This window comes from Nothobranchius furzeri, chromosome 9 (assembly GCF_043380555.1).
Source record: "Nothobranchius furzeri strain GRZ-AD chromosome 9, NfurGRZ-RIMD1, whole genome shotgun sequence".
Taxonomy (NCBI): Eukaryota; Metazoa; Chordata; class Actinopteri; order Cyprinodontiformes; family Nothobranchiidae; genus Nothobranchius; species Nothobranchius furzeri.
In genome coordinates, this window is record NC_091749.1 from 25,849,628 (window position 1) to 25,921,716 (window position 72,089).

Here is a 72,089-nt window from a genome sequence, read left to right on the forward strand (position 1 = left end):
AAATCCTGTCATGTGAACTTGGCCATAGCACTGAAAAATAAGCACCTTTATCTATTAGATGTAGAGAAGAAAATTAGCAAGAGAGAGAAGGTTTTGACCTTTTGTTGCTTCAGAACTTTAGATAAAAAAGACTCACCAGGCAGTGATAGAGAACCCCTGTCCATGCAGAAGTGTTAACGCTTGAGGACCAATTATAACAGTCCATCCATCAAATATCCTCTTGTCTAAGACCTGTGGTTATCACCCTCCGGTTAAACAGCCAGTGGAGATAATAGCTGAGGTTATGGATTGACCAGTGACTCACCGTGTGCCTGTGCTCTATGCAAGCGACGAACGTGTTTGGGGCCAAGTTGCAGCATTGCTTCAAAGCGAGAGCCTGGCACGAGAGCTCTTCTGTCTCTCTTCTCTCTCAAGTGCAGACGGGGTCTTGCCGGGCCACGGTGCAGTGAAATGGAAAGCATGCCATTCCCTGTTCCGCTTGATGCCGAGTGACTGTTAGAGGTTGTGTCATGTTCCTTTGCTATTGACTCAATGACTTGGGACTTCATGACAAAAGCCTTAACCAGCGCAGGCTTTCTGCATGCTGACAGAGAAATGTGTCTTCCACTTGTCTTCACATTGACCCACGGACGCTGCTGAACTGACATGTCCACATCCCCAAAGTCTCACCTCTTGAACCCAGAAATAACCTTTCAACAACCTTGCCTGTCTCTCACGCTCTGGTACCCTTCAGACCGGATGCCATCAGAACAGCTCACTGAGCTTGTGTATTTATACGTATATATTTTTGAAATTACTAGAGGATGCTCGTCTGAAACGGTCAACCGCTTTACCATCTGTGAACTGAGTGGCATGTCTAAGAATTGCACATATATTTCATGTCAACGTGGGTTGAAAAGTCAAGGCACAAAGTAAGTATGAGCCATTAGCTGGTACCACCATCTCATCCAGTAGTCCAAACAATACATCCTTCAGTGACTGAAGGAATTAAAGCTAGACTTAATGCCAGTGAGCAAACAGGGTGCCCTGCCCTGTGACATGGTTCAGGCAGCTAACCTGATTCATTGCGAGGTTCCCCACACTGTTGAAGAAAAAGCCTGCATCTCAGTTACACACACCCAATTATGCTCATTCCTTCCACACAGAAAAGGTCCATATTCAAACCAGGCTGTGAATTGCAAATCCAGCTGCTAGCTGTCCTTACTCTTTCTCTAATCTAATAATGTGATCCATCATTTCTGCAGGGACAGTTCAACAGCTCAGGCATGAAAACGAATCCCACTGAGGATTAGCATCAGGATTTTTGCATATCTACATATATATTCCTATGAGAACTCATACACACGTGTGTGTGTGTGTGTGTGGGGGGGGGGGGGTGGAATGATACTGAATTTCTTTTGATTACACATAAAACTGCAAGATTAATCTAATGTTGACAACCTTGAAATGTGCGTTTCACAGCAATAACCAACATTCAAGGCTGCTAAACTGTCCACCTTTTGCCGTAGTGAGAAGAAAATAGACAAACCTATGTTTCCTGCCCTGTGGTGGTGCTGCTGGGTGAGGGATGGCTCTGTTGCACATTCATCCATTTCCCTGATGAGCCTGCAGTCACAACGCTTTGACAGCACGGCCACGCGATGAGCGAGACAGCCGACTGCCACTATTTGTTCTGCAAAGGCATTCATCACACTAATTACCCATGGTGCCAAGCGGCTCCTGTAGCCCAGTGAAGCTTTGGCTGCTCGTTTGGAAACAAGGTGAGAAAGGAAAACCTCAGATGAGCCTAAACAGGGGCTGTCCTCCTTTTTCTGCAACCTCCTGCACATAATTAACCCAGCACTCCAGAAACTTGACAAATTGGAATGATGAATCTGGCCTCTATGAATAGATACAAATACAATAATCAATCACAACACTGAACAGTTTTCAGGAGGAGGGCCTGAGCTGCTGTGAAGGGCTGCAGAAATATCTGTGCTCTGAATGACACCCTGCTGGAGAAGTGAAAGAGAGAGAGAGAGAGAGAGTGTGTGTGTGTGTGTGTGTGTGTGTGTGTGTGTGTGTGTGTGTGTGTGTGTGTGTGTGTGTGTGTGTGTGTGTGTTCTGTTAGAATGTAGAAGTGTTAGGTGGGTGGTGCAAAGAAGAGTGGTTGCAGCATCTCACCAATTCCTCGTTTAAATGCCAAATAAAACTGTTGATCCTATTTTTCAGGCTTCATGTCTTTTCTAAAGGACGGCACATGCTTCATGTTACTTCTCCTTGGATACAGATGCAGAACAGCCTCTTTGAATCAAACTCATATTTATCATCTGACCTCAAATAGGTCTTCAGAGTTTCATGTTTTTTGAGTTTCATGGCCTCTTATAAAAACCTTCAGCTGACCGCATCTCTCGAGGCCTGAACAGATGCAACGCAGCATCACAAGCCTGCACGGCCATCAGCTGCAGATCAGTTACAAGGAGACACAGTTCTGATCAGGCAGACAAATAAAAATCGGTCACAAAGAAACCAGCAAAGAGCCTGAAAACAATTCCAGTAAAAAACGTTAGTAGGTTATGCAAATGCTATTGGATGAATGAATGAATGTCTTTGTCAATGTCACACATAAAATTAAATTTTCAGAGAAGTGATCCTTAGTCGGTGCATCATCTAGTTAAAATCATCAATCACCAGCACACACCAAACCTCACACACTGAAAAAGGTACTAAAATGCCTTAAAAAAACAACATTAGCTTAAAGATGTGAAAGACAGAAACACCATTTTAAAAATATTATTTCAGATTATAATTGGTCACTGAGTTTTTCATACAGGCTGAACATTAAAATGGTATCCTACACCTATCTCCTGCATTAGCTTCTGACATACTCTAGACAGTGAAACTCTAGGATCAGAAAAGCCCAACAGATGTATGTCACACTGTCACTAAACATTCATGGACTCACCCATCTTGGCTCATGATGGGGAAGGCTGTTGTTGCTTTAGTGTCCAGGAAACAGCAGAGAACTTCTCAGATGCTAGAGGCTAACTATTAGCATTAGCTACTCCACCACACAGCAGAACTCCTCCAGACTCGCGTTATTCATGGAGACAAAACTATGTTGCAGTGCAAATGGAGTCGGTGGTAGTCATGTTGCTGTTAGCCAATCAGAAGAGAGATGTCCAAACATCAAGAAGACTCCAAATTCTGCTGTGTGAAGCTACTTTCTCCTCCAGCTGATTTGTGCTTCCTGACAGGTGCATCTGAGCTCTTCCCCCCCCCCCCCCCCCCTGAATACAACATGCATTCATTTCTACTAGAGACCACTGCAAGTGTACTGATTAAATGAATGACCCACATCTTTAAATATCCCCCTCCCCCACCCACCTCCCCAGATATCATGATGATTTCCTAGCTTTCACATTAAAATTTTACATTTTTTTGGGGTCATTCTCACAAAATTCTTTAGTCTGTCAGGATCTGGGGTGAGTCTGCACATTCCTCTAATCACCTTAAGTCATTGCAGGTGGGCGGCTCTGGAGAGCGGCCAGCTGCGATGATTTCCCTCATCTACTTCATGTGGTTATAAGGAGCTGGAGATCACTTCACCTTGCCGGAAGATTACTCAACTTGGGTAGCTCTTGTCACTATAGAAAAACTACAGCTTTAGTCTAGCCTTATATTTGTCCGTCATTGTTGTTTTTTTTTTTTTTTGATGACCTCTGCCTTCCCTTCATCAGGAACTCTCACCACGAACCTTTCCTGCAATAACCTGGTTTTTCATCTCCAAGCCTGATCTCCCTCCTCACCCGGACTGACCCGCTCTCCCACCGCTCACCTCCCTTGGATGTTGGATTCACGCTGACGTTGCTCACCCCAGTCCTGGCTACCCTCCCAAGCTCTGGATTTCAGCCCCCACAGTAAGATCCACTACAAACTGAGTCCTGCAATTCTATTCCCCGCTGCCCAACAGACAGTGTTTGTCTCAACAGACCCAGCCCCGGAGCTGTGCCCAACATCACCGCCACGTCTGGCGGTGCACCTTTAGTTCTCCTTAAAATAAAACATTTATTTTTTCCTACCTACGTCTCCTAGTGTGAATTCTGCATGTCTTGGGTCAGGAAACTTCCCTCAGTCATGACATAGTCTTTCCAACCAGAAGATTTATTTAAAGAAAATAACAGCAGAAATCCACACATGTAATCATGTCATGTGAAATGTATGGTGATGTAAAAATGTATAAACCTGCATTAACTGATGTATAATTAGTATTAGAGTTGTTTTAGAGCTGCAGAAACACTTTGTCCCAATGTGACTAGCTAGCTAGCTAGCTACCTGTTTCTCCAAACTGAGGCTGTTCAGAAAGGCAATTTGCAGACATGTAAGAAATCAATTATTCTTAACCTTTTTCAAAAAGATAAAACCTATCATCTTGGAAATATCTGAACTATTTGTTATAATGTGATTAAAGATATTTCTCAGTATTTATCTCCAGGTTTTCAAGCATCAGTTCAAATTCATTTCACTTGTTAAATTCTGGTGATTTCAGCCTGAGACACAATGGGAAACTGAGCTGTATGTGTTTGGATCATTTACTAAGCTATCTGGGTTAATCCTGTGCCAGATGAGTTCTAGCCTGAATGAGGTTGAAGGTTAAGTAGGACTTTGTGCGAGTCCTCGTCAGGATCCTGACATTTCACCAGGATGAATCTGTTCCTAACAGGGAAGGAGACCATTGGGCAGTGCGTCATTGCACACTGACCTGGAGCACAATGTGTCTCTCATGCATGAAATGTAGCTGCTGGAGAATGCAGCAGCGGCGGTTCTGAGCGAGCCATAGGTTAGCTGTGTAGGGTTAATTAAAGGTGAGAGAGGCTCCAGAGGGCACAGGTGAAGCAGAGGATGGAGTATGTTAATCCAACTAAGTGTTGTTGCTCTCTGACCAGGAGCTGACCCTGAGTTGCAGCTTCAAAGTCTCTAACCCCGGCTTTCCACGGGAGCCGTCAGCAGCACGTTACTGCAGCAGCACGTCATAGCTGCTGATAGGAACCGCTGTGGTCAACAGAACCTTTTCCACTGGAGCCGTCAGCAGCGCGAGTCGGCCGCGTCTCAGGAGCAGCATGTCGCGGCCTTTACGCGCCGGTTCTATTTTCTACGCACGACGCCTCTGAAACGGGTCAAGTTCGACATTTTTGGGGAAGGAAAGACAGGAAATCGGACGCGGAAATGGAGAGAAGTTACAGCGATTTTCAGAATAAAGAACGTACTGCCTTCCGGTTGCTTTACTTTTAAAAAAAGTTACTAACTGTGCGGCCCCGTGAGAAGTTATCACCTAGCTAGCGGTCTCCTTTGTTTTTCAGGTCCGTATTGGCGATTATAAAACGGACAGAACATAAAACACAAACCATGTTGTAGTTTTCTCCTGCTTGTTGTTGTGTTTACTGACGAAGTCACTCGTGTGACTTCGTGCTCGGTCGGTGACAGCTGCTCCCCTGCTGCTTCGCGTCTCGTGGGAAGGGCCAAGCAGCAGCTTACGCGAGCAAGACGTGCTGCTGCAGTAAAGTGCTGCTGACGGCTCCCGTGGAAACCCGGGGTAATCTGAATTCAGCGCTCACAACAAAAAGCTGAGATGATGCTTCTCCATCTGTAGGTTTTATTTGTGGAATGTTTGGAAAATAGAATCCTTCATTTTTAGACTATGTCTTAACATATTAAAACAAGAAATACACTTTTTATTCTAAAACAGATTACTTTAGAGTTTGTTAACATTGAGACCATTTAACTTCCTTTTAACTTGGTCATGATGTTGGTTTATTGTCATGACTTGTGGTGGTATAGGATCCAAGTGTCACGTTTAGGAGAGGAGATTGGACCCAGGATGCAGAAGTACCCAGAACGACTCAAAGGCAGGAGAAGTTTTAAGAATGTGAAAGAAGAAAGAAAGTATGTGCTGAAAAGTCCAAAGCACAAAATTAGACTAACACTCCAAAACTTGAAACCCAAAATTAACAAAGCTCACACATGAGAATGGACTCGGAGAGGGGAACGAGGAACGCAACACATGCGACAATGACCCAACAAACGCTGAAGGACAAGCCAGGCTTTTAACACAGAGGGAAGCAATCAGGGGAACAGGTGAAATCAATTAACTACATGGGAAGGGAAAACCAAGCAGAGGGGAAGATAACATAACCTATTAAAACACTACATAACTAAACCTAGAAACTAAGGGCCAAGATCAACAGCTAATGACAAGAGGAGTAAGGGAGACTAATTAACAAGTGGGGAAGGACACTAACACTAAAGGGAACAAATAAAATGAAAAGCTGAACCTATAGAAAATAAAACTACAGAGGGGTGACTGGAGAGACCTGAGAAGCTGGAAAACACCAGGAAACACATGAGGAGAACACAGAGGACAAACAGGAGGGGGTTGGGGACCATGGGGACACACAACATGACACCAAGGATGTACGTGGCTAAAATTCATATAGGTTTCGATCACGGGACAAAACAAGCTCAGGGCAAATTCAATTTAAAGATACTTTATTAATTCCAGAGGGAAATTAGAGGACCAGATTATTCTAGATTAACAGACGAGTGAACAATCACTTTCTTCCACATTGACCAGTGTAGAAGGGGTAAATATGTTGCTTTTAAGCTTAATATATCACCTTTACTTATGACCAATAAGCTGTGATATTCTATATAAATATAGGACATCAACCTTATTAGCCTTTGAATGTTTAATCAGAAGAATTAGGATTCTTTGCGTTTTCAGGGATCAAACACACTTCGTATTAATTCAGACAGAGTCAGGTTAATAAAAAGTAAGAAATTTATTTTCTAAACAAATTAAAACAAGACAAGTTAAATAAGACGAAATGTGATGGATGAATATAAGTGGATGGAATGTGATGTATGGTGATTGAATGGTGCATGTTTATCAGAAACTTGTATCTAGAAGAAACTGAGTTCTGGGTGTGAAAAGAATTTGGTCTGCATTAAACTATGAAGTTGGTTCTTATCAAAACGGCATCAGGCGCAATCATGTGTGTCTGCCTCACCCTTTTGGAGACCCTCTTCACAGATCCGGAGGTCAGGAAGGTCGGATGACCTCTGGGCACCGAGGTCCAGTAGATTAACCGCAGCACCGACGCTCCAGTCCAGAGATGTCACCAGGCACCACAGGTTGGAACTAGTTTGTGTCAGGACGGACTCTTAAGGAGTCAGAACTGTATCAGCTTTGTTCTGCTGGAACCGATTGCTGTGTCAGCTGTAGCGTGTAGCAGGTTTTGACAGCTTGTCAAGAGCGGCACAGCCGCTCAAGTCACCGCGTCTCGTTATTGGCGCTATTTAAACTTCTGCCCAGCCCAGATGTGCTCGCATGTGCACCCGTGAGCCGTGGTTGCGCTGGAACTCGTCTGACCTCTGACAGACGCACTCTGAACTTCAGATCTTCAGCGCGCTGTCAATAGCCTGAATGGGAATCATTTCCTGGTGGTTAGAGAGTTTTCCCCCGGTGGCCAGTCCGGAGTTCTGCTCCAAAATTAACTGGATCACTCCGCAAGCGATTCTGTTTTAATATTCCCATGTTATCATTACATGGCCAATCAGGACAAAAGAGGTTAAAAGGTGTTAACAAACAAACCTCAGAACACACGCCTTTTCCAGATACAAGAATGTTCTAGTTCTGTGGACAAAGAATTTATACGATAACGTTAATGTATCTCTAATGAACATTGTGTCTGAGTGTAGATCAGTGGTTCCCAAACTTATTTAGCCGCGCACCCCCTTCTATGCCCCGACCATGTCGACGCCCCCCCCCCCCCACATCGGGGCATGGCTCTCTCTCTCTCTCTCTCTCTCTATATATATATATATATATATATATATATATATATATATATATATATATCAGATGTCAAGCTAAGCAGACAGGGTTAAAAAAAATTCCCCATCACTTTCATTTTTTAAGTAGTAATTAATAAACATTCGATACCATTACAAATTCCTTTGATTTAATATTAAATAAATATTTAGAGTGCCCAGGTAGCACATAAACAATGCAATTTAACGGTTTTCTTAAAGTAGGAACGTTTAACCTCTGCGGCCAGAGCGCTCTCCTTCCTTCTGTTCTGCGTAAACCTGAGCTGATCACCTACTTGTGCGTAATCAAATGTCAATAGGGGACAAGATATAGCCATGATGTTCACTTTTGCCTCAGACCGACTTATTGCTGTTTTATGGTGTGGCTGAATCTGCGATCCGCTGCCACGCGGACTGGAATAACAAATGCTGCAGTAACAGGACTTGTGGTCAGGTTCATGAGGAGTCACTGGCTGGAGCGGACCCGACTCATCCCAGAAGCTAATATCTTAATTTGACCTTGAATGAAAAATAACCTCTTAAAAGTTTTTATCGCGGTGGAGGCAGCGTTCATTTCTGCCTTCAGTCTGACAGCGGGCCGGAGTTGGCGCAGCGTGCTCGCTTATTGAATCTGTGTGGCCGCGCGCATATGCGCGCGGCACAGCCACTCAGGTCACCGCGTCTCGTTATTGGCGCTATTTAAACTTCTGCCCAGCCCAGATGTGTTCACATGTGCACCCGTGAGCCGTGGTTGCGCTGGAACTCGTCTGACCTCTGACAGACGCACTCTGAACTTCAGATCTTCAGCGCGCTGTCAATAGCCTGAATGGGAATCATTTCTTGTTATTTTGTTACGTCCACGATGTTCTGTGTGTGAGGTTTACAATGTCAGAACACCTGCATGAGACAGGTGTTAATTACAATCTGCCAGAATGACTCACCACCTTCAGATTTCTTCAACACCGTTAAAAATGATCCAATACGGAACATATCGGCGTGCGCAGGCCAGCGTGCTGAAGCTCGACGCATTGTTATTATGAAGCTAGGGCACATGCGGAGGACACGCGCGCGCGCGATGGAACATATCGGCGTGCGCAGGCCAGAGTGCTGAAGCTCGGCGCATTGTTACTATGAAGCTAGGGCACATGTGGAGGACACGCGCGCGCAAAAATATACTTGTTTTCAATTACATTTATTGTGCCCACTTACTTTTTCTTTGGCCCACCCACAAATGAGTTTCTACAATAATGGTGACACATGACAGACTTCTCTGAGCTCCGCAGCCATTAAACTTTTCACCTTGCGCACCCCCTAGCGGCAGCTCGCGCACCCCCAGGGGTGCGTGTACCACACTTTGGGAATCCCTGGTGTAGATAAGGATTCACTTGTTAAACCAAACATTACCGATCATAACATCAAAATGCTTCATTGTAATATTAAAATTCATTTCAACTTCACTGAATTAGGCACAGATTACTCAAACATTATTATTATTATTCATATAACATTTGTTCATTCAACCATATGTTTATTTAATGATTATTTAACTTGTGAGTTGTAAAAGTTCATCTTTCATGAGAGTGTGCAATCCTGCAGTCTTATCAAGAGAAAGCTTTGTTTGGGAACATAGGCGGACATCTTGTGCTCCAGAAATGTCAACAAGGACTGCAGAATCTTCTGGCTTGTTGGAAGATAGAATGTAAAATAAACTTTAGAGAATGGAATTATGTCTGTAGATGACAGGTGGCATGTAGGTCAATATGTGGGTAAAAAATGACCCTTACTGGACGTTACACCAGCATTTACATCCAAACATAACAAGGATGCATACCACCAGTAGAGTTTACTTCACCCTTTAAATTTAGTTTGTTTATAACGTAATCAGCTCTGTGTTTTAATCCTAGCCATCACCAGGGTCATTGTGACATTTCTACATTTATAGACTCTCTAGTGCACGTTTAAATCACGTTCCTCAGCCTCCTCATTACCATATTGAGATTACTCCACACCGGTTTACTCTGATCCCAGGAGTACTACAGGATGTTCCTAATGGGTTAGGTTGTAAAAACTACAAATACACTCATGCACAGGTCCATCGATGTGTGGAAATCACATCTATAGAGGTCTGGGAGTTTACGTCACTTCTCTCGGCATGCAACAGTTCAAATCGAAACGGCGCCATCTTGGCAGGCAGAAGCCCGCAGCTGGGTTATTTGTTATTTGTCAGAAAACTCAATCAAACGGGAAATATGGTAGATTCCTGTTGTGCCCCAGGATGCAGAACAGACGCGAACGACATAAGGGATGAGCCATCTACAGGATTCCCCAAGATCCAGAACGCCGCAAACGTTGGATCATTGCAGTAAAACGCGCTAGTGACCGGGCTAAAATTAAACTGTGGGATCCCGAGAGTAAAGGATTTCGCTTATGCAGCGACCGCTTCATATCAGGTACTTAAACCAACGTTTCCTCAATTGTATATGGTATTTATTTTAAATGCTTTTATTACGATTCTTAGTGGGCTTCCTAAACTTATTTTGGCGTGGCTTTTTCTGTCTTATTACTCATAGCAACAAGTAAACATCACGTAAAACGGTGCCTCGTGATTTCTGCGTGCTGCCGTTTACGTGTTTTATGATCACAGCAATTAACCGGCTAAGCTGTGTTTAATTTTTAAGCAATGGTTGATCAATTGTCAGATCACACATAAAAAGCACTTTGGATTGCTATTATCTGTCTCACCGAGACAGATCTCAGACAGATCCTGAGACGCTCCTGCCTGACATTTTTATTTTATTCACGGAAAAAAAATCAAACTAGTGATTTCTTTTGGCGTTCAGTTTATACATTCAAACAGCACAGCACTCTATTTAAACTACTTACATGTAAATCTGTCATTTGTCCATCCATCCATTTTCATCCGCTTATCTGGAGTCGGGTTACGGGGGCAGTAGCGTTGAGAGGCCCAGACTTCCCTCTCCCCAGCCACTTGGGCCAGCTCCTCCGGGGAAATCCCAAGGCGTTCCCCGGCCAGGTCCGGTAAGAAGTCCGCTCCGACAGCTTCTGGCGTTTTTAAAAAGTATCCCAGGGTCACGGTAAGGGTCGGAGATGTTTAGTCTATTTAATTTCTGACTATATAAAACGATTTCTTTGGTTTTAAAGTGTGAAGTAAACTCTGACGAAGTAAAATCCAAGCCAATCCCATTCATTTTGTTTACCTTTGTTGCCTGCCAACATGGCGTCTACTCTCTGAGAGTCACGTGATGTCCAGAACTCTATATTACTCCTACATAGTTCAAAATGCAGAAGGGCCAGTCTTCTCATACAACATTTATGTCTTGGTAAAAATGCTGCATATATGTGACAAAAATCTTTTTGGGTTAGGTTTAGCAAGTATCTCAAAAGACCTCTCTTAACTACACTGGTTGTAAGTCTCTAAGGGCACTAAACTAAAAACTCAAGGATTAATTATGTTTTAACACCCAAAACACTTAATATCATCCAGCATTAACTTTTCTGACTAAAAATAAGATTTTATTCATATTCAATCTGGTTTTAAAAAATGCCACTGCACTAAAAGTCTTTTAGGTGTTTTGGTGTCAGAAGTATTGGATCACAATCACCTCTTATCCTGACTTTAACAGATGTTTTTTAAAGAGCTCAAAGTCATGTCTGACATGAGTTTCTTTATTTTCAGTCTGCTGTTTACCAGTGGAGTTCCTCAGGGCTCCATCACGGGTTCTGTCCTGTTCCTGCTTTACCTGTTGCCGTTAAAACATTTTTGTATTAAAAATGGATGAATATCCTTTACTATGTGGGTGGAACTTAGATCTAGCCTTAACAATAAAAACTAAATACTGTTTAGTTGATCTACTACTGTGGAAAAATAATCAGTCGCTACATTAGTTTTTATTATAATAATATTACTTTTGTTATCCATCCATCCATTTTTTGCTGCTTATCCAGAGTCGGATCATGGGGGGCAGCAGCCTAAGCAAAAAGGCCAAGACTTCCCTTTCCCCAGCAACTTGGGCCAGCTCCTCTGGGGGAATCCCAGGGCCAGGTGAGAGAGTCCTTCCAGCGGGTCCTGGGTCTTCCATTGGGTCTCCTCTCAGTTGGACATTGCCCAGAAAACTTCACTAGGAAGGTGTCCAGGAGTCATCCTAACTTGATGCGCAAGCCACCTCAACTGTCTTCTCTTGATGTGGAGGAGCAGCAGGTCTACTCTGAGCCCCTCCAGGATGACTGAGCTTCTTACCCCATCTCTAAGGGAAAGCCCAGCCACCCTGAGGAGAAAATTCATTTCAGCCGCTTGTATCCAAGATCTCATTATTTCGGTCACTACCCAAAGCTCATGATCATAAGTGAGGGTAAGAACGTAGATCGACCGGTAAATCAAGAGCTTCGCCTTCCGGCTCAGCTCTTTCTTCACCACAACAGACCGGCACAACGCCAACAGTACTGTATTGCAGCACCATTCCGCCTAACTATTTTTTCATCATTTTATTTTTACTTATAATGTATGTGCATTGCTCCATAAATATATCCTAAAATATTCTAATTCAACTTAAACATAAATGAGCTCAATATGTACACAAAGCTTAATCCGTTGTAAATGGGCAAGTTTTAAATTACAAAAACATTTAGTTAAAAATTCCTAGATTCAGAAAAAAACAGTGATGGTATGACTTGCCAAGTTTGACAGTTCAGACTATCCATCATCCATCCATTTTCTGAACCTGCTTTGTCCACGCAGGGTCGCGAGGGGGGGAGGGGGGGTCCGAAAGTAAACGCGGCCAACGGGCAATCAGGCGGGGTACACCCTGGACAGAGCCAGTCCATCGCAGACAGTTCAGACTATTTAAAGTAAATATGAAATCCTTCAATCCTGACTTCATGTGAGCTACTGATAAGAAAATCTGGGCAACTATGAACATCCTTATATATTTAATGATATTGTTATTTCCTCATGAGAAATTTCCCCAAACTTGTTTTTGGCTGCATTCATGCATGTCTCAGGGGCCATTTTTTAGATTCTGAGCTGAAATATGCAAACACAAGGATGGAAACTAAGTGCGTCATCAGGCCCTGCTCCTCCCCCTGAGGCTAGTCTCGGCTCTGGAACCCGCCTACACTGGAAGTAGGTCACTAACACCCACTTTCTCCTAGTTATGGGCATAGAGCGGTTGATGTCATGCTGCAGTTGGGAATGTGACCTTTATGTCGCAGAACACCGGTTTAAACCTCCACCAGAACCAGAATGGATATTCTGACTGATTACTTCTGCATTGGGGACAAAACACTACCATATAGACCATGCGTCCTGTCCAGAAGTTTGCACATAAGTTAGCTGACTAATGTTTTGTGACATAGTTGCCTAGTGGTTAGAGTAACTACCTGGCATGTTGTGCCGATTCGACTTCCTGCTCATTTTTAGCTACACTTGCTAGTATTATGTTTTCAACCCTTTATTAGTAAATGGTTTAAAACATAAGGACTAATCTTTTTTTTTTTAACTTTGTTTATTTAGCCAGTGTGAGGTGAGCAGAGTATATCAACTAAAATGCTACTTGGACGTGATCAAATTCAAAGATCTGCAGAAAATAATCAATAAAGCTAAAATATAAAATAAGAAATCTGCTTCAGCTGGCTAAGTAAATTATTGCCAGTCCTTGGAGTTGAACAGGTGCCAGGACATGGCAAAGCAAGAGTATATGCAGGCACTTTAACCACTTGACCACCACAGCCAACAATACTTCTTGGTGAGGTACACCTCCCACTGTACTCCCGCCTGCCATCATGAGAGCCCAAACTGTGATAGAAACACTTTCCTGAAATTGCAAGCCCATTTCGGTCCACGCCGGCCGACAATGACACTCCCCGTCTGGTCCCAAACCCGGCGGTGGAATTTAGGCTTTAGTCACTCACGTTTACTTTCGGACCATGGGAAGAACGAAAAAAATGAATGCAAGTCAATGGGGTTATAATCCCGTTTGCCATGTGACATGGATTTCAAATATGATGTCAGTGAATATCAAAGACACATTTTGATGCCAAGAAAGCACTTTTTTTTGTTTGGGGAACAAAAGTTATTTTAGGTTTTACTGTGAAAATACATCCAGCACTACAAATGCACATTACTAAATTGACGTCATCGAACCAGACACTGAGAAGAGAGGAAAAATCGCTGCAAGCTCAGCAAACTTCAAATCCTTCCATCAGGAGAAAAGAACCACCATAAATCTGGCCATTTGGTAAGTAGCAGCTATGCTAGGGAAGAGGAGTATCTGTGGTGATGTCATATATGCAATGTGCCACCGTCTCATTTGTAGTCATGCTAATTATGTACTTTTGCAAACTGATGAATCTCAAAGTACATAACTGGCGTGGTCAAAACACCCATGTTCATATGTGCGATCCAGGGCGTAAGAGAAAGCATAGTAGGTCTATTAGCCCTGTTGACTTGTGTTCATTTTTTTCATTCTTCAATGAGTCAACCGGAAAGGAGAGGAGACTTAGGCTCCCTATAGGGAGTCTAAGTTAAGTCTCTTCCATTTCCAGTCAGCTCATAAGTCCCCGTAACAAAGAAAGAATGAACACAAGTGAACACATATATTTCAATTTAAATGAAAAGTGTGTTTAGACTATGTCACATATATGACATCACTGCAGGAACTCTTCTCCTCAGCTACTTACCAAATGGAGAGATTCATAGAGGTTTTCTCCATGTTTAGTGCCCCTTCTTTCATTCTGGAAGAATGATGTGAAGCTTGCTGAACTTACAGCTGTTTTCTTCTCTTCTCCGAGTCTGGTACGATGACATCAGTTTGGTGAGACAAACATTTGTAGTCCGCCCCGGAGTTTCACAAAAAACAAAAATAACTTCTGCCCCCGTTCGAAAATAAGCACTTTCTTGGAATCAGAATGTCTTTAAAAATCAGACATCATATGTGAAAACCATTGCCCTTAACAAACAGGATCAGAAAATACGTTTTATCGAGTTTCCTTTTCTAGGTCCAAACGTATTTTGTTTTCTGTGACTTCAAATGATGTTTTTCCTTTGGGGTCTCTGGTAGTTTGTCCTTAAGTTGAAGTGGAAGCAGCCAGCTGTTTCTCCATCTCTGAAATGTTTGAGTAGAAAATCTCACACACCAGTGGTGTTCTGTTGCTAAATGTGAACTTTTTTTTGACTGTAGGCGACCCATGGTCCGGAAGTAGATGGGCGCGACTTAGGCTCCTTATTTGAGAGGGGGAGCTGAGAGCGAAACAATGAGGATCTGAGTCTGCCATTGCTCCCAGGTACAAGCTTACTAAGCTAAAGCTAACAGAGGCTTGTGGCCACTTTTAGCCAGAAAATCGCAGTTGAGAGACTAACAAGAGCTCAGAGAGCTCCACAGGTGACAAGCACAGCCTCAGACAGCAGCATCAAGAGCCAGGTACCCGTGCCGCGTAAGAACACTCTCTGCTCCTTTGCAGCGATCAGAGATCAGGGCTACTGACACCGCAGGTGATGGAAAACTGTAATTTTTGTCACTTTCAGGTTCACAAAATTCAGATAATGGCTGCCCTGTGCTTTCAACAACCTCTTATTGTTTTAGAGTGATGTGTAAAAGGTTTTGTAATATCAGCACACTCAACAGATTTTTTTAAGGATGATGGGTTTTGTTTCTCTAGCATAGTTTCAGAGATGTGAATTTGTCATGGTTTTGGGGATGAGTCTAACCCAAGACATGCAGAATCACATCTCCATACAGAGAATGAAGGTAAGTAAAACAGAATTTATTATTTAGGGGGAACTTAGGGCGCGCTGAGAACTCCAGCGGATCAGGGGAAGAAAACGGGAACTAGGGTCTGAGGGAGAGCAAACCAGAGGTGAGTCCAGGAGATAAACAGTCTAGGCAGGAAAACTGAGAGGGGACTTACGGGAGATGATTTGGTTTGGGGAATGAGGGGAGGTAGAGAGCCAGGGATGATCCAGAAGGGAGCTTTCCTGAGCTGGAGAGGGAGCGCAGGGCTTGAGAGTGATAGTGGGTCAGTCGGGAGGAGGGAGGATGGTGTGAGCAGGACGGTCTGGGAGGAGGATGATGAACGTGGCTGAATGCAGAGTCCAGGAGTCCTATGGAGTTTGAATGAGTAATTCCAGAAGAGTGAAGAGCCTGAGGTGGGTGAGTCCAAAAATACAAAGATTACACAAGGTCCAAAAACGTACAAGAGCCAAAAATACACTGAAACTAATCACGAGAAACCAAGAGAGCTAGAGCGAGGGCTGGGCACTACTAAGTCGTAGTAATCATCCGGCATCGGGCTGTGTTCACCATCTCCTTTAGTAGTATAGTAGACCCGCTGAATCAGCTGATGCGATGCATTTGCCGCTCCCTCAAACCGCTAATCATCCGATGCGGTGCAGCTGCCGCTCCCTCTCCTGTGAATATACTCAGAGGTCGTTTGTGAGAGCGAGTACTCACCCCGGCTCACGACAGAATTGTTCCGCAATTAGTTCAGTCCTTAATTGTACTTTGTCCTAAAGGTGTGGTTCACACATTTAATCAATATATTTGCAATGACTTATAGTAGAATGAATGCCTTGAACGCTGTTCTCAGGGCAAAAAAAGCTCAGAATTGCTTGGATCAGAATGGACAAGTCTGCTGCAGCAGAGAGATGCAGAAGACAGCAGGGTTTGGAGTCTTATTTCATGATATTTGGACATCTTGCCTTGGCTTGGTAAACAGCAATGCGACTCTACCACTGACTGACAAGTGGATGTTTTATCTCCACAAACAACACAAGCCTGAAGGAGTTTTTCTGTGTGGTGGAGTTGCTAATGCTAAAAATTAGCTTCTACTAGTCGGACGTTCTCTGCTGTTTCCTGGACGCTAAACCAATAACAGCCTTCGCCCATCGTGAGTCAAGATGGGTGAGTCCATGAATGATATCTGGTTGAGTGACAGATCCGACATGTTTTTCAAATCCTGTACTGTAACACATTGCTGTAAAATAACGTGCTATTTGGAACTGTAGTATACCGTTTTACATGAATACAGTTGAATACTGTCAATTCTGATGTCTTTGAGAAATAAAATATTAATGGCAAGCGTCTGGTACAAAGCCGTATTTTCTGCTCTTTTCCATCAAGCTACTAGCCTGGCAAGCCAGACTAAATAAATGTATTATTTATTGTCTTGTATTGCATTCTTTGCAAAGCAAGAATTTGGTCTAGTTCACTAGGCTATCAAGCTACCATAATCCTACGGTAAAATATGGTATTGCTTTTCTTTCAAGTAAAACTTGATTATGGGTTCATTCTGTTCGACATCTGAGCAAAATTAGAAAATAAATGGAAATGAAATTAAGCCAACACATCTGTTGAAGCTTAAGGTGGCTTGGTCATTTGATTTGCTGCAACAAGGTTCAATTTCCCATTTGTTGAGATTATTTTTCCACATTAAACATTTTAAAGGATTTTATAGGGAGAAATGTTATACAGGTTGATGCCAAAAGCTTAAAAGTATCTTCAGATGTGCACTTGATGTAATATAGCTAAAACACAGTAGAACCCAAAGTGTTAAGCGTCAGAGTACGGGAACTCTGTTAGCGTCAATTTAATGAAAGTGAGTGTAAAATACTAGTCTGGCCTGCCAGGCTCATCCATTGTCTAGTCTACACAGAGGACAAGTCTGGATACTCACAGGCAGAGAGCACCATGAGGGGCGGGACTAGTCAGCTCAAAAATAACCAATCAGAAAAAAGGCAGAAATGACGGCTGTATCACGCAACGCTGTAGTTTATTTAGCTGTAGTCAAGGACAGCGCCTGGCGATGGCGCAGACATCTTTTTTTTAGAAGAAAACCTAACCTCCGCTAGGTTGCTGTGTCACTCTGAATAGGTTCCATCTACTGTATACGTAACAAAAAATGCTATCTTCTATATCATATAAAGAAAAAATGCAAATCATATTCCTTAATCAAAGATGTATTCTGAGCTCACTTGAGGGCAGGGAATAACTTTTGGTAGCATATCAACATATTCTGAATAGAAAACATACAAATATTAGACAGACTACTTAAAATTAAAATAAAGTCTCGCTTCTCATCTGCGACATTGTAAACATAAATAGCAGCAGCATAAAATATACATTTCTGAATAAAAAAATGTAATATAGGATACTTTAACATAGTGCACTGCCTCTTTGAAAACTAATAGAATACATAAATTAAATTCTGAAAAGTAAATAGGTGTCATGTGTGGACTATTAGCCATATTTATAATCCTTCTTAAACTGGGAAATGTGACAATATCACAATTACATTAGTAGACCAGGACTGTAGCTCTAGTTGACTTAAAATATGGGCTGCCTGATGACAGATGTGGACAGATGTGTCCGTCTTCGTAAAACAAACTAAAACAAAACATCCCTCGTGCTCCTCATCGCATAAATAGACCCATCTATTTTTGTTCAAGAATATCAGCATATCAACATGCTCAGGAGTACGTCGTCTGCGCAGTCTGCTAACAGTCAGGTCAGCTGCTGTGAATACTCTCTCGGAAGGGATTGATGTGCCTGGTATGGCCAAGTACTTTCGTGCCAAGTTTGCCAGCCTTGGGCTGTTTAGTGCCCCTTGGAACGCCAAGTGCCCAAGTGGAACGCTTGTGTTCCCGTGTATGCGTCATACTTTACTGTTTTATCCATCTCAGTGTTTTTTGCATATTTTTCTGTTTTATCCATCTTCTTGCTGCTTTATTACTTCCTTATTGCCCATTTATTCAATGTTCGTATGTCCAACATCATGCTGCTCTGCTGTTATTTTTTTTAATCGCCCCTCGGGGATAAATAAAGTTTTCTGATTCTGATTGGGAAGCTTCCTTCATTGACTTTCCACCATGTTGTGGGACTGGAATCAAGGAGTGGTGGCGGATCCTTCAGAAAGCTGTCCACCTCTTTTTCTACGTCATCGGCGCTCCTGGTGGTATAGTTTTCACCCATGAGTAAAGCATAAGCACTGTGTCTCTGAAGCACAGCTCCCTGGACTGACACTGACCCGACCACCTCCTGCTGGCCACCAACGGCATCTGCTGATGTGGAGCTCCTACGTTTGGCATCTGCTTCAGCCAGAACTTCAAGCAGTTTGGCAAGAGCTGCAGTCCTCGTAGGTGGGGTTTGAAATCCCTTGTGCTTGTGCCTAGGATCCAGCATGGTTGCCAGCATCGGTGGTGTTGACGTCAGGTCATCAGAAGCAATCTGTGAAGAAAAAGATAATAAATTAGATTTAAATGTGGCTTAAATTAGATTTTTGTTTTTAACAATTTTTTAATAGGTTAAGTGTTTTATTATTTAATGAATGAACCAGTTTTAATCATTAATAGATTGTTAAAATAGGAGTTAAAAACTACAGTAGTTAAACAATGTGCTTTGTGTGCAATGAATGCAGTTAAAAATATCTGCAATAATTAAAGTAATGGATTTAACTCACTTTCATCCTTTCACTCAGTGAAGTGTGCACACTGGATTTGAATTTCCCCACTTTGCTGGTGTCTTCCTCATCTGTCTTGAGCTGCACGCTGATCAGGCTGAAGGTGATCAGTAAACATGACAGTCGTTGCACACTTGAGTGTTTCCAGCATTGGCGCCACATCCTCCAACAACTGCCAATATTCACCTCTCAATTCCAGCGTTCCTCACGTCTGCGAGTTTGGTTACTGTGCAGTCAGACTACAGCGGACACGGCCCACCTCTGCTCCGTTAGTCTGTTAAACGTTTCACTGACTCAGTTCCCCCTGCTTTTACAGGATTGGATGAGTTTGAGACGGCAGCTGCATTTGCTTCTGTTTAGCTGCGAGCGCTTTGTTTGCTGGATTATTATGATTGAAGTGTTGCACGAGTCTTCTAGCAGCTATACCTGCTCGGTTAATGTAGGTAGCGAAGCCGTCGTTAATGGCCAGCTACAGCATGTGGGCGAAAGATGGAACTGAGTGCCAGTTGACTCGTGTGGGACTGTTTGCAGAGACGATATTACGTAAATTGTCGTGCACACAAGCAACTACACGCCCCGTGAGTCCCCATGTTTCCACAGCCTGGTTTAACTTGTCAGCTAAATTGCCTGCCTTATGCCCCTCTGTTACGCTCTCTGTGAGTAAAACTGTTGACTTTACCTGCCAGTCCGGTTCAATGTAGTGGCAAGTCACTGTGATGTAGCTTTCTGTAGTCAAGGAAGTCCAACAGTCTGTTGTGAGGGCCACATTCGCAGTTGCACGTTGCGTTCTCAACTCGCCCTTATTCCTCACGTAATTAGCTTCCAAGCGACTGGTTATGGTTGTTCTAGAGGGGATTTTGTACCCCGGCTCAATGTACTTTATCACTTCCTGAAATCCCTGTCTGTCAACAGCATTTATCAGCAGCATGTCTGTAGTAACCATGTAACATATTCGCTGCTTTGGTGGGGTCACATACCCTTCTTCCCAAAGCTGTGGTGATTGTAGGCTGAGCACCACTCGCTGTTTGTAGCACGGCTGAATGTGACATATTTAGGTGGTAATTAAACAAAGTTGTGGAGTTGGTGTACTTCAAAATACTACCACATATTGTGCATTTGGCGTCATTGTCGTTATTGACCAACTTGAAGTGGCTCCATACTGTACTCCGTTTTGCCCTCTTCATCTTCAGTGTACCGCTTCTCCTTTGTCTCTTGTTACTGTCAGAGCCCAGCTTCGCTTGTGTTCCCGTGTGTGCGTCAACTACGTCTGGTGTCAAGCGCCCCACAAGGCCTGGCAGGGAATTACGGGTTCAAAACGTAATTAACTAATTTAACTTGAGTAATTTTCTATCGACAATTAATCGATAATCGATTTATTGCTTGCATCCCTAATTCAGAGTTAAAACAGATTTGTTTAAAACGACTTTATATGTATTCTTTTGGAGTTACTATTAGTCTATACTCCAGTGTTTATGAAAATTTCTCCAAAACAGTGTGAAAAGTACTCTGGTAAGCGCCGACTTCTTATTTCTTTGCTTCTTCAGCTGCAGTGGGTGAGGTGCATTGTGGGTGGTCATGTTTTTAGTTAGTTTGTTCTATTTTGGGGTGTTTATGCATGTTTGTTTTGAGGGGATTGTATTGTTCTTAGTTAAGACTTTGTTCACGGTTGCAAATGTGGTATTACTTGCTGAGCCACTTTGGCACCGTAAGTGAGGAGGTCAGTCAAAGGAATTGGACCCCTGTGCCGTTCCACTCTTTGACTCAGTGATTCACACTCAATGCTCTGGACTCAGTTCTTTGTGTTCATTCTCTCACTGGCTGTCTGCAGTCACCTGAGGTATGAGTTAATATTTCCTTCACGATCGACACATCACTAGTAGGAACTGTAAAATAACAGTATATTGGCAACCATAGAAATTAGTGATGGGAATTACGGCTCTTTTTAGAGAGCCGGTTCTTTTGGCTCAGCTCACAAAAAAGAGCCGGCTCTTTTGGCTCCTAAGTGGCTCCTCAGATTTTCTGTTGCGTAGAGTACATTTATAACCAAAATAATGCTAAACTATATGTAAAATAATTTACTAATGTAAAAAATAGCAATATATCAAATATTTATCATTTCTATGGATTTAATAACTGAACACTTTAAGAAATCTCCACTTCCCTACTGCTGGCGCTCATTTTTTCACCGTCTTCGTCGCACTCTCCTCTCTCTCGCTCGCCCTTTTCCTCCTCCTGAGTCCCTCTCGTGTCCCTCCACCCGCATGTGCTCTGCTGTGTGTCTGTCTGACTATGACCCTCCCTCTTCCCCGCCCCAACTCTTCTGTGTGTGGACAGTCTGGACACACAGTTACACATGTTGACCAATCGCCTGTAGCTTTCACGAAGGCAGGGGACGGGGGGGACGGGGGGGGGGGGGGGGGGGGGCGGACGGCTCCCAATGATGAGCCGGCTCCCGTCGTTCACTTCAAAGAGCCGGCTCTTAGAGCCGGTTCGTTCACGACCGACACATCACTAATAGAAATGACATTATAATACTGTTCATGTTCGGTTGTTGTGGATCATGATAGGTACTGTAGATTAACAGTTTCAAGCTGGCACCTCTGGCTGCCAGTAGTTTACTGCAATTTAACAGGGAATTTATCGATTTTCTATCAGATGCTAATGCAGGAGATAGGTGTAAGAGACTATTTTCATGTTCAGGCTTCATGTAAAACTCACAGTGACTGATTATAATCAGGAATAATGACTAAAAATGTTTTTAGTGAACCACACCTTTAAATAAAGTGTTTGTTTTGAGACCAGATGTGAGTTTGATTTTGTCAGTAAAGGTGAGGAAGATTTGTGTTTTTTACCTTTAAAGCTGACAAGTTTCAGCTAAAACTGTAGCCATCGGAGGTGCTACAGTTGTAGCCGAAACTTGTCAGCTTAAAAGATAAAAACAAATATTTACTGTGTTTAGAAAATAACTGAGCAATGGAATTTGACAGTTTACACAGAAAGAACATATAAAAAATGTGAGGAAGGTTTTTGTATTGGTTTTGGTTCCTTATTGTAGGACTACGAACATTTGATTCTGTTTCTGTATCCAAAACAGTGGTTCAGGGTCATTTAAATGAGTCTTGTACTTGCCTGACTAAACATGTGACTAATAATGACTCGGAATTGTGTTTTTAATCAAATATTAAAAAGTAATATGTGAGAAAAAAAATTAAAAAATACATCAGTAGACTTAAAAGCCAGTATTAACACTATTCTCTAAAAAAGGCTTTATTGCGTGTAATTAGCTGATGACACTAGGTGGCATCAAATCCCAGCAGTTATAGCTGAGATGTGAGCACACACCATTCTACCTTGTCTCAGCTTCAGTTTGAGCTCTCTCTCTCTCTCTCTCTCTCTCTCTCTCTCTCTCTCTCTCTCTCTCTCTCTCTCTCTCTCACACACACACACACACACACACACACACACACACACACACACACACACACACACACACACACACCAAACAGCTAGTGGATTAATAAACAAAGGTGGAACTCGCTAATTCTTCTGTTCCCAGATAAGCTCCTCTATGCGCAAACCCTCCCACTTCAGGCGCACGTGACTACGGCGGTGACGTACATCCAGGACGCACCACTTTCCTAGACTCTGCAAAGCATCACCAAAATCACCATCCATCAAGCCCCGTCCCCCCTTTCTTTCTCTCTCACCTCCTCCATCTCCTCCTCCTCCCCCTCTGTTGTCTTTTTAATGTACCTCCAGCCTGATTAGGGGAGCAGGGAGCGCCTGGGAAGCCTGGTCTGGAGACTCCCTCTGTGGTGAAGGATCTGCTAAAGCTGGACGCAAACCAGAAGAGACTCGACATTGTTTTGGAAGAACGCGCTTCTCCACGGATTCCTTCTTTTCTTGGTTGTCTCCTCCGTGGATGTTGACTTTTATGGGGGTGTTTCCACTTTACCAGGCTACATTTTTTTTATCTAATGAGCGCCTTCTCCGGCTATTTGATGACCAGTCTCATTCTGTCCACCGATGTTTCTTTAAATGTGCATGAGAGATTAAAGCGTGTGCGTTAATTGTCGGGTTACATTAAAAGGAAAGTTTGGTGTTCAAACTTTTGGACACGGTCGGTATGGCTATGGTAGCGTGGAGAAGCACGGAGGGAGTGGGGGACACCCAGGGGACCCTGTCCTCTCCGGTGTCCCAGGTGGCGCCGCTGTCTCTGCCCGGAGACATGACGGGACACATGAACTCGGGTCCTTCCCTGGAGATATCCCAGACGGTTGCAGCGGGAGCACCAGCACCGCCGCCCAATGCGCCTGGAACCTCCGCCACAACCACCACTACTAACAACACCTCCTCTTCCTCCTCATCCTCCTCTTCCTCCATGGACAAACAGCAAAGCCAGCAAATCGAGTGCATTGTTTGTGGGGACAAATCCAGCGGGAAGCACTACGGACAGTTCACCTGTGAAGGATGTAAGAGCTTTTTCAAACGCAGCGTCAGGAGGAACCTGAGCTACACCTGCAGGGCCAACAGGAACTGTCCCGTGGACCAGCACCACCGGAACCAGTGCCAGTACTGTCGCCTCAAGAAATGCCTCAAAGTCGGCATGAGGAGGGAAGGTACGATGGGTCCTCCTGGAGCCTCTTATTATTCTGCCAAAACGAAGCACAAAAAAAAATTTTTTCTTTATTTTCTGTAATTATTAACTATGTTTCACTTCACTGTTTGGCTAATAATCCAATAATCCCTCCAAATTGATCTTTTACAGATCCAACATTTAGCTAGCTGATTACTGGACAGCAACATTTATGTGTAGGTTTGACCTAGGCCCTAATACTGTTCGAAAATGCAAAAATATTATTTTACCCTTGTAGAAATAAATTTTAATTGTTTAAGTTCTATATAGCTATAATAAATATTTTATATTATACATGATTCGCATTTAGAGAGGGCTATACAGATTTAGGAGAGTCCCAGTTAGCATCTTAGCATGTTTAGTGAAGGTTAATGATGCTAACAACAAAACAGTTGGATTTTTACATTTCACTAGCTAACTTTCGGCAGCAGGCTCGGTTTAGCTCCGTCGTTTTTCTGTAGCCTTCAAGTTCTTCTGTGTGTGTGTGTGTGTGTGCGTGTGTGTGTGCGCGCGCGCGCGCTGGTCATACAGGCCCAGCTGTAGCTACTGTTATTGTTATGCTAACAGTTATTTTCTTTGCGTAGGCAAATGTGTATTTGTTTTTTATTTTACACATTCATTACTAAGTAGTTGAATATGTCTTTAAGTAAAAATCGTAAAAAATAATTTGTTGAACGTTTTATGCTAAATAATTTGTTGCTAAAATTAAGCTAGTTCTAGACCGGTTTCCGGTTAAGTTAAATTAATTTAAAATTAAGTAACTTCCGTTAAAGTGTCGTAAAATCCTAAAGTGTGGGTCGTGCTCTTGTGCAGACAGTCGACCACTTCTGACCAGACAGAAGAAAAACGGTTTTTAATTGGGAGTCCATTTTGGGGTTTTTGACGTGTGTCAGTTTTAATCATCCGGTGCTTGGTATTTCTTTATTTATTTGTTTATTATGAAGCTCTTCAGCCCGTGTTTTCTCGCGTGTTTTGTGGTTGCAGCCGTCCAGAGAGGCCGCCTTCCCACCCAGTCCTACCACGGCCAGTTCGCCCTGACTAACGGAGACCCCCTGCAGTGCCACTCCTATCTGTCCGGCTACATCTCTCTGCTGCTGCGGGCCGAGCCCTACCCCACCTCCAGGTTCGGCTCCCAGTGCCTGCAGAGCAACAACCTCATGGGCATTGAGAACATCTGCGAGCTGGCGGCCCGGATGCTGTTCAGCGCCGTAGAGTGGGCTCGCAACATCCCGTTCTTCCCAGACTTGCAGGTTCCGGACCAGGTGGCCCTCCTGCGCCTCACCTGGAGTGAACTGTTCGTTCTAAACGCGGCCCAGTGCTCCATGCCGGTCCACGTCGCCCCGCTGCTAGCCGCCGCGGGCCTCCACGCGTCCCCGATGTCCGCCGACCGGGTGGTGGCTTTCATGGATCACATTCGGGTCTTCCAGGAGCAGGTGGAGAAGCTGAAGGTGCTGCAGGTGGATTCGGCGGAGTACAGCTGCGTCAAGGCCATCGTGTTGTTCACCACAGGTAGAGTCCATACCTGCAGAGCAGCCCCAGGGTCGGAGGCTGAACATTAAGAATAAATCTGGCGTCACTGAGAGATTCTTATGACGATGACATGAAGAAATAGAAAATAAAATATATGTAATCAAGCTTAAAAATATTCCAGATGTTTGTGATATCCGATTTAAATATCCAAGAACATAATTCAACATGCAATCTAATACATTCATATAATTAAAAAATACTTTTTGGTCACAAACATGAAGAAAATATTTATTTATTTGTTATAAATGGAAAATAAATAAAAGCATTTTCTTCTACTGCTTTTATGTGATTAAAATATTGATCTCCCGCCAAGAAGGTGCTTTGTAAATACAGATCACATAACGGGGAAAGTTTAAATAATTAAAAATGTAAGATTTTGTCATATGTTTAAATTAAATCAACTTCCTGTTTCCTAAATTTGTACTTTACGTTTCCAGTAAGATGTTTATGGTGTAATTAGGATATTTTAAATGCAGCAAACTAGAAAATATTTGATGCAAACCAAAGCAGTTCCTGACAGTTAACCCTTTAACCTCCACAACATGAAAACAGCGATCAGGTTTTATATTCTTTATAGCAATTATTTTAGCATCTTTTATCCATTCAGATCAAGCTTTGGTGTAACTTAATGTAATAATTATTTTTAAGCGTGAGTAAATCCAAAGCGGCTGACATCAGGTCTGATGCTGGATCAGAGCGACGAGCAGCAGCAGAGGAGAAATAAAGGCAGGTCTTCTATTTTAGTCCCTTTGAGCACATCTGAACACGTGTCCTTAAACTGGGACACAGTAGCCTTTCCATAACCCCTGCTGCCGTGCGGCCTGCAGCAGCATCCTAACCGCTCCTGCTCTCACTGCTCCTTACAGGTTTTATTTTACGTTTTAAGGACTTAGGCTGTCGGAACCATTGAGGTGAAAGGTAGATCTTAATTTCCACCACTTACAGCACCCATAAGTGCACCAAATCTCCAGTTATTAATTTGGTTAATATGCTTTTACTGAGGAGATAAACAGAAGTAAATGTGATTTATGTGGAGCCTCTGACCTTCACCAGCCCCTTGTGCTGCGTCTCCCCCCCCTGCAGATGCCTGCGGCCTGTCGGACGTGGCCCATGTGGAGAGCCTTCAGGAGAAATCCCAGTGTGCTCTGGAGGAGTACGTGAGGAGCCAGTATCCCAACCAGCCCAACAGGTTTGGGAAGCTGCTGCTACGCCTGCCGTCTCTACGCACCGTCTCCTCCTCGGTCATAGAGCAGCTCTTCTTCGTGCGTCTGGTGGGGAAAACCCCCATCGAGACCCTGATCAGGGACATGCTGCTGTCTGGGAGCAGCTTCAGCTGGCCTTACATGCCCATCCAGTAGAACACGCCGCCAGGTCAGGAAAAACATCCCACGGATTTCACTTCCTTATTTTTATCAGGCTAAAGCCCTGGTTGGATAAGCGAGTCAAAAGACTGGAATGAGATTAATAAATAGGTGAAGAATTGTTGTAATTTTACTACTTTCTTGCTGACAGTGGAGCCTCATCCTGAAGCGGAGCTGGTCCGACCCACTGGCACATTTTTACCAGATTTTATGACAACAGATGACTGCTGTTTTTGTTTTTATTGTGATGACCTCTCACTCTCTATGGACGCGTTGTGCTTTCTAAAATAACAAACAGTATTTATTGGACCTGTGTGTATATTTATCGTGCAGTAATTTATGTTCTTTGCCCCAGTTACAGAGAAAACTGCAGGGAGCCTGTTGTGTTGTTGTTGTTTTCATACCTTCCTGAAATAGCACTTTGGACTAAATAAACATTTCAGAAGTATTTAATGCAGGTGTCTGACACCTGGAAACCTCCTGACTTTGAGTTTGTTTCTTACGGGGAGAAATGAAAGCTGTTTTGGATGTTTCAGTGTTTTAGTTTACACACTTTAGAGAGAAGCAAGATAAACACAAATAATGCATTCATTTGCCATCACAGCTTACACGTTCTGACGTAAAATTTCCATTATAGTAATATGTTTCCGCCAGTCTATAGACTATATTAACTATAGTTAATTCCATCTGTTTTACATATCAATACTCGGTGTTTTTATTAGGATTCACACATTTTTGTCATTACTGAGTTATTAAAAGCTAATGAGGCGGCTGGTGGAGAATCTGATATGGCTGAATGTTGTTATATATTTTTAGATCCAAATCCTGATTTCCCAGGATGTGATCAGAGACTAAAGACGCCACCAAATACGGCCGGTAGTCTCCAGGAGTCGTAGAGGTTGAGCAAATAAATAGATGGCCCAGTGTAGGGTGTGTGTGTGTGTGTGTGTGTGTGTGTGTGTGTGTGTGTCCTCCAAACAGGTTGGTTTTTACAGAATCAAGTTTTGTCTTTGATTTGAGGTTTAAACGAAACTAATTCCTCCCAACAGCTGGATGACACGAGTTTCACACACACACACACACACACACAGATTTCCTTTTGCATTGTAGTTTATATTTTGTGAAATGACTATTTTTACAAAAGGACTGGAGCACCAACCATCCAGCCATGTTAGCACCTCCTCTGGGCTCCTCAGAGAGGAGGTGGGACCCAGGAGGAGACGTGAACTCGGTGCCAGATTGAAGCAGGGTGGATTAGAGCAGCTTCTCAGCATCTTAGAGGACAGGGAGCTAATGAGAGGCCCCAGAGTGTTCTGTCACTACAGCTTACCCTGAGGAGGATGACGCTGCAGCTCCGGGCCCCTGGCTGCTCGGGGCCAGAGGGCCAACATGAAACAATGGAGCCGTTTCCCACACAGGTCCAGGGAGGAGAACCGTAAGGGTTCACACCGAGGTCTGCAGATGCCTCTGGGATCAGGGTTCTGGACCGGAGGAGCACAGCAGCACATCCACGTAGATCTCCACCCCCTGGACTTCATAACAGCTCCAATAAAAATAATTAGATGGGTTTAATCCGGGACTCTGTCTGAAGATGGAGATTTAATCTAAAATCTGTAAAAGAGGTTTTCTTTTTAAATAATTTCCTGTAAGAAAATAAAATTTTGAAAAAGGAGAATTTAATGTCCCGATGTTTTTTTTTTATTCCATTATTTGCACGATCTTAATTTGGATTTAAAAGCCTTTAATTCGGTTATGGGACTTTTTATTGCTTTAACCGTTGATTCAAGCCTGTTTACATCAGTAATTAAAGCTTTAAAATCACGATGTTTAAGTAAATGTAAAAATCTGTTTGATCTAAACTTCTGAAGGATTTATGGAATGTTTTTGCGTCCCAGAGAAACAGGATCATCATCCCGCCGCTTCCCGTTTTATTTGTTCTCTCCTCGTTTTCCTAGATTTAGCGGAACTGTTGGGTTTTAAAAAGCAAACGACATTAAATCAAGAGATAAACGGGCGCGCGACACCTGTAGCACCGATAATTAGGCCTAAACAGGTGGTTTTCACTTCCGGTCTCTAATTATTAGTTTTAATCACAAACGCGCCGAAACGTTTTACCTCAAATGATTTCTTATTTCTCCGGTTTGTTTTATTTGCTTTATTCTGTGGCTTTGTTGCAGTTCATAATAAAGATGAGCGCTTTCTCTCAAACCATCAGAAAAGGCTAACGTTTAATAAATGTTCCGGTTTTATTTTATTATTGCAGACCTGTTGTCCCCTTCTGGGAGAGATTGTGTTTTTAACTTTTTGTTTACTAAAAAGACGTCAATTAAAAAATATTTTGAGCAACAAACTAAAAAGGTTTAGTTTTATGTTTAAAATTAGTCGGCTATATCTAAATGTTATTATTATTATTATTATTATTATTATTATTGTAAAAATAAGAATAAAAACATCCATTAGGAGAAAACGGGACCACTGCGGGGTTTGGTTTCAGTGTTTTATTTCTTGCAGCTGCGTAAATCCGGACTTTGCGGATTTGACCTGGGCCGGACCCGAACTGGAGCGGGACGTTTCGGACTTTAGTGGATGCTTCTCCTCCTGCACAGATTCCGCCGTTTAGCAACTATTCTGCAAACTCCTTAAATACGAGTCAATGAGTGTGAAGTCCATGTTTATTATTTTAAAGTATAAAAAAAACTATCTAATGATGAGTAAAGGACTTGTGTGCAGTTATGAGGCGTTTCAGAGAAGATTGGATTGTTTCGTTGTTATTTGGAAAAACAACATTTAAAGCCTGTTTTCCTCCCTGAACTAATTAGGACAGTTATGTTTTTACTTGCAGCTAAAAGCTGAAGAATTTCTAATTTTTTTTGTTGGATTAACTAAATTAAGTTTCAGCCTCCATCTATCAGGAAATTATAATCTCATTCCTCAGCTGTCCATTTCCCTCTCTGTGCTCCAGAGGGATCCACTCCCTGACCTCTGACCCCAACATGCCCTTTCACCTGGCGGGAGAAGGGAGACGCCTGTGCTTAAAGATGATCAGCTGAACTTATCACATCTTTTCAGACAGACTGAAAAGCTTACGAGCCCTCACAGAGTAGCCCCTCTTCAGCGGAACGTTTGTAATTCTCACTGATAAAATTCCTCGTCTGACATCTTCTCCTCACTTTGAAGAATGCTAATTTCCACCCTGAGAGGTGATGCTGCAGAACCACGCCTCAGTGAGCCCATCTGATGCTCGTGGAAGCTAAATCCTAAAAGCAGTGAATATTGGAGGAAGGCTGTCTGCTGAGCCCCCCCCCCCCCCCCCCCCCCCCCCACACACACACACACACCCCACACCCTCCACCATTGCCAAACATTTCAGAGACAGAGCAGGAGAAAAAAACACAGCAATCAACTCAAGGACTGTACAAATAGTGAGCTGTTGTTGCTAAGAGACAGATGCAGAATAACCTCCACTAGGAACCTGACCATGACCCTTCCTCTTCCTCCTCCTCCTCCTCCTCCTCCCAACCAGTCTCTCCCATCCAATTACTGAGGAACATTAAAGACCACCTCCATCAGCTGAAAGCAGGGAGAAAAGATGGTGGTTACTTCATCAGGAAGATTGTGGCTTATTTGTTCGAAGTGAAAAAACAAACCAGTTTTGTCTCCTAATGCATGTGTGTATGCAGCCGGCCCGGACCAGTGGTGCTGGTGTGTTTCATGCAGGCTGTGGGGACAGGCGGTGTTTGGGATGGGGGTGTAGGGTGGGGTGGGCAGAGGGAATCTGTCAGACGAATGAGAAGATGAAGATTTGACAAAGAGGTGACAGGGAGTTCAGCTCAGACGAGGCCTGTCGTTTAGCACGTGTGTGGCTGACAGGTGGAATCCCAGAGGCGCGTCTGTTACTGCAGTCAGGCTGCCAGGCCCAGCACCACCAGCACCAGAGACCGCGTGGGCGGGGCCACACCGCTGACACCATCGAAGCTCATTGGCTCAGCCTCGTTTGGCGCAGGCCTCCCAACCAGAGGTCTAGATTAAAGCTTTATTGTGCAGAAACCAGGGCGAAAGTCATGTTAATCCTCCTCTAATACATGGCTGTCAGTGATCTGTTTCTACAACACGACCCAAACAAGCCCACAGGAGCTGCTCTAATCTGGCCGAGGGCGCAGGAGGGTTCTGGACTCATACTTTTATTTTTATTTGTTTGTTTTTTTCAACATTCTGTCGCAGTAAACAGTAGAGTGGTGAAAAGGTCTAACACAAATCCTCCAGCTTTGGTCAGAAGATGAAATGATGAAAACAGATTCACACGGGATCATCAAATATCCAATATCCCAACTCCCAAACATCCACAGCATGTTTGTATACAAACAGCTTCTAAATGCTCCTCTGGAAAGAAAAGCTTTAAAACAAACAAACAAACCTTACACGGACATTATGTTTCTGTGTAAAACAGTCCAACAATAAACACTTGTCACCCACTGAACAGCCTCTGTTCTGAGAAACAGAGTTTATATTCTACAGGACTGATGGGCTAACAGCTAGTATTGAGTCCATAATGCAGCACCACCTCTGCTATTCTCATGAGGAGCTGGAGGCCAGGTCTGAGAGATCCAGACCAATGAAAATGTTCGCTCTGCTTCATTGGAGGAGCCTAAAGAAAACAAAACATGTAGTTAGCAGGAAGAAAAGGAGCTCATTGCCTCAGACCTTCTGCACACTGTGATCTGTCACTGATTTAATAAAGTGAAACACTGTTCATAAACACTATCTGCTCTTTTAATGTAACCAGCTCTTGTCTGTAGAACCTGTCTGTGAGCAAAGGTGTCAAGTAATGAAGTACAAATACTTTGTTACCTTAACTCTGTACTGTTTACTCCTAAAATTAGTAACACTTTACAACAAGAGTCCCTTTATAAATGTTACTTAGGGCATTGTTAAGCATTAATAAACCGTTAAAATATTAACAACTGCTTACAAATTTACGTTAATATAAAGTAATGCATTACTAAGCAGCACCCCCTCACCCCACTCCGGCCCCTTGTCCTGACCTGTCATACAGGTCATAGTAACCTAAAAGGGTTCAAATGAAGGCAACTGGACTTCTTTGGTTTCTTGAAGATGTTTCGTTTCTCATCCTGTCATGAGTTGGGGTGAGTACTCTCGTCGCACATTCCATCTTCGAGTTATTTTTCAGGAGAGGGAGGCGCTCAGCTGCTTCTGGTTAGCAATCAACTACACTGGCTTCTTAAGGAGTTGTAGAACACTCCTCGACGCGGGATGATTACTACTACCCGGTAGATTCCAGCCTCATAGTGCTTTGTTTTCTTGAGCCTCTAGTGAGTTTTCTGGATTTATATGCTTTGTGTTTTTTATGCTCACACCAAGCCCCCACAATGCAGCTCTAAAATTGAGTCAAACCCGGAAGTACCAAAAATTGCAGTTCCAACCTCATCCGCTGGGGGCTGGTGTCAGAAGCGAGCAAATCCTCATTGACTCCCATGTTAAAAATGCCAATTTCACAGCAGAAATAAACATGTTTACAGCCTGGTACCAAAACATGTTTTTGGTTTAAATGATCTAGTTTACACTCATGACAACTCTGAGGGGGGTGAATTATTTTCTCACTCTTCTGTTTAAGTGTATTAAAAGCCTAAAATTCTGTATAATTAATGAGCATCCAACCCACGTGACCGCCGCCTCAGACCCACGTGACCACAGAGCTAGCTCCGTGGAAAGGCCTCAGTAGAGCCGCGGTCTTGCCTGGAAACTGTTCCGGGATTTTGAGTCTCTGTGTTTGTGTATTCTTTTTTGGATAGTTTTTGTGCAATTGTTGGACAAAATGACTTGCTGTGGCATTAATTGCGCTAATAGAGCGTCCAAGGAGTCCCCACTTCATTTTTTTCGGTAAGTAAAATTATATTTATGTATTTTAGGTGACTGCTGAGCTGAGCTTAAATTTTAACATGTACTGTTTAACATTGAAATTTAAATGTAATAAGGTAAAACCCAGTGCATTTAACATAATGCTGCACTTCAGAAAATGGGTTGAAATATAACATGTTGGTGGAGCTGGGTTCCGACTACTTGTGGAGACTGATGTTTTCCACCCGTTCTCCCCTCCCCGCAGCTCGGCGCATCTCTGTCTGATTGCGGCTCCTGTCTGCTGCGTGGGCTGCCGGCTTGTGGAGCTCTGGGATGGAAACCTTTCCACCCAGTTCTCCCCAGCGGCAGCTCTGCGCATCTCAGATCGCAGCGACGCTTGTCTGCTGTGCGGCTGCCGGCTTGTGGAGGTCTCGGAGAACTCTGTGTTCCACCCGGTTTTACCCAGCGGTCAGCCCGGCAAATCTCTGACTCAGAAGCTCTGGTGTTGTGCACAGTTAACTCCGGTTGTAGCTAGGTTGCTACCTCCGTTAGCTTAGCTCCCACCTTGCGTTAGCTTTGGGTTAGCTTCAGGTTAGCTTGTAGCTAGTTCGACCGGGTGTCGTCAGTTGATTCCAGGCTTACAGCCCCACCCTCAGCTCCTCCTCTCTTCCCTTTTGTGGAATTGTCTGGGCTTGACGGAACCTGTGACACAGTCAAAATGGCGGTGGTGGCCACCTCCCATTTGGCCTCAAAACCGTGATATTGGAGCCTATGGAAAGGAGATGTCCCGTATATTTATGTCAATGGCTCACACCTGCTTCAGGAATTTTGGAGAATCTCTGTTGAAGGAACTCTTTGGATTCTCTAAACTCGTCAGGATACTCACCGCCTCTAGGTAACCTTCTGGACGCAGCTTCCCAGTGTTCTCCATCTCTCCAGTCGCTCCACTCCTCTGCTTCCCACACGCTCCCTCTCCTGGATATACACACCTCGACTCACCCAACTCTCGACCTGCCCCTCCCTATTCCTCCTCATCTCCTTTGCCCAACGCTGAGTACGGACTTTACTCCATCTACTGGAAGCTCCAGTGCGCTTTTTGTTCCCGTTTATCAATAAATTCCTTATTTTGATCATTATGACCTGTGAGTGTGTTGATTCTGCATGTCCTGGGTTAAACTCCTTCCCCAGACCATGTCACATCCGAGGATCTTTGTCAATTCTGACTGAAATATGGAGATCAAGCTCATAAGCTGTAGCTGTTTGTTGTTGTTTAAAGAGCAGAAACTCCCTCTGAATACCCCTCTCCCTATACCCTGATGAGTCGTTGGTTTTGTTAGACTCTATTGAGAGGGAGTCGTGTTGATTAGATGCAGGAAGGTGTGACCTAGACTGAACCTGCTGAGGAATGAGATTCAAAGCTGCATTTATAGGTGCTGGAAAGGTGAAATCTAAGCCCCTCCCCTATTTAAAGTGAGTTTTTGACATAAGTAGCTTCTTTTACTCCTCTCTCAAACCATCTATCTTCTCTGTCCAGAATGGGTTTGCTATTTTCAAAGGCGCGCCCCTTGTCCTTCAGGTGTAGTTGGACTGCAGAGTCGTGACCTGAAGAGGTGGCTCTCATTTTCATTTATTTATTTGTTTATAGAGCGCCTTCCTGCTGCCAATCAAGGCTGCCCAAAGCGCTGAACACACCAGTATAAAAACAACAAACATTAAAATAATAAGTGATACATCATAAAAAGTTCCCTCCTTTTGTCTTTCTTCAGTCTTTGTGGCAAAGATCTCGGCCCGATGGTGTAAAGACATTTTGTGCTCCAGTGGGTGATGTGAGTCGAAATGCAAATACTGGTCTGTGGGAGTAGGTTTCCTGTAGACTTCAATGCTGAGACTTCCATCTTGTTCAGTTTGTGCAGTACAGTCCAAGAAGGGCAGTTGGTTGTTGTGTGCATCTTCGCTGGTGAACTTGATGTTCTTTTCCACGGCGTTAAGGTGCTTGGTAAAGTCCTAGGCCTACTTCCTTTGTGAGAATTCTGACCCATGTGTCGTCCACATGCCTGAACCAATGGCTTGGTGTTGTTCCACTGCAGGAGTTCAATGCTCTGGTTTTCACTTTCTCCATGTTAATGTTATAGGTGATACTGGGGAGCCCATGGTGCCTCCATGTTTCTGACGGTAAAACTTGTCCTTGTGTTTGAACAAGGTAAAGGCAGAGTTCCAAGAGAGTACAGATCTGGTCTGGAGTCAGTTTGTCCTCTCACTTCAAGTGTTTCCCTTCAATTTAAAACATTTCTTCATTACTCCTATTTTATTTTGGCTAGTCATTGCTAAAAAAAAAACACAAAGACAAATTGCACCATCGGGATAGAGTGAATTTGAATGTGGCTTGCTATTACATCTGTCACCCACATATGGGTCTGCATTAATTATCAGAGGGCATGTATGTGGCTTCAACAAGTATCCTAGTGCAGCGGTTCCCAGATGTTCCAGCTTCAGACCTACAAAATAACAATTGTCAAGAGATGCAACCCCTGATATCTCTGAATTAACAATACAGACTTGCTTAAAACGCTAAATAAGAAAAACTTCTCCACTTACATTGATTTATGACCATTTAGTTGAGTTTTTGTAACTATTATTGAAGAAATGAAGCTTCAGCTTTTTGATCAATTTATGGAAATCACCTCAAGACCACCTGCTTAGTTCTTGGTGACCCACGGCGGGGCCCCATCCCCAACGTTGGGAACCACTTTGGTATTTTAACATAACACTATCTTTCTGGCTTTCAGTAAAACTTTTTTGGGTGGTGTGGTAGTAATGTGCATTATTTTTAGTTTTACACTTTAAGTAGTTTAGAAACTAGTACTTTTTTCACTTTTACTTGAGTAAAACACTTAAAACAATTCTTCAACTTCTACAGAAGTCTTTTGGTAGCCCAGTGTTTAAACACGTAAGGAAGATGGAAGAAGACATTTACTTCTATAGCAGTTTTCACAGATAAAATCACAAAGTGCTTCACAAAAACAATGAAAACATCCTCGTCATTTCACTTTTCAAATACCCTATAAATGTAAGCAGCATCAAATAAAACCTGCTCACACCACAAACAAACTTCACATGTTAATTATTTAGACCTTGAATCTTCTTTCTAGATCAGCTGATTAGTTCATTCAGTCCAGATGTTTGACCAAAGACATGAATCTGATGAGCTGCTGGTTTACGCTTTATAATTCATCTTTCTGAGCCCGTCTCTGATACACACACACACACACACACACACACACACACACACACACACACACACACACACACACACACACACACACACACACACACACACACACACACACACACACACACACACACACACACACACACACACACACATATTCTCATCTAGCATTTGTTCTGAGGGTTATTATTGACTTCCATTCACTTTGATGACTGGATTGTGCTTAACCCTAACACTAACCAGTCTATGCCTAACCCTAACTAAAACTTAATTCACACCAAACCTCTAAAATTAACGAGCAGAGCTCTGTAGCATTGTACCAAAGAGAGGACCAGCAAAATGTTCTCAGTTTACAGGTGAAAAGTTTGTCATTGGTGCTCACTTTGATGTATAGATGAGTACACACACACACACACACGCCCACTCACACATGCATACACACACACACACACACACACACACACACACACACACACACACACACACACACACACACACACACACACACACACACACACACACACACACAGGAACTGGAATCATGCCGACTCAGACAATGGAGACAGTGCAGAATGGAGCCATGCAGTCTGTGAGCACATCAGATCAGATGCACATACATGTGAAACAGAGCAGAAAGAGACCCTCTAAACAGAGCTGAGCACACTCACCTCAAACTGGAGTAAAAAAGAGAACGCACACATGCACACACACACACACACACACACGCACGCACGCACGCACGCACACACACACACACACACACACACACCTAACACTAAAGTTAACCCTCTCAGGCTAAAAATAAGTTTTGATAAAAGGACGAACAACTGTCTTTCAGGGTACTTCAGAGTTAAAAATGCTCATGAAGTACGTATGTGGAGTAACCAGGTACTGTAGGTAGGTTTTAATGTTGCAAATCTGCAACGCCTGCCTCCAGAGGGTAAAGATTTTATTCCAATTACAGGTGGATGTCCTACAAGCAGACTTTAAAAGGGTTCTGAACCAAAATCGGTACAGTTTGTTAAAGCTTGTTAAATACTTCATGTCTGTGCTCCACCGGCAGCTTTCAGTTAAGTTCTCAGCTGATTAGCTTCATCATATTGTCTCATATTGTCCCAATATAATTCAGTAATCTAAATAACGTGTTGCCAGCTTCATCGCTGTGTGTATTTATTGATATAACATCGGAAAATATTTAATCAATTGCTGACCAGAATAAATCTTCCTGATGCTTGTTTATTCTTTACCGGAGCTAACACGGTTAGTGCTGCGGCAGTCATGCTAACGGGACTCGTCTGGATCCCAGAAGTAGCGGTGCGGTTCTAGATGGATTTATAGATGTAGGTTATTATTTTAGATCAAACCTGTGTTGGTTAAAAATACGTGTAGGACACGGACATATGGCACAGACCTTTAGCTGCAGCTGCAAACGCAATTTTCTGTTTTAATTAGGAACACGATAGTAAACAAAATACAGTGATTTACCATGCTAGCAACAGCAGCTACCCAGTATGACATGTGTGAGTGACGTATGCAAAACACAGTTCTTCACTGTGTAAGTAAGTAATGATTAAGTAATGAATTGTTCCTCAGTAGTTACTTGTGAGGTTGTTGCACTGCACATGCCAGGGCATGAAGTACTGGCCGTGAAACTAAAGGACAATAGTTTCTTACTTATTGAGTGACAAACAATGGTATATGGCCTGAGATTCTATAGCACCTTCCTAGGGTTCTACAACCCCCCAAGGCCCTTCACAACACAATCAGTCATTCACACATTCATTCACATGCTGGTGGGGATGAGCTACAATGTAGCCAGAGCTGTTCTGGGGCACACTGACAGAGGCGAGGCCTGTTTTGCACTGGTAGGCCTATACCACCGGTCCCTCCGACCACCACCAGCAGGCAAAGTGGGTTAAGTGTCTTGCCCAAGGACACAATGGCAGAATTCTCAGATCGGAGCTGGGATCGAACCTGCAACCTGGACAACCCTTCTGAGCTACTGCTGTTCATGCTGTGTGACAAGTAAAATCAAGATGGTACAGCAGCGGTACATCACTGTGACATTGTAAATGCTTTGCATCCTGTCACGTCCTCCACCTGTCAGCACCCACTCGGACGGGTATCTACCAGCAAGGACTCCATTACCCAGCACTCCACTCGCTGGATCTCTGTTTCACATCACTACCTCACCTGAATACTGAAGTTCACAACTTCCATCGGCATTCAGTCATTGTTTCTCTCAGAATCGACAACTACCAGTAAATCAGTCTTTCTTATTCTTGGAAAGTCGACCCAGCCTTGTTTCCTTATGCTCCCTGACATTCCTATGTTAACTGTGTGTCAGGCCCTGACAGAGACAGTCCCCAATTATCCTTAGCCCTTCAACACCAGGGTACCCCAGCGAGTATGGGGCCCCACATCAGCCTCCTGGAGCGATGGGATGGTATCAAAGGCAGCCTGGACGGCATGTTGGCTACATTAGATATGTTGTTTGAATGTCAGCCCTCCAGTTATGCCACCTCCCACTCCAGGGTGACCCTACTGACCTCCTTGCTAACTGGGCAAGCCCAGGAGTGGGGTGCGGCCCTTTACAACAACCGGACTCCTGCCTGCATCTATTACTCTACCTTCGATAAGGAGCTGCACAAGTTCTTTGTGCAACCCAGCAACGAGGTTGCCTCCTACCTCCGAGATGAGATGGTCGGCCACGAGAGTCCCACAACACTGTATTCCATGGTAGACCACTCCATTCTCTCCATAGCAGCTTCAGATCCATCTCCAAACTTCTGTTCATCCCCGAGATCTTGGAAAAGGTTGTGGCTAAACGACTCGCAGCTGCTCTTGATGAACATAACATCTATGATAGCTTCCAGTTAGGTTTTCGTAGAGCTCATTCTACTGGAACAGCTCTTCTTAGGGTCTCTAGTGACCTTCTGACTCACAGTGCTGCAGGGGACTGTTCTGTTCTGGTCCTGCTGGACCTGACTGCAGCCTTTGACACTGTTGTTTATCACCTGCTCCTGGAGATGCTGAGAGACTGGGTAGGCTTATCAAGAACTGCTCTGGAGTGGTTCACCTCTTATTTGTCTGAGCATTCTTTTTGTGTCCATCTCCAAGTTTCGGTCCTCCACCACCTCCCTCACCCATGGTGTCCCACAAGGTTCTGTGCTGAGGCCTCTAATGGTGCTTACACATTAGCGTTGGTACGGTCCCTTACGGTACCGTACGGGACCGGAATTTGGTTTCACACATGGGTCAAATATGTGTTTTTGGTTCCGAGGTGACTCTTTTTTTCAAAACTCCTCCCCAGCGGTCAGACCGGGACTGGGGTGACACTACGGACTGATTGGTCAGCTGAAATGATGCCTACCGCCTCCAGTTGGTCAGTAGAATTAGCCACCGGGGGGTTTCTCCATGCACTATTCATTCATCCTGGATGCTGTTTATAATTGTGTTTATAATGGAGGACACCGCAAACTTTCTCACATGTGGTAAATGCCACCCACAGGCTCAGGGATTTCTGCATTCCTGAGAAGTCCTTCAGATTTAAATGAGAACACTCCCGTTCAAAACCAAACTCACACCATCCAGCCCCACCAAACCCTGACCGTTCCGACGTCTATCTGTAAGCGCCTTACTGTTCTTCCTCTATCTGCTTCCTCTTCAGCACATCCTGAGCTCCTTCAAAGGAATCTCTTACCATCTTTATGCGGATGACATCCAACTGTACATCTCCTTTAAGCCCCATGAGATGTCTAAGCTGTAGCTGTTATACTCCTGCTTTGACTCTATCAAAACCTGGATGATAGAACCTTTTTCTTCTTCCAGCTCTTGGAGAGTACAGATGCTTTTTTTTCCTCCTCCTCCCTATCTTATCCCAAGGCTCTTTGTCTGTCTTTGGGTGTACGGCGCTTCTGCATTTTTTCTGGAAACTGGAGATTATTAAAAATGGACCCGGTCAGCTGGTCTCTCAATGCGATTGACGAAATGTTCTCAATGATGAGAACGGGAGAAGGGGCTTCCGGGTGCCCCCCTGGGACAAATCCAGTTGAGCATATCATGACTCCTGGAAACAGTGGAACATGATCTGCTTATCTCAACTGTCTGTAGAGGATTCTGATGACATCTGGATATTTGTGGTGTTGGTGCCATGTTTCCTGCTTTTTGGCCTGGGAGGTTACCTGGCTTACTGGAAAATTAATGAGCTGTCGAGGAATATTGGCTCTTTCCCGGAGCTCAGGGATGGATTACACCGTGCTGTGAATGCACAGACTCATATAATTGTTGAGATGAGTCGTAAGCTCGGAAATTTGGCTGAGATTCAGGCTCTGGCACAAAAGATGGATGCGATCAAGGAGCGAGTGGACGAATCAGCACGGATTGGGATAGATTAATTTATGCCATTATTGGATTTTGAGAGGTTGAGGACCAATGGAACTTTAAGACATAGAAGAAATGATTCCTGTCTGTCCCCAAAACAATTTCGTATCGGAATCTGGTACCCTTGAGCCTGTGAGGCTGAAACGAATACTCCCCCTCAGAAGAAATGTGGAATCCTGCCATCGCCATTGCAACTTTGTCTCCCTATCCCAGCCTGGGCAGGACTGTGAGCTGTGAAGGCCGCTGAATTGTTCCAGGAGTCACTGTGCCCTCTAAACCCAACGACCTCCTCCCCGTCCAAACGGAGGTGATGAGCGCTGCTTATCGTGGCTGCATGCACTGATGTGTGGAGAGTCCCCAACCCTAACTCCCCACCTAGTGGACACTTATGTTGTATAATGTCTGAAGTCTGTTGCATTTCTGTCTGAGGTGTTTTTTGCATAGCAAAGCTGCCCTCCCTGTGGAGGGTAACTCTGAAGTGCCTTTTTTTCCCCTCCACCTGACTCAATCCTCATGTAAGCCCCTCTGATCTCTATTAAGGTAGCGCGACTCGGGTTGCGAATGACCACAGTCACCAATTCTTGTCATGTGTCTATGCCTATGTATGTATGTCTGATCTCAGAATTGTGTGTACTGAAACTCTAATTTCCCTCTGGGATTAATAAAGTATCTTTGAATTTGAATTTAATTTAAATGGTGGGAGCTTTCTACAGCTGAATGAAGATAAGACTGAGATCCTCATCTGTGCCCCAGACAAGCTGGTTCCCAAAGTCAGAGACTCTCTTGGTCAGTTTGCTTCTCTCACCAAACCCTCTGTCAGGAATCTTGGTGTGACCTTTGACCCAGCTCTCACCCTGGATTCTCATGTCACTTATCTTGTTTGTTCTTCCATCTTCCATCTTAGGAACATTGCTAAGCTGAGTCCCATTTTTTCCTGCTCGTCAGATCAACTAGAGGGTCCTCCTTGCACATGCCTGATCTCTACTATCCTCTACTCAGCCCACACTGTTCCTCAGTCAGCTTCTGCAACCAGTCCCTGAGACTACCACGGGGCGCAACCAGGATGAACCCATGCAGTTGGGCTGCCTCTCACCCGGAAAATGGGATTGGCGTTACCAGGAATGCACCTACTGTTGAGTCCCTGGCCACCATTGGGTGCAGTGCCCTCTCAAACTGGGGAATGACCCCTCCCTTACCTGGGTTGACCTCCTTTTCACTCAGTCATTGCACCACCTTAAAGGTCATCCTCTATCTCATTCAAGTGACCTCTCCCAGGTCTTTGCCAAGCAACCGACCACCACACTTCCTCCTCACTGACCTCATGAGCTTGAGATAAAACTCCAACTTGATGCCATTCCTCCTCAGGGCTGGCTGTTCCCCTATCCCTTCAATGGGGTTTCATGCGGCCCTCCCAAGACTCCAGGGGCAGCGGTGTTTTTCTTGGTAAAGAAGAAGGATGGTGGCCTCTGCAATGTGGATATTCATCTATTTGGACGACATACTCATCTACTTCTGCTCGGAGGCTCCTTCTCTCAGCAGCAGCCTGACAGAACCTTATTGAAGTTTACATACGAGTCTACAGGCTTCACATTATTCTCTGATTCATTGCTTATTTCTTTCTTAAATAACTACCAATTAGTCCCTGATTAAGACTGGTGGGTGTTTTTACCAGTAAGTACTGGTTAACTACCCATTAGTCACAAGTTCATTACTCATTACCTCCTGAGACATTCCCTAGTAATAAAGCATGATTGTGTGCGTTGTAAAGTGTTACCAAAACATAATTTTACACTGCAGATAAAACTTTCCCTCTCTGTTGTGCTAACGTTGTTCTACTCAGCTCACATCCTGGTGAAGCTGGAAGTTTCTCCACTGGACAAAAGTGCTGAGGTGGATGTGATGGTGGTGACTGAGAGTCTGGGAACGGAGCACCAGTTTATTCTGTAGGTATAACATGTGTCACGCTGCCTCCTTCACAACCCTCGACATCCTCCGGGGGAGGACCCCACACTCACTCAGGCCAACCGAACTCCACTACCCAGCATTCCCAGCACCAGTCTTCCAGCCCACGTCACCCGCCACATCTACATAAGGAAGTACAGCTCAACGGCAAACCACTCAGTCATCGTTCCAACCGAACTGTGCACAAACTTCCGACCAGATCCAACCCGATCACTCAGCCTGTTCTGACCAGATCAGCCCGTGCTACTCACCCTGCGGACTCAAATTAAGTCAGCTTGTTACCTTTTGGAGCCGCCATGCTCTCCAGTCAATATACGGTTTGACTCCTGGAACAAACCGTGTGTCAACCTGCCCAGCGTCAGTCACTCCGCACTTGGGTTTACAAACACGCTACATCCCGAACTCTCGCTCCGGTTCAGCTCAGCTCGAGTCAGGCCTTACAGGATGACTGAGTCTAATATTGACCCAGCGGAGTTTGAGTCCCTGTGATCGCAGGTGATCCAGATGGGAGCTACTGTGGGACGCCTAGCTGACAAGGTGGAGTCCATAGCCACAGTAGTTCTCCAGCTTTCCGCTGCGCAGCAGCAAACCTCCAGAGAACGGGAGTTACCGATCCTCAGCCTCCCGGAGAAGTGGGACTGCACGCACGGCTCCCCTGAGGGAATGTTAGCCACACTCGCCATGACCTTCGAGTGTCAGCCCCACCGCTATGCCACAGCCCGCTCCCGCGTGGCGCTGCTCACCTCCCTCCTCACCGGCCGAGCTCAGAAGTGGGCCGCAGCCCTGTATAACAAGAAATCGAGGCCTGCAATGACTATGATGTTTTTGTGGCTGAACTGAGGAGGGTTTTTGTTCCCCCCAGCGGCGAGATATCGACGGAGGCCCAACTCCTTCAGCTCCGACAGGGAAGTCAGACTGGAGCCCAGTACACGTCCCGGTTCTGAACCACGGCTGCCAAACTGCAATGGGGGGATGATGCCCTGAAAGCAGTCTACCTTGAGGGGCTCTCTCCGCGTATCCGAGACGGGATGATAGGGAGGGAGACCCCAGAAATCCTGGACGAGGCGGCCAAACTCGTTCTTCAGATGGACCTTCCTCTTTTTACCCGTCGACCCGCTGAACCGCCTGTGGCGACGACCTCAGCGCCAGCCCGTCCTCGCCCAGTCAGTTTGTCCCCTGATGAACCCATGCAGCTGGGACACCTGAACCCAGAGGAGAGAGAGAGATGCAATAGGGAGGGGCTGTGCGCCTACTGTGGTGCTCCTGGCCATCGGCGTATCACCTGTCCCCTCCGGCCGGGAAACGCAGACTCCAAGTAGGCAGCAGCAGAGGGGTCCTACTTGGAGTAACCGGAGCCCCCTCGACCCGCACCTTGCTCACAGTCACTCTTCATCTTCCCCAGGGACCCGTCAAGCTGGAGGCGCTCCTGGACTCCGGAGCAGCCGACTGCTTCATGGATCAAGATCTAGCCTCTCGACTTCGGGTTCCCTGTCCCCCTTCCGCCAGACCATTCCCGTCACCTCCGTGGATGGAACCCCTATCAGACCCTATCCAATCCGCCAAGAGACGGTTGGTCTCCGCATGGACATACTTCCCCACTCCAAGACTCTCCGGTTCCTAGTTGTGACAGCTCCTTTGTCCCCCCGATCCTGGGTCACTCCTGGTTCCTGCGCCATAATCCCCAGATCTCCTGGTCGCCTGGCCGAGTGCTTACCTGGCGTGCTACCTGCCATTCTCATCGACCTCCTCAGCCCGACTCAGAGCCTGGCCACCCAGTTCCTGAGGATGTCGATAGTTCACAGTTCCCTTTCTGTTATCATGACCTGGCTCAGGTTTTTTCAAAGAGTCCTACCACCGTCTTGCCTCCTCACCGCCCTTATGACCTGGAGATAAAACTCCTGCCCGGTTCTGTTCCACCACGGGGCCGCTTGTACTTCCTGTCCCCAGCAGAGACTCAGGCCATGGATGCCTATATCGCCGACGCTCTTCAACATGGGTTCATGCGCCCTTCCACCTCGCCAGGAGCCGCGGGTTTCTTCTTCGTGAAAAAGAAGGAAGGGGGTCTTCGACCCTGCATTGACTATCGGGGTTTAAATAATATCATGGTCCGAGATTGTCACCCCTTGCCTTTGATGACTACCGCCCTGGACGTAGTGTCCCAGTCCACCATCTTCACCAAGTTGGACCTGCGTAGTGCTTACAATCTAGTCAGGATAAAGCAAGGCGACGAGTGGAAGACCGCCTTTATCACCCCGACAGGCCACTGGGAATACCTAGTGATGCCTTTTGGCTTATGCAACAGCCCCGCAGTTTTCCAACGCCTAATCACGGATGTCCTGAGGGACATGTTGGGCAGATGGGTTTTCGTTTATCCTTCCTAACCATCTACAATCATTCATGGGTCACAGGAAGGTTGTGTTTGTGCTCTGACCTTTCACCTCTTGAACCCCTAACTCATGGCTGTTTGTAATCTTGCTGATGTGAGAAATTGGATGACAGCAGACAAGTGAAACTTAGCTCACATCTGTTCAAAACTTTTAAAAGTTGTTTTCGGTCTCAAATTCAAAGACAAAAAAAGAAGAAGAATCCAGCTAATTTTAAAGTCTTTAGAAAACCTGCCCATCCTCGTCTGTCGGCACCATGAAGCCTTGGCGTTATCTTCGACCAGGACTTGTCATTCAAATCCCACGTTAAACAGGTTTGTAGGATTTCCTTTTTCCACCTTCGGAATATTGCTAAGATTAGAAGCATCCTTTCCGGGAGTGATGCTGAAAAACTAGTTCATGCATTTATTACATCAAGACTGGATTACTGTAATTCATTACTCTCAGGAAGTCCACAGAAGGTAATTAAAAGTCTTCAGCTTGTCCAAAATGCTGCAGCTAGAGTTCTGGTGAGAATTAAAAAGATAGATCATATCTCTCCTGTCTTGGCTTCCCTACATTGGCTGCCTGTTAAATTCAGAATAGATTTTAAGATCCTCTTTCTCACATATAAAGCTCTTAATAATCAAGCTCCATCATACATCAGTGATCTGATTGTTCCATGTGATCCTAAACGAGCACTTCGCTCTCAGACTGCAGGTTTACTGGTGGTTCCCAGAATATATAAAAATAGGATGGGAGGCAGATCTTTTAGCTATCAGGCTCCTCTCCTGTGGAACCAGCTCCCAGCCTTAGTCCGTGACGCAGACACCTTGTCTACTTTTAAGAATAGGCTTAAAACATTTTTATTTGACAGGGCCTATGGTTAAAATCTGATGTTAGCCTAGACCTGGACAAGTGGGGATCCAGTCGGTAAAGTCGACTCTCCCTTGCCCTGCCTCCAACAATATGCCTCCATCTAAAAGGCTAGGTTATCCAGAGTTACCTCTGTAGTTATGCTGCTATAGGCTCAGACTGCAGGAGGATACACTGACCACTTTCCACACTCGACTACTTTCTTCTACAATCTGCTCTTTAACTGTATTATTTCCTGCTATTTCAGCTGTTAACTTTATTTTTTCTCTAAGTGTTTTTCTCCCCAGAAGAAGCTACAATGATGTTCTGCTGAGCTGTGGTGGCCTCATGGAGGGGGCCATCATCTAGCACACTGTTGCTAACCAATTAAGCATTCTCCCTCTCATGATAATAACACTTTACTTTCCTTGGCATTGAATGTGCTACTACTAGTTTAGCTGTTTAATTATAGGTTCACTAGGATAAATACAACAAAGTTTATGTCTCACAAAAAAGAATATTTACTAAGACATCACAATGTAACCATAGAAACACTACTTGGTATAAATGTTCTGTGTGCGTGCGTGCGTGCGTGCGTGCACATGTGCGTGTGTGTCGTGGTGGATGTCTGCTTATACTGATCCAGGATCCTCTGGAGGTTTCTTCCTGTTAAAAGGGAGTTTTCCTCTCCACTGTCGCTAAATGCTTGCTTAGTATGATTGCTGCAAAGGATGCAATTTGCTTTATAATTAAACTTGAACTGAACTGAAATTGAATTGTTTCAAGCCTAGTTTACCTCCAGTGCAAAATGGACGAGGATCTGCAAATACCAAAACTTATTAAATCCAATCACAGCAGTCACACTGGCTGCGGTGTGGAGCAGATCTGGAAGCGGAGCTGCAGAATCTTTCTGCATTTGGATTGTCACAAAGTTAAGAAGGCACATGAGCCAGACAGGAAGTTTCAGTGAGGTGCATCTGGTGTGTTTCAAAATAAAACCTGTGTTGCAACATTTATGTCAGATTTAGTTATGATATTAATCAGGGTTCAAATTACGGGTGAGCTAGAGGGAGTCTGGCATTATAATGAAGGTGATCGGAAAGACCCATCATCCCTCACGCTCCTACGGCACTCTCATGGAAGCCGGTGTGGGATTAATGTCTGTGACATCAGCTCACATTATTTTTACACTCTGATTTAAACAATGAAAACACAAGAACAACAGTCTGATCAAACAATGACAAGCTTGCATAAATCCCATACAAATCTAATAATAAATGTCTTCAGACTGCTTGTTGCTCATGTATTCCTTACATATGAAGAGAGTCGCTTCTTAGCGTTTTATTTTCTGTTTCTTTCAGGAGCTGAAAGACCTGAAGGTCAGTGTGGTTTCCTCTGAATGCCTCTCACATGAAAGAGATCCAAGTCATCTAATGAAACACATTCACAGACTCACAGGAGGAATAAAAGTGCAGTAAAGATGTCCCACTGCAGTTAGTGTGTCAGCCGTGTTCACCCTGACCGTGGCTCTCCTTTCACGCTGACAGCCTGAGGGAACGTGATGCCGTCTTTTATCAATCTGTTTCTGACACAGACAGTTTGAGCTGTTCGCTGCAGTCGGGTTTCTCTTTGTGGAGCATTTTTTTGCACTTAGTGCAGAAAGGCACTGAGAGAAAAGAGCGAGGCTCTCAGACCTCCCTCGACAGGCAGCGGGTGAGATCTGGGGGCCCCAGGGCCCTTTTGGTGGCTCGCGCTGAATGAGTGCCCTAAAGAGGTGACTGTGCTCATTGAGAGCAGGTTACGAGGGGACGGGAATGCTTTTGCTGCGCGTTTGGCCCTCTGACCCACTGTCCAGACTCTGCCTTGGCAGCTTTGAAACCCAACATATTTATTTGCGAGGCGGTGAAGGGAGAGGGCGGAGCAGCTGTCAGAATAAAGTCATCGTCCTGCTGACAGCTTCATCTGCTGTTGAAGGGCATCTGTGACAGGCGCACAATGTCGCTGCATCAGCTAGCTCCAAGCAAAGGATTGTCATATGTGGACATGCTGGGAACCTCCCCTCCTCCATGTGCACGAATTATGTCTGTAGCCTGGTTAGGACGGATGTTTGATGCAAAGATGTAAGATGGACAACATTTAGGAACTCTCTGTTGTTGACCTTTTTTAAATCAGCGTGTCAGCTGTTTAACCTCATTAAGCTTCACAGTCTGACACATAAGCCAGGCATTCCTATCTCACTATCGTCACTTCTTTATCCTCAGCAGGGTCACAGAAAGCTGGTGCTTCAGATGAGATGGGGACACCCTGGACAAGTCTCCAGTCCAACACAGGGACAAACAGACACACACACACACAATCACACACTCACTCACACCTTGGGATGATTTTGCATCTCCAATTGACCTAAAATGCACGTTTTTGGTCTTTCTAACTCCACACACGCATGGGAGAACATGCTAACTCTACACATGCATGAGTAACATGCTAACTCCAAACACGCATGGGTTACACGCTAACTCCACACATGCATGGGTAACACGCTAACTCCACAATTGCATAGGTAACACGCTAACTCCACACACTCATGGGAGAACACGCTAACGTCACACATGCATGGGTAACATGCTAATGCCACACGTGCATGGGAGAACACGCTAACTCTACACATGCATGGGAGAACACACTAATTCCACAGAGGCATGGGTAACACGCTAACTCCACACACGCATGGGTAACACGCTAACTCCACCCACACATGGGAGAACACGCTAACTCCAGACATGCAAGGGTAACACGCTAATGCCACACATGCATGGGAGAACACGCTAACTCCAGACTTGCATGGGAGAACACGTTAACTCCACACATGCATGGGAGAACATGCTAACGCCACACAGGCATGGGTAACACGCTAACTCCACCCACACATGGGAGAACACGCTAACTCCAGACATGCAAGGGTAACACGCTAATGCCACACGTGCATGGGAGAAAACGCTAACTCCAGACTTGCATGGGAGAACACGTTAACTCCACACATGCATGGGAGAACATGCTAACGCCACACACGCATGGGTAACACGCTAACTCCACCCACACATGGGAGAACACGCTAACTCCAGACATGCAAGGGTAACACGCTAATGCCACACATGCATGGGAGAACACGCTAACTCCAGACTTGCATGGGAGAATACGTTAACTCCACACATGGAGAACATGCTAACGCCACACAGGCATGGGTAACACGCTAACGCCACATATGCATGGGAGAACACTCTAACTGCACACACATGAGAGAACACGCTAACTCCACATATGCATGGGGGAACATGTAGGGTGACCATACGTCCTCTTTTCCCCAGACATGTCCACTTTTCACTCTCTGTCTGGGGAGAATTCTTGTATTGATGAAAATGTCCGGTTTTTCATCCAGGAGCAGGGATCGAATTTTGGGGGAGCTAGATATCCAACAAATCCAGGGAGCGCCAGGAAAATGTTTCTACCTATATTACATCATTTATGGACTCTCAGCGTGCCGGGGGTTCGTTTGAGCGGCGAGCGTGGCAGAGCGCTGATCGTTGGTGCACTCCGGGCAGCTGCGTCCAGCACATGGTACATTCTCAAAGTGGTGCAACCAAAATACTATAATTAACACACGATATTCTCTACTTACTGTCTTTTAATTGTCTGACGAGCTCCGCCATCATGTGTTACAGTGATTTCACCTCAATAACGCAGCATCGAAATGCGCACTCCACTTTGCGGTCAGGAGATCCCTTTGATGATCTGCTCAAAAGTAACTGATGAGGTTAAAAAGTAAGAATCCAAGTAGCAGTTTTCCTGGGGAAATTAGAGGAGATGCAGGAAGATGAGAGACATGCAGGACAGGAAATAGTTAAATAAAAACAAGAAAACAAAACAAAGTGGTGAAAAGTAAAATGTAGGTAGATTTATCTCCACTACGCGTTTTATAAAACAATAAGTTAAACACATGTAATATTTATACATCTGATGCAATTCAGATCACCTTCAAAACTCAGTCACACACCCAGGGCCATTTGAAGGCATTTTGGGGACCAAGGCAAAACAGAACACCCCCATCACTGGGATCCCCCAGAAGCCTCTGTGTAATCCATACCCTGTCCAGGAGTATTAATTATATGGTGTTTGTAAAAACACCTCAGACATCACTGACATGTTCTAATATTATCAGATGAAAAACTAAATTATCAGACATGCTGTCTCATTTGTTTCTTTTCTAAACTTGCAAAAAGTAACTAAACATTTAAAAGCCACCATTTGTGGATTCTCTGAAAGTTTCCATTACAAACTTTTTTTTTCATTGACCCTGTCGTCTAATCTCACATCTGAAATAAGCATCCTTAATAATATGTGCACAGGAAGCTTACAGATGCTGTAGTAAAACAAAAGGTATAATAATTTCTTATTAATAAAATGTTGTTGCAGCACTAATGCAGCAGAAAAATGGAATTTTGCAATAAATATGCAAAATATTTTCATATGAATTGTTTTAGAGCCTTTTTTGGTAGAATCTGATATTAATTTTAGCTCTTCACCAGGGGAAAAAATGGGTCCCAACATGGTTTGTGTGGTGTTGCCATAGTGGCGTCATCAGTAGGCACAGATTTGTCTTCTTTTTTGAAAATGGAAATATGGCCACCCTAGCTACCTCCACACATGCATAAGGGAACACGCTAACTCCACACATGCATGGGGAGAACATGCTAACTCCATACATGCATGGGTGATATGCTAACTCCACACATGTGTAACCCAGGTTATCTTCCAGAGTTATTGAGCCTAAATTCCTAAAAAAAAACCTCCATTGTTAGGAACCGTTTTTCGGTAATATAAAAAATTACGAGGGTTACTTGAACGCAGCACGGAGCCGAGCTGCGCAGCCCTCCCCACACCGGAGAATTAAAAAAACGTTTTTGTCCGTTACCTCGATTTGTTTTTTGAGGATACCCTTTGGTGAGTTAATCTAATGTTTGATGGACTGAATGTATATGTAGATGTGAAATGAAGTAGAAAAAAACATTGATGTAAGCTATGCTAAGCTATGTTCTGTGAAATATATGTATGTTTTTGAGCATTTGTGACAGTCTTGTGTAGCCGCATTTTTAAGCCACCCGGCTAGCTGTTAGCTCAGTTTCTGTGAGTAGATGTGTTGAACTGTTGAGAAAATGAATTGTACACAAATTTCATGTGAAGATAAGGTGATTTGTTTTGCTTTTATGTTTATTTTGTTAATGAAATCTACTTTTCCAAGTTAGTTTGGAAGATAATAGAAAAAAGGGAGTGACATTATTATAATTTTGTTGCATCTGTTTTATGCAGGCTTGTTGATTGAGGTTTAAACCACCTTTTCCTGCCTGGAAAGCCAACACATTTAAGGACTCAGATGCACTGCTTTGGTCCACTGGAGGGGTATTAATACTCATGGGTGCCACATCCATGGCAGGATCGACGTCTTCATCATATCCTGTTTCATCAAAGATGTGGTTGGATCATTTAAGACACATATGTCAGAGTCAAGGCCCGCGGGCCAGATGCGGCCCACGGAGCATTTTTATGTGGCCCGCGAGATAAATATCAAAAATATATTAAAACTGGCCCGCTGGCCGATTTTACCGCAAAGACTTCAACTCCCATGATGCTTTGCGGTGTCAGTGCGGAGCCGACGAAGCCCCCTCCTTTGTGTTTTTTCAGTGCCTGCTGCCGGTCTCTGCAGCTCCGCTGTCTCGGACAAACTACACTCCTCTCACTCAGCGCCGAGTTCACCCAGCTGTTTTCTGACGTTGAAGCCCAGAAACGGAGATTCTAGCCGCTCAGTGATGTGTTCACGACTGAAAGAATAAGTGTTCCAACTAACTTCCAGACAGAGCTGATATAACTCCAGCGAGCAGCGACACGCTCAAACCAGCACGACTCTGTGGTTGTGTTTCCTCCCCGACACACAACAACGTGGTCAAGCTGCTCAGACATGTTCATCAGCACAAACCTATGTGAGCACCTGTTGTCATCTAATGTTGTCATTATTATGATGAAGATAAACAAAACAACAGGAGTCTCCTCCTCAGCTCAGATCAACCCCATGATGCAGGTATCTGGCTGGAACAGGTGAGCATCACAGTAAACCAGTGGAGCAAACTGAGCTTTAAATATGTTGGTTTTATGCTCGTTTTCTGCTCCAAAACATGAAAGTTAACAGGTGAGATGTTGCATTTTCATTTAAGATAAAATTATATTTTTATTTTGTTGTTGGCCCGTGAGAAAAGATTTAACCTACAGTAAACAGGAAGTGGAAAGGCTGCAGATAGATGGATAGAATAGAAAAATCCCTTTATTGTTCCTCAGTGGGGAAAGCTAGACGTCACAGCAGCGATGACACTTATTACAGGAGAAAAAAGGAGAATAAAAAATAAGAAAAATGAATAAACAAGAAAACATAAATCCTGAATAGATTTTAAAAATTCTGATTATACCACAAGTAATGAATACCACTGATGCCTTTTATTTGTAACTGACTTGCTCGTGTGTCATTTGGTTATTCCACATTCAGTGTTAATGCAGAAATAAGTTTGTTTCCAAATTTAAAGGTTCAAAATTGCATATATGTTGATAAAGAAAATGTGCAAATTTGCCATCACTTTTTCAAAAAATATTAAGTTTTGCCCTCGACTCCGTCCCAGAGTTTCATTTCGGCCCCTTGTGAGTTTGAGTTTGACACCCCTGATTTAAGACCTCTACACTATTCAAAGGACCTGGGATGTAATTTTGGGGGGGGACGGGTGGGACATGTCCCCCCCACTTTTTCAAAAGGCAGTTTTGGTCCCCTGCACTTTTTTCCGTCCAAAAACAATGTTACGCTCCATTAAATGGATTTGGTTGAGCACTAGGACCGAAACGGAAACCGGTTTCCTATTAGACCCGCCCAAAAGCTAATCTATTGGCTCTGCTGATACTTGCTAACGTATTATTGGCTGTTGCTGCTGTCACTCAAGTTGTAAACAGTCAGAACGTGCTCACGTTGTTTTGCTAGTTTGGAGCCGCTAGGGAACACCGGTACTGAGTCACATCGTCAACTAGACGCTGTGTAATATCAGAGCTCAGCTCAGCTTCCATTACATAACATTTGAATAAGTGTTCATTTGTGAGTCTTTGGTAGTTAGGCACAGCCAGGAGGCAGCATGTCAAGAAAACGAAAAGTGGATATAAGAGACTTCTTTCAAAGTCAAAACGTAAGTTGGAACATGTGACACCCCTGCATTAAGCTCAGACTCACCTCCTCCTTCACAAACATACTCAAAACTAACTTTTACAAACTCATCTCCTCCACATAACTGACTCCTCAGACACAATTTATTCGTATTATTATAATTATTATTTTTTTTATTATTACTATTATCATCATAATTATTATTACTAGTAGTAGTAGTAGTAGAAGTGTAACTTCAAAACTTTTATCATTTAACTTTATTGTAAACTTATCTATTGCAATGCATATTTTCACATTAAAAAGCTCTGAAAAATGAACAGTATCATCATCGTCAACAGATTTTTTAAAGCTTAATGTCAAAGATGTACACTTTTCATTAGATTTATCTTATTTTTTCCATTTTTTTTTTGTGTGTTGAAATGCAACAACTGTTTAAACACTTTTAAGGGGAAAAACATATTTAATATGTTTTTATACACTCAAATGTTAGGGTGATGATCATGTGTAAAACATTAGTTCAGCATGTCCTCTAACACAGCAAATGAACAAACGGCCAGATCTCAGGAGGGACCGTTTATGTATAAATAATTTTTATACTTTTGACTAGGCCTGGGAAAGTAACACATTTTGCTGGACGATATTTTGTCCAACAAATTGTTGATGATAAACGATATCATTGTCAACATTATCTAGACCAAAATAACCACTAATATAATGTTAATATATCATAATAATGCAAGTACACCCTTTAAAATGCAACAAAGAAACCTTCATTTAACATTGAAATGTCCAGAACCAGAACTTCTAAATGAATAAAAATAACAAACAAAAATTAAATAAAGGAATCTCACTCCCTGTTAGAAAATGTTGCACCAAAAACAATAAAAAAAGACCCAAAACAATAAATACAATGGCCTATCAATTGTCAACAGCCAAAACTGCACTTCAATAAGGATGGAAAAATTATTGAGATGGGCACGTGACGTGTCAAGGGGTCTTTACATAACACCCCCCACCCCAAATCCGCACAAGCCTGCTGTGTCCCCCCCACTTCTGAAATCAAAATTTCGTCCCTGCAAAGGACTAAGGTTTTTTTTTCCTTTCCTGAATGAGGGTTTGGACACTTTATTTTTTGGCAACTTTCCAACATTTTAATGGACTGAATTATCCATTTGCCCAAAAGCAAGAAGACTGTGACATAGTCCTGAATACATTGTTAAAGGACAATTGGTTTTATTTATTTATTTATCTATTTATTGATTGTTCGATTTTATCATTCCTCTAAGAACACTCTAGGAGAGGAAATTTAGCATTTATTTCCTTTATGATGAATTTACAAACTGTCACGTATTTCAATATATTTAATTTATTGAATTGATTGTTGTGTGCGGTTTGTGTGTGGTTTGTGAGTTGGAGGTTTCGAACCTCAGATAATGAGCTACTACTGCTAAGAACCCAGCAATAGAGTTCAAAGGAACAAAAAAGCAAGAAACTTTAGGAAATAAGACACATTTGATCCTGTAGCTCCCACAACACTTTAACCTTGAAGAAGCATTCCGCGCTGATATATTTGAATACAGATACTCAGTTTTTCAGGGAGCCACAGGTTACACATGCATGGGAGAACACACTAATTCCACACATGCATGGGTAACATGCCAACTCCACACATGCATGGGTAACATGCCAACTCCACACATGCATGGATATGATGCTCACTCTACACATGCATGGATAACATGTTACCTCCACATATGCATGGGTAACATGCCAACTCCATACATGCATGGATATGATGCTAACTCTACACATGCATGGATAACATGCTAACTCCACACATGCATGGGTAACATGGTAACTCCACACATGCATGGGGAACACATTAATTCTACAAAGAAAGGCTGCAGCCAGGATTGAAACCTGCAACCTTCTAACTAGGGCACAATAGTGGTACCAACTTTGCCACCAAAGCCCTACAAGTCATTTATATCTCATGAATATGATTAAAACCAGCACATGTGAGTTGCTATAGAGCAGCGGTTCCCAAACTTATTTAGCAGCGCACCCCAGCTGTGGTGGTGGTTTTGTTGGCGGGGGGGGGGGGGGGGGGGGGTTGTGACACGTCTCACCTTTATGTTAATATTGTTTTATTTGATGCACTCCACTTTGAACTGCACCAATCCAGCGACTGATGCATTGTAATAACTAGTATTAAAGGTGAGTACACCAATATTTGCACAATAATAATTTCTGTTTTAAACTCTCAGTGACACACTTTGCAGGGGGGATTTGGCATTTAATTTTTCTTGGCATCTGGAAAAACATCTTCTTTTGCCCCCTTTATTTGACTCTCTGCCCCCTGTATTTTGGTCCAAGATCAGTACTGGGCTGGCCCTATTAAACACGTTCTACACCCCTGCTTAGTAGACTTAATGAAGTATTTTTAAGCCAGTATAAAAAGGACTGAAACACAAATTTACATATTTGGCATTATTGACCAATATCTTTGATTTAATTTATTTGTTAAGAACATCAAGATGCCTTACAGTGAACATTATAATAAGCTGGGCGGACACTGTGCGGCTTTTTCACTCGTAACACAGCTTCAGCTCAAACTGTACGACTTCAGCGCAGGGCAGATCTCACGAGTCATGTGCTCACTGTACGTCTGGTAGCAACACGTCGGACCTAAAATATGCTAAAAATAGCAGTTTTTACACAACACGTCAGACTTTTTTGTCTTGTTTTGCCTGTTGTCCTTCGGGAGTGCTGCAGGAGGACACACGGGGATTTATGGGGGTTGGATGAGGAAACGAAATAAAGAAAGTAAATCTGTGTTTAGTGATCAGTTTAATTTGACATGAACACGACAAACACGCTTTCTTGACAATCTTTGTGAGTAAAAAAACGTGTAGAAATAAAAACGAACAGCGTGTGTTATTAGGGAAATAGCGGGTGAGCGGAGTTGATGCAGGATGGCGAATGCGCCGTGAGCGGTTCTGGTACTTTTTGGGTCGCAGCTGCTCGCTGCGCCGCTTCAACCCTCATGAGGAACGAGATAAATATTAAACACTCCGGAAGTCCGTGCGAGCTCACGATTGCTGATCGGTAGCTGGTCACGTGGTGTTAATCGCCTCTCGTAACCCCCTGTACACTACACGACGCTCAGCGCAAAACTCGCCCCGATCTTGTGGATTCTCGCACGAGTGGAAAATCTGCTCAAAAAAGTGAAAAAGTCACACAGTGTCCGCCCGGCTTTACTGTCTGTGTGTGTGCGTTGATGCCTGGACCGAGCTGACGGAGCTCCCGGCTGCAGTTTTGTGTGTAGGGAGGGGCGGGCGCTGTATCTGACTGGCCAATCACAGAGCGTGAAGACAGTCAGTTACCCAATGAGGATTTCATTCAGCACAATTACGGATATTTTCGAGTTTTACACTCGTTTCTTGCTCGTATTCGTCAAAAATGCTTTATCCGTACGCTCATAGCTGTAACCACCCTGCCTCCTCCTCCTTGCTACCTGCCGGCTGTGATCACAAGCAACAACACAATAGTTCCTGCTGCTTCTTCGGGAAACCGCGCAAAAAAAAAAAAAAAAAAAAACATCAATAAAACTTGGGATGTTGTAGGCGTGGCGGTGGGATTTCAGCTGTGGCGGCCCGCCACGGCTACGCCTATGTAAGGGAAACCCTGTATATATATATATATATATATATATATATATATATATATATCAGACATCAAGCTAAACAGTCACTCGACAGACAGGGTTAAAAAAAATATGATCGACCTTTTTCCCCATCACTTTCATTTCTTAAATAGTAATTAATAAACATTCAATACCATTACAATTTCCTTTGATTTAATTTTAAATCAATATTTAGAGTGCCCAGGTAGCACATAAACAATGCAATTTAACAGTTTTCTTAAAGCAGGAACGTTTAACCAGAGCTCTCTCCTTCCTTCTGCTCTGCGTAAACCTGAACTGGTCACCTACTTGTGCGTAATCAAATGTCTATAGGGGAAAAGATGGAAAAGCTATAGCCATGAGGTTCACTTTTGCCTCAGACCGACTTATTGCTGTTTTATGGTGTGGCTGAATCTGTGATCCGCTGCCACGTGGACTGGAATAACAAATGCTGCAGTAACATGAGTTGTGGTCAGGTTCATGAGGAGTCACTGGCTGGAGTGGACTCGAATTTCATACGTCATTCCAAAATAGAAGCTAATATCTTAATTTGACCTTGAATGAAAAATTTTAAAAAACCTCTTAAAAGTTTTTTTTATCACGGAGAAGGCAGCGCTCATTTCTGCCTGCAGTCTGACGGCGCGGCGCGTGTGCTTATTGAATCTGTGTGTGTGTGTGTGTGTGTGTGTGTGTGTGTGTGTGTGTGTGTGTGTGTGTGTGTGTGTGTGTGTGTGTGGCACAGCTCCATGAGCCGCTCCAGTCACCGCGTCTTGTTATTGGCGCTATTTAAACCAATGTTGTAAAATTACTTCTGCCCAGCCCATATGAAACTAGGATTGGGACAATATTCAGCATAACTTGTAGCAAGTTTTGTAACTTCGAGCATGTTTCATCACATGTAACTTTGGATTCGTAACTTGTTACTTTAGTTTTCTAACTTGTAATTCTCAATTCGTACTTGTATTTCTTGTTTTGTAACAGGAACATTGTATTTTGTACATGTATTTTTTACTTTGTAAAATCAAACTTTTATTTTGTACATTTACTACTCATTTTGTAACATCAAACATTCATTCAGAAACATGAAACTTTCGTTTTGTAACTAGCAGACTTCCAAATTGAAAAAAATCAATGTACAAGTTTGAAATCAAAACTCTCAAAACACACATTTCATTCTACAGGTACAGACCAAATCCTACAGCACATATGTCAGAGTCAAGGCCCGCGGGCCAGATGCGGCCCGCGGAGCATTTTTATGTGGCCCGCAAGATAAATATCAAAAATATATTAAAACTGGCCCGCTGGCCGATTTTACCGCAAAGACTTCAACTCCCATGATGCTTTGCGGCGTCAGCGCGGAGCCGACGAAGCCCCCTCCTTTGTGTTTTTTCCGCCTGCTGCCGGTCTCTGCAGCTCCGCTGTCTCGGACAAACTACACTCCTCTCACTCAGCGCCGAGTTCACTCAGCTGTTTTCTGACGTTGAAGCCCAGAAACGGAGATTTTAATCGATCAGTAATGTGTTCACGACTGAAAGAGAAAGTTTTCCAACTAACTTCCAGACAGAGCTGATATAACTCCAGCGAACAGCGACACGCTCAAACCAGCACGGCTCTGTGGTTGTGTTTCCTCCCCGACACACAACAAAGTGGTCAAGCTGCTCAGACATGTTCATCAGCACAAACCTATGTGAGCACCTGTTGTCATCTAATGTTGTCATTATTATGATGAAGATAAACAAAACAACAGGAGTCTCCTCCTCAGCTCAGATCAACCCCATGATGCAGGTATCTGGCTGGAACAGGTGAGCATCACAGTAAACCAGTGGAACAAACTGAGCTTTAAATATGTTGGTTTTATGCTCGTTTTCTGCTCCAAAATATGAAAGTTAACAGGTGAGATGTTGCATTTTCATTTAAGATAAAATTATATTTTTATTTTGTTGTTGGCCCGTGAGAAAAGATTTAACCTACAGTAAACAGGAAGTGGAAAGGCTGCAGATAGATGAATAGAATAGAAAATCCCTTTATAGTTCCTCAGTGGGGAAAGCTAGACGTCACAGCAGCGATGACCTTATTGCAGGAGAAAAAAGGAGAATAAAAATAAGAAAAATGAATAAACAAGAAAACATAAATCCTGAATAGATTTTAAAAATGCTGATTATACCACAAGTAATGAATACCACTGATGCCTTTTATTTAAAACTGACTTGCTCGTGTGTAATTTGGTTATTCCACATTCAGTGTTAATGCAGAAATAAGTTTGTTTCCAAATTTAAAGGTTCAAAATTGCATATATGTTGATAAAGAAAATGTGCAAATTTGCCGTCACTTTTTCAAAAATATTAAGTTTTGCCCTCGACTCCGTCCCAGAGTTTCATTTCAGCCCCTTGTGAGTTTGAGTTTGACACCCCTGTCCTACAGTGTTACAGATCTTTTTGTCTCGATTCTAGCGTCAGTGGGAGGAACTTGGGTGGAACCAATGAGAGCACGAGTCTTGGCTACCAATCACGTTTCTCGAATTCCTGTCCAATCATTGGGAGAGGAGGGCAGAGCTGTAGAGACGACACTCCGAATGTCCGAATCCACGGGGAGGATGCTTATGAGTACGGATCCTCGCCGGTCTAGCAAGGCCGGGTCCTTGAAGACCGCTAAGACCGGAACCCAATGGCTCTGAATTCGGACAGTCTAGCCTTCACCTCTACGGTGACCCATAGGTCCCGTCACAGCCGTGGCGGCAGCTACACGCAAAGGAAAAATGCTAAAGCTAGCGAAAATGGAGCAGGAATATTAAGGAGCTACAGCAGCTTCACGTCCATCAGCAGCGTTTGTTCACAACCGTTTTCAGGTAAAGTAACTTTGTTTATTCTAGAAGCTTTCAGGACTTACATGTTAACTTTAGATGGTTTCATGTATGTTTTAAGCTACAGAATGAACTTGTTAAACGTACACAACACATTACTACAGCGTATTATCATGTAGGTAATTAATATAAACCAAATGCATTATAAATGTTGAATGCAGTAGGATGTTTCCTAATGTTAATTTTGCCTTAGAACTTATTTTGCATCAAATGGGGGTAAAACGCTTTAAAAAAACAGGTGTTTTAATAAAATAGCATTTAAGTGTTTTCAAAGTGCATTTGTTTATTCAACTTAAGCCTAATGTTTGTTTAACATTTTTCAATTAAAAAATCTCTTTTTTAATCTATTACAGGTCAGCATACACTGTGCTGCACATCTGCCTCTGTGCTGGTGAAGTTGTGGGTCTGGAGGACGAGCCTGAGGAAGATGTGTGGTCAGTGGTGCTCTGTCCTGCGGGAGGTACCAGCAAGCCACCACTACTGTTAGCAGGCAAGTCATTTATGTAGGAACCTCTATTAAAAACAACACTGTGGTTTTATTTGCTGAAGAGTCACAATTGTTATACCAGTGGATCCAAAACCATCTCCTCATTTCATATTTCTGAATACGTCTGAGCCAGCCTAGCAGATGGACGATGGAGTGGACAGTGAGAGGAAGCGTCCCAAAGCTCTCTCTGCAGACCGTTCTGTATGATGTTCCTCTGGCCAGAAACGTCAAGCCACGGGTCTGCTCCAGCCCTCCATCCACGTCTGGATCCTCCTGCAGCAGATCCAGCTGCACTGTTAAAGACTTACTGCTCACTCAGTTTAAATAAAGGATCCAAGAAGAGTCACTCAGGTTAATCCTGCTTTAACCGTACATAACTGGTCCATACTGGTTTTGGTCTGTAAATAAGTGTAACGTATTATAAATAATCTTGTCTCCTTACCATCTTTTCATTTTCTGTTCATGTAACATGTTCAAAAACATCTGTAATAATAAAACTGGTGATAAAATCAGTGACCAGAAAGTTATTAGTATTTGTTTTAATAAACGTGTTCAAATATCAAACAGCTAAATAACATTAACATGATGAAAGTAGAAGGCCTTTCTCCCAGGATGACCAACAGGTAAAGCCTCTCCTGAACCTGGACACCTGCAGTCCTACAGAGAAAATCAGACCACAGGTGACAAAAAGGCAATAAACACATTTTTACATTTATCCACATGAGAAGATAAAAATTATATTCTTCACACAAACTTTTTACTTCATTATAACGTGTCAGCTGTGTAAACCCCTGAATGTAAAACTACTTTTCACAGAAGAACTTCTGTGGTTGTGTGTAAACAGCTTCACTCTTCACCTCTAAGCTTAATAAAAATGCGTCTTTGCTCCGTTGTCCTTAAAACAAATGACAAGTTTAATTCGCTACACACACACGCACACACACACACACACACACACACACACACACACGAATAACTGGGACCCGCGATACAAACTCGTTCTGGCTGTTTTCTGCCTAAAATGTAATTTAAAGAACAAATATACAAACGAAAAATGTCTATAAACTGAACCGCTTTAAGCTTTTTAGATTTCTACAGCTAGTTTTTAACAAACTTACGTTTAAAACTTCGTAGCTCTCCCCATTTTCTCTGCCTGTTGAAAATCCACAGCCGGCGCGCAAAGCATGCTGGGATAGCCTTGTTCTGTGAGGAGACAACGAAGCGGTTAGCTAACGCTTCACAATGCAACAAAATGATGACATTTCATCAACTTACCGGAGAAAATCCTTCCGAAACACCGAAAATGAACTGCAGTCAATGCAGCAGCGGGGCTGTTTGGAACTATTCGAAGCTACATGAACCACGTGACTTCCCCATTCCATAGGAGTCTATTGGAGTGTCGTAACTCTCTACAGCTCTGACAAAACCCTGCCCTCCTCTCCCAATGATTGGACAGGAATTCAAGAAACGTGATTGGTAGCCAAGACTCGTGCTCTCATTGGTTCCACCCAAGTTCCTCCCACTGACGCTAGAATCAAGACAAAAAAATCTGTAACACTGTAGATTTGGTTTGTACCTGTAGAATGAAATGTGTGTTTTGAGAGTTTTGATTTCAAACTTGTACCTTGATTTTTTAATACAAAATAAAAAATACATGTACAAAATACAATGTTCCTGTTACAAAAAAAGAAATACAAGTACGAATTGAGAATTACAAGTTAGAAAACTAAAGTTACAAGTTACAAATCCAAAGTTACATGCGATGAAACATGTTTGAAGTTACAAAACTTGCTACAAGTTACGCTGATTATTGTCCCAATCCTAGCTCCATAAGCCCAGATGTGCTCACTTGTGCACCCGTGAGCCGTGGTTTCGCTGGAACGCGTCTGACCTCTGACAGACGCACTCTGAACTTCAGATCTTCAGCGCGCTGTTAACAGCCTGACACATTTAGAATGCTGTCCCACAGTCAGTGTGCTAATATAATAATATAATAATGCTAAAATGCTCAGATGGGAATCATTTCTTGATTTATTGTTTTACATCCACAATGTTCTGTGTGTGAGGTTTACAATGTCAGAACACCTGCATGAGACAGGGTGTTAATTACAATCTGCCAGAATGACTCACCACCTTCAGATTTCTCCAACATCGTTAAAAATGATCAAATACGGAACATATCGGCGTGCGCAGGCCAGAGCGCTGAAGCTCGGTGCATTGTTATTATGAAGCTTGGGCACATGCGGAGGACACACACGCGCACGTGCGCACGCAAAATATACTTGTTTTCAATTACATTTATTGGGCCCACTTATTCTTTGGCCCACCCACAAATGAGTTTCTGGCTGCGCTAATGGTGACATATGACAGACTTCTTTGAGCTTCGCAGCCATTACACTTTTCACCTCGCGCACCTCCTAGCGGCAGCTCGCGCACGGAATCCCTGCTAGGGGATCACAATGTAGAGAGACAGTTTATATGTAGTTATTCGTGCTTACAGACGTCTTAATATCATAGGCCTAGTTTATAAACAACAGTTGTTGTGAATGCTTTTATGAGCAGGAGTCACACATGTTTCAAAAACACCTGCTGGTGATGATAAAGGATATGAAAATGTCTGTGAAAGCAGCTCTACGCTGTGTTCTGACCCATTTCAATGGATTTCAAACACAAACTTCAGACGGATGTCTGTTATTTCTGCTAACTTGCATGAGTCCGTCTGTCACCAGTTAAGTAATGCTCTTCTGCATCTTCTACACAAACACACAGCAACAACTTATATAGCAACTACATTTACCCAGCCTTTTATTTTGAGTTTCCTTTGTGCACATAAAGAGAGTAAAATACCACATAGTACAAAAACCTGAACATTGTGCTCAGAGACGGTTTTACAAAGTGTCATAAAGTGACTTTATATGGTTGCATTAGAGATGCTGAGAGCAGCCTGGAGGAACACCCAGAGGAATGCTGCACTGCAGCTAAACAAAAGCTGGACCCTGTTACAGCATTAATTACTCCCCCACACACACGCCCACAACATCAGCACTAAATCTCTCAGCTCTCATCGCCGTCCACCCCTAACTTTTAAGAACAATAACTCGTTAACGATGAACATAATTGTCCCAGACAAAAGGCCAAGCGTTGCAAATCACACTTTACAGCAGCAGCAGGCAGACGGCGACGTCTGGGCTGCAGCCAGGGAGCATGCTGGGACATTTCACTTCAGATATCCTTTGACTACCTGAATCAGGTTTCAGTAGGAAGCTCCGCCCACAGCCCCACAGGTGCTAACATGTGTTTATTACCATTCTGTTAGATAACTCCACTCTAGATAACACCTCTTTATGTTTTACATAATTTTTTATTAATTTCAGGTTATGCTTCGGTAAGATGAAAGGATGAAAACATGTTGAAGGGTTAAAGGTCAGTATACACGTGTAATCATTGATGATTACCTGTTTGTGCATTTTTGTTGCCACGGAAACAGACTTTAAATGAGGAGTTTTAAACGCTGCGCCGATAACTGCCTCCTTCACAGGGTTAACGATTAGATATGATGTGTAACTGAGTTGCCAACCAGCCCCCCCTCCAGGCTTTACTCCTCACACCTCCAGCACGGCACCCTCCAGGTTTGCCCCTGCCCTTCCGCCCCTCCCAGCACCCTCTGCTGCTGTTGTTGGGGTGGTCTCTGCCTCTGCTGTCACCGAGCTGCTGGTCTTTCAGCTGTCCCACTCTCCTCCTTCCACGCCTGTTTTTTTTCCACCACTCTCCGAGGCGTCACAAGATTACTGAAGCGGTGCTGACATCTCCATCAGCCCGACCTAACACTTTGCCCTTTCGCTCTCCTCCTCCTTCACTCCAGAATCCATCACACTCTGCCATGAGCTGCTCGCCGCTCATGAGAGAAGCAGAAACAGAAACATCTCATGAGGAAAAACAGTGGAGGGTGAGAGTCTCTACAAACGGCTTAATTCCTCCAAACCCCTTAAACGTAATTATGATCAGTGTTGGGAGTAACGCTGTACAAAAGTAATTAATTACTGTAATGCATTGCTTTTTGCTGTAATGTGGTAATGTAAGGCATTAAAGGGAAAGAAAATGGTAATATTTACTCGGTACAATTGTCAGTAACGCGGTGATTACAGTGCATTTTTAAACCCAGAATCAAGACATGGGTTTCCTAAAAATTCAAAGCCTGAAAAAAGATCCAATATCCACATATATGACGTCATTTATGGACTCAGCTTTGCGGGGATTCTATGAGCAGAGAGGACGCCGCGGTAACGGCTCAAATACTCCAGCTGCGTCCTGCGCGCGGCCGCTGTTATATTCACAAAATCGCTCCACCAAAACAAAGTAATTCGTTTGCGATCGTTTCTATCAGCCCATATTCTCTGGTACTTCATGTAATTTTCAGCTGAGTTCATAATCTGTGCCCCGATGATGTCAACTCATTGCTGCTGGAGCGCAGGGCCGATTAAGCTTTTTATTTATTTATTTGCGTTCGGTAGATCCCTTTGGCTGATTAGTTAGAAAGCAGGAAATCTAGGAAACAGTTTTTCTGGAAGATGGAGAAAACATGCAGCATGCAGGAAGGTTAGAGGGAAAGGGCAGGAAATTATTCACATAAAATCAAGAAAACAAAACAAAGTGCTTGAAAACAAAAAAAGTAGGTAGATTTATCCCCAATACACATTTTTACCAGTGAAAAGCAATAATAAATAAACATTTAATATTTATACATGTGACAGAATCAGATCACCCCAGAAGTCAGTCCCACATCCAGGGCCGTATCAAGGCATTTGGGGACCAAGGCAAATATAGGCTTGGAGCCCCCACCACCTCACTCCCTGCTCAGTTAATATAAGATGGCAGCTTGCTGAGAGTACAGATTGTTGTTGCTTTTATTTAATAAACAATCATTTTAAAGCACTGTTATTATATCTGACTGTTTTTAACAGCAACACTAGCTCAGACACCACATCACTTTCCACATATGTCATGAGCTCACTGAGCGTCACATGACCAGATTCATATTGAAGTTGTTTTGGTGAAAGTAACTTAAAGTAATGCAAAAGTAGTGTAATGCCTTACATTTTATAATCAGTAATATTGTAATGTAATGAGTTGCTTTAAAATGAGGGTAACAAGTAATAAATAATGCATTACAGTTTTGAAGTAACTTGCCCAACACTGATTATGATGAGACTTTTCCTGATGTTCCCTGAGAAGTGATGCCAGCAGTTGAGCTGGATCATTTGTCCTGTTTGCATATCACATCATCTTTCCTCTCCTGAGTAGATTATTACGGCACAAATGCTGCCAGTAAAACCAGGCTCCAATAAGCATCTGAACTGAGATTTTGGGCTCTGAAATATGGAACTGTCTCATTTGTTAAACTAGAAATAACTCTGATGGGCCACATGGTGCCATCGTGCCTACTGTGTTAGTAAAAACAAGTAAAATTGTAGAAATACAGTAAAAACAGTCAGACTGTGGAAAGAAAATGGAATGCACCCTGCAGCTTATATAGTGATGTGCACGAGCCATCTGGTCCAAGTCCAGGACTGTGAGGTGGACGTCTAACAGTTAAATATTTAATATCAGATGTAATAAACAGATTTTCATCCTTATTTTTAATCCCAAATCTGCATCAGTAGATTAATGTTACACATTAAGTGTTTACACCAGCACACATTTATTTATCATTTTCTGCAATAAATAAATGTAAAAGCATTCTGACTTTCTCATAACTACAAAATCTAAATGAGGCAGCAATAAAATTTAGATTTGCTGTCCCTGCTGGCCCTGTGGAGGGATACTGATGCATACAAATAATAAAAAAAATATATTTATTTGTTCATTATAACATTTCTTTTGTCTGAAATAACAGATTAACATGCTGTTGACATGGTGAAGACTTTAAGCTCAAACAGCAACAAGGTGTAATAACCAGTGTCGTTATCATTAGTAGATGGGTTTGTGCTATAATAAAGTACAGCAGAGACATCTCCACATGATAATGAAAACATAAATAAAGATATCTGAAACCAGCTTAGAGACAAGACGGTGTGTGCTTTTGAATCTGTTAAAAGTCCAGTTAAGCACAAAAGCTATGAGTGTTTATCTGTCCAGAAGACAAGGACAAACATATCTCCACCTCTCTGTCCTCCTCCCAGAGACCTAAATCACTTAAAGGTTTCTGATTCAATGCTTTTTGAAATACACTTGCTGTATAATTAGCTTTGATTGATTTTGTCTACAAGAGGATATTTTTCATGAAGCAGTAGGAGGGTGTAACCTCGTAGGAAACAGTCAAATATTATGTAAATTATTATTTATACCTTCTGCTGTCCCTCTGTGATGTGGATAACTGCATTGCTTTTAGCCTCTAAAGAGAACATCAGCTTCTTACTCTATGACATTTATTCTGTTTAACTCCGATCAAGTTTTAACATTTAGGGAGACTGGTTCAAATTTAAACTGTTTTATCTTTAGTTATTCATTTTAGGAGATTTTTTAGCTTTTCAACATTTAATTTTGAACTAAATATAAAAAAAACTTGCTTGTTTTTTTTTAATGTCCATCAGGTCCTACCAGTCCTCAAAAGCTGAAGGAAATTAAACACTTCCCACCAAAAAGGCTCACGACTCTGGAGACCAACGTTCCCAAAAAAACGTTGAAATATTTAAAAAAAGATTTTTATCTTGGTCATCATCATCATCATCATCAGTGAGAATCTGTTGTGTTTTAATGCTAATTCTGACACACACACACACACACACACACACACACACACACACACACACACACACACACACTGCTCAGTGTTAGCTTAAGGGATTTCTGAGTGGAATGATCTTCATCTGCAAACAGACTGCTCCTCTTCTCCATAGAAGTCCAGCAGGGCTTCAGCCTGAGAGCTGTTATTAAGACACTTCGATTGACACAGTCGGGGGGGGGGGGGGGGGGGGGGGGGTAATGGGGAGGCTGCGAGTGGATGGACCCTGTCCATTAGCTGTCAACAATGACCAGTAGTCCACCCTCCCTTGGAACGGGTAGGCAAGGCATCGTCTATTCCCGAGACTGGCTCAGAGATCACACAGCCTTCATCGTCTCCGGCAGCGCGGGGTCTTATTGTAGCGCTGCCGCTGGGAAAGGACGGGCCTTCACGTTCCAATGAAGAATGGAATTTTTCTCTGCCCAAGGCCAGGAAAATGGCAAAGAGATGAATTTGGGAGGGAACACACAGAGGCATCGGAGTAGATTTGGAATGGGGGTACTCCCTCTCCCCGTGCTGACCTCCCTTCTCCACCTCTGCTTAATAAAGCCTGGGCCTTGGTCATTATTTTGGGCAGATGGAGATGGGGGCAGGCAGTGAAAGGAGCTGGTGTCACTCCTGAGGAGAGGATGGTAGGGATGACAGAGAAGAAAAAGCAAATCAGAGAAAAGATCAAAAGCAGAAGCTCGCCTTTCACTCGCCTGAAAGCACTAAAGAGGATAAGGAACGATCAGGCCTGGGGTCTCCTGTCCTCACTGGCAATTGGACTCAGCTGATGGAGAGAAAGGCATGAATGGCAGGGTTCAAGGCCCTCTCTAAAACTCACACAACGGGAAGGACTTTTTTCCCCGACGCCTCCTTTATCTTCCTCTCCTTTCAGAGTGTCAGAAATGCAGCTGAAATATCTCTCCCCAAAACGGCACAATCCCCAATGCCAAACCTTAATCACGGTGGCTGATGAGATTGAGAGGGTGTGTGTATGTGTGTGTGCAGAGGGGGGGGGGGGGGGGGGGGGAGGTTTACATATGAGAGAGAAAAAAAACACCCATTCTTTTCACAATTCATCTTTACACTTTTTACAAGCCTGGGATTCAAGGACGAGATGATTGGATCATATGTGCTAATTAAACTGAACAAATTAGAGCTCATATTTCCACGACAGGAGAGCAAAACAATGCTCAACGCCAGTAAGTACCCACAATGCTCTGTGCTCCAGGAAATATCTACAGCAGGACGTTCGGGGTTCAACAAAGGCATTGGTTCTCAGTCGCCAAAGTTACCTGGAGTTCTTGATGGAGGAAAATGTGACATGATGTAAAATGACGTGAACTTTTTCTTCCAATTTAGAATTCATGTTTTGAGGAGCAGAGCTACAGCAGTACGTCCCACAGGAACCTATTACCAGCCTCTACATATGCACGAGATTCAATGGGCCGTCGATCATCCTCACAAAGGGACACGACTTCAACAGCTCTTCATGTGAGGAGCACGGGAGCCTTCTGTTACAAGGGTCATCGGAGAAAGAATGAGAACTATTAAGGTTCAGCAAAATTTCTCTTTTGATGAAGAAGTCGTTATTGAGATAAAACTAGTAATGGTGTTAAAGGGCAACTGAGCACAAAGAATGAGAGAAGATTGGATGTTGTTTAGAAAGCAGGTTTGTCTTTTCACCTTTAGAAAGAACATTTCACCGTGTTGCCTACCTGTGGCTTATTTTAAGGTCTTTTTTTTCCTAAAGACTATTCAACAGCCAGACATAACAAACCATGTTTACAAAGCAGGTTTGTCTTCAGAGTCCTCCCTAAGGAGGTTTGTTTTAGGTCTCAGAAGTGCGGACCCCAACCCATAATCCTGCTACGGACACACCTGTACTGGACAGTATAAAGACCTTGGACTGGCTGGAGTCAGGCATCCTGCTTCAAGGGTTTCTCCTCAGCAGCTCTACAGACGCTCCTCAGCCTCCAAAGGGACCCTAGAGATGTCTCCCTCTGCCAGCCTGCTGCTGCTGCTCTTGCTTGGCCTCTCTCATGCTCTTCCTCTCCATGAAGAAAGAGACAAAGATAGAGACAGAGAGTATAAAGGAGACCTAGATGACAAACCAGATGGAGAAAGAGAGATTAAAGGAGACCTAGATGATGAACAAGATGATGAACAAGAAGATGAACAAGAGAATAAAGGAGACCTAGATGATGAACAAGATGATGAACAAGAGAATGAAGGACACCTAGATGATGAACAAGATGATGAACAAGATGATGACCAAGATGATGAACAAGAAGATGAACAAGAGAATAAAGGAGACCTAGATGATGAACAAGAGAATAAAGGACACCAAGATGATGAACAAGAGAATAATGGAGACATAGATGATGAACAAGATGATGACCAAGAGAATAAAGGACACGTAGATGATGAACAAGATGATGACAAAGATGATGAACAGGACGATGAACAAGAGAATAAAGGAGACCTAGATGATGAACAAGATGATGACCAAGATGATGAACAAGAGAATAAAGAACACCTAGATGATGAACAAGATGATGACCAAGATGATGAACAAGAGAATAAAGGAGACCAAGATGATGAACAAGATGATGACCAAGATGATGAACAAGAGAATAAAGGAGACCAAGATGATGAACAAGAGAATAAAGGACACCTAGATGATGAGCAAGATGATGAACAAGATGATGACCAAGATGATGAACAAGAGAATAAAGGACACCTAGATGATGAACAAGATGATGAGCAAGAAGATGAACAAGAGAATAAAGGACACCTAGATGAGGAACAAGATGATGACCAAGATGATGAACAAGAGAATAAAGGACACCTAGATGATGAACAAGATGATGAGCAAGATGATGAGCAAGATGATGAACAAGAAGATGAACAAGAGAATAAAGGACACCTAGATGATGAACACGATGATGAACAAGAAGATGAACAAGAGAATAAAGGACACCTAGATGATGAACACGATGATGAACAAGAAGATGAACAAGAGAATAAAGGACACCTAGATGATGAACAAGATGATGAACAAGATGATGACCAAGATGATGAACAAGAAGATGAACAAGAGAATAAAGGACACCTAGATGATGAACAAGATGATGAACAAGAAGATGAACAAGAGAATAAAGGACACCTAGATGATGACCAAGATGATGAACAAGAAGATGAACAAGAGAATATAGGACACCTAGATGATGAACAAGATGATGAGCAAGATGATGAACAAGAAGATGAACAAGAGAATAAAGGACACCTAGATGATGAACAAGATGATGATCAAGATGATGAACAAGAAGATGAACAAGAGAATAAAGGAGACCAAGATGATGAACAAGAGAATAAAGGACACCTAGATGATGAACAAGATGATGACCAAGATGATGAACAAGAGAAAGGACATCTAGATGATGAACAAGATGATGAACAAGAGAATAAAGGACACCTAGATGATGAACAAGATGATGAACAAGATGATGACCAAGATGATGAACAAGAGAATAAAGAACATCTAGATGATGAACAAGATGATGAACAAGATGATGAGCAAGATGATGAACAAGATGATGAACAAGAGAATAAAGGACACCTAGATGATGAACAAGATGATGAACAAGAGAATAAAGGACATCTAGATGATGAACAAGATGATGAGCAAGATGATGAACAAGATGATGAACAAGAGAATAAAGGACATCTAGATGATGACCAAGATGATGAACAAGAGAATAAAGGACACCTAGATGATGAACAAGATGATGAGCAAGATGATGAACAAGAGAATAAAGGACACCTAGATGATGAACAAGATGATGACCAAGATGATGAACAAGAGAATAAAGGACATCTAGATGATGAACAAGATGATGAACAAGATGATGAACAAGAGAATAAAGGACACCTAGATGATGAGCAAGATGATGAACAAGATGATGAACAAGATGATGAACAAGATGATGACCAAGAGAATAAAGGAGACCAAGATGATGAACAAGAGAATAAAGGAGACCAAGATGATGAACAAGAGAATAAAGGACACCTAGATGATGACAAAGTCCATGATGGGGTCAAACATAGAGAAACAGAACATGTGGACATTAGCACCAGGATTCTGAGAGCCAATAAAGGTTCTGATGAAAATCTGATTGAGGGAGACCTGGTGGTTCCCAAACACAGAAATGCCATCAAGTGTTTCTACGCCCAATGCCTGTGGAGAAAAGGCCCAGATGGCTTAGTGAAGGTACCCTACGTCATCAGCAAGGACTTCAACTTTTATGAGAAACAGATAATCCAGGGTGCTGCAAATGCCTTTGGTCGCTCTACCTGCATCCGCTACGTCCCTCGTACCAATGAGAGAGACTATATCTACATCGTGAATAAAGGTGGATGCTACTCCTCTCTGGGAAGAGTGGGAGGGGTGCAGGAGCTGTCTCTCAACAGGGCTGGCTGCATCTACGGTGGAATCGCCCAGCATGAGATGAACCACGCTCTGGGCTTCCAGCACGAGCAGGTCAGGAGTGACCGGGACCGCTACGTCAAGATCAGCTGGCAGAACATCACACCAGGCAGTGCTTACAACTTCTACAAAGCAAACACCAACAACCTGAACACTCCCTACGACTACAGCTCCATCATGCAGTACGGAAGAGATGCTTTCTCCATCGCCTACGGAAAGTACACCATCACCCCCATCCCCAACCCCAACACCCCAATCGGTCAGAGGATGGGGTTGTCCAGCTGGGACATCAAAAGGATCAACCTGCTCTACAAATGCCACTAAAACCTGATCTACTGAATAAGTAATGAGTAGTCTGAAATAAAAGTTGAAATGAAAATAAAAACAAGCGCATTTTGACATTTTGTGTCTTCTTTATTCTTCGCTGCCTAAAGTATGATAGAAATGCTACTAATAGTAGATCAAACATGCTCACTGAAAATAATTTAGAGGTACAATGGTTTTGTATTGTTTCAGCTGTCTGACCATGTTTCCCCAGTTGTTCTGAACTGGTAAAAAGGCTTATCACCAGCTCATTTGCTGGCAAGGACTGTTCATACCACAGGGGAACCACGGGCAGCAGCTAAACATTGTGTCTATGTCAACCTGCCTCCCCATGGGCGTCGGTGCCTGGAGCCTCATTGGTAGACCACTTCCATTCAGCCTCTGTCAAAATATGCCCTGTAGCTAAATTTAAATACCAACATATTAACACAATATTTATTTGCAGTTTTATGCATTTCTATTAGATTCTATAGAATTATTTTGAGAATGTCATATACTATGTGGTAAAACATAGCTGTTAATTTTTTAAATGTATTACAATCACGGCCAGTTATTTCAAAATCCAGCATGAAAAGATCTAGAAATCAGTTTTGCTGGGTTTGTTTTTGCCAGACTGTAACTTTAAAGTTCTTGAAATTAAAGGGACTTTACGGAGTTTTGAATTTGTGTGCTTGCGATTGCCCCCTCAGGCCAAAAGCGTAACGGCAGCTTCAATTGTAGGCTCCTGCACGAGGCGCACA

The 72,089-nt window shown here is 43.4% G+C and overlaps 2 protein-coding genes across 2 annotated transcripts; both read left to right on the forward strand.

Annotated features, from left to right (window-relative positions):
* The first annotated feature begins 23,310 nt into the window (after positions 1 to 23,310).
* On the forward strand, positions 23,311 to 26,987 carry LOC107381980 (COUP transcription factor 2). The gene is made up of 3 exons (XM_015953926.3): positions 23,311 to 23,936; positions 24,938 to 25,462; positions 26,567 to 26,987. The coding sequence occupies exons 1-3, from the start codon at positions 23,444 to 23,446 to the stop codon at positions 26,839 to 26,841; spliced, it is 1,293 nt and encodes a 430-aa protein (XP_015809412.1). The 5' UTR covers positions 23,311 to 23,443; the 3' UTR covers positions 26,842 to 26,987.
* Positions 26,988 to 68,462: 41,475 nt separating this feature from the next.
* Positions 68,463 to 71,424, forward strand: LOC107372897 (sarcoplasmic reticulum histidine-rich calcium-binding protein-like). Its single transcript, XM_054736038.2, has one exon. The coding sequence runs from the start codon at positions 68,530 to 68,532 to the stop codon at positions 71,347 to 71,349; it is 2,820 nt and encodes a 939-aa protein (XP_054592013.2). The 5' UTR covers positions 68,463 to 68,529; the 3' UTR covers positions 71,350 to 71,424.
* Positions 71,425 to 72,089: the final 665 nt, after the last annotated feature.

What these genes read in the sequence shown, in the direction of transcription:
- LOC107381980 (XM_015953926.3), top strand. Translation starts at nt 23,444, where the DNA reads ATGGCTATGGTAGCGTGGAGAAGCACGGAGGGAGTGGGGGACACCCAG. An exon ending in AGTCGGCATGAGGAGGGAAG is followed by an intron (nt 23,937 to 24,937) that starts GTACGATGGGTC and finishes TTGTGGTTGCAG; the next exon opens with CCGTCCAGAGAGGCCGCCTT. An exon ending in CATCGTGTTGTTCACCACAG is followed by an intron (nt 25,463 to 26,566) that starts GTAGAGTCCATA and finishes CCCCCCCTGCAG; the next exon opens with ATGCCTGCGGCCTGTCGGAC.
- LOC107372897 (XM_054736038.2), top strand. Translation starts at nt 68,530, where the DNA reads ATGTCTCCCTCTGCCAGCCTGCTGCTGCTGCTCTTGCTTGGCCTCTCT.